We start from the raw sequence: 72,089 nt of genomic DNA on the forward strand, positions 1-72,089 counted from the left end.
TGACATGTTGATAGGTTTTTTGTTCCCCTCTCATGCCTTGAGAAGTGCTTGACTGTATTGTATTATTTCTCTTTGCTGGAATAGTATAATCCTAGGTGGGGGGAATTTTGAGAAAGGTCATGGAAACCTATGTGTTATGGTTGACAGATCAGTTTTTCCTCAGTCAGCATGTGGCAGTGTTTCTGTGTTGAACAGCATCAGACAGAATTGGTGGCTGTCATCCTAGGTTGGCATTAGATGACACTATCTGACCAAGATAGATATGTCATGGTAGCTGTGAAGCAGAAAACTCTAGAGGGAGGACCTCTGTGATCAAATGCAGGCAGTGACTGACTGGATTCTCTGGAGCTACATAGAAGAAGGAGTGACTAAAACTGGTTAAATTGACTGGAAATACATGAATTGGGAGCAGGGGGAGTGGGCAACCCATTGAAACTGTAGGTGCTGGCAGCAACTGTAGCAGATAAAATCTGCCAAAGTGGAATTCTCAGGAAAAATGGATCTTCTTTTGTTTTTATTTTTCAGATGCAGGGAACAAGGAGTCTTGTTCAGATGCAGCAGTTTGGTTTCATTTTAAACTCTGTAATCACCAGAAACGTCTTTATTAAAAATTTTTGAGCCTATAGTTAAGGACTGTGTGTTTGGAATGTCTAGGTCCTACTAACTAAGACTATTTATGTGTATGTGGTATGCCCTTGAATGGAGTTGCAACAGACAAAGGGACGGTGCCCCCTGACTGCATGCCTCTCAGAAATTTTGGACCACCTGGACTAAGGAGATGCCCATCACTGGGGTCTTTATTATGCACTTTTAGGTGTGTCCACAGAGCTGCAGGTTAGGGTTCAATGAAGCTCTGTGGTCCAGGAGTTTCTTCTTCTTCTTCTTCTTCTTCTTCTTCTTCTTCTTCTTCTTCTTCTTCTTCTTCTTCTTCTTCTTCTTCTTCTTCTTCTTCTTCTCCTTCTCCTCCTCCTCCTCCTCCTCCTCCTCTTCTTCTTCTTCTTCCTCTTCCTCTTCCTCTTCTTCTTCTTCTTCTTCTTCTTCTTCTTCTTCTTCTTCTTCTTCTTCTTCTTCTTCTTCTTCTTCTTCGTCTTTTTGAGATAGTGTCTCCCTATGCAGTTCAGGCTGGCCTTGAGCTCACTTTGTAGTCCAGGCTGGTCTTGAACTTGCAACAATCCTCCTGCCTCAGCCTCCCAAGTGCTGAGATTACAGGCATGAGCCACCATGCCCGGCTGGTCCAGGAGTTTCTTGCCATGGAGTACAGATGGAATGGTCTATGGCTTACATTCACACCCACCCACATTCATCATTCATTCAGAGATAAACACCGTTTCTCCCCTCTGGAGAATCTTATGATCATGAGAGGTAGTCAGTCTCTCCTTCTTTCCAGTGGGACAGGCCTGAGTTAGGAGCTGGAGGTCTTTTCTGATGACAGGAGAGAATTCTGCATCTGTTTTTCTCTTTCATCCAATGAGTCAGAGGCAGCAAATGTGGTGTCCTACACTACCCCCCCCAAGAAGACTCTGAAAATGTTTCAGAGGCACACCTTTCTCACTGAAGGGTAAGAAGGGTCCCTACTCCTTATGCTAGGGCTCTAGCCAGTGGCCCAAATGTCCAGCTCAGTTGGTTTCCCAGCCAACACACTAAATGTAACAGCAAAGCTATGATTAAGAACCAAGTAGTTCTGAGGTTTGGAGGCAAAAATAAGGTTTATTACACTGGTGACCCTAAGATCATTCCCAAAGAAGTTAAGCCTAAAGGCTCAGGGAGGGAGGTTTTTATGGAGTTGCAAAGGGAAATATGGAGCCAGAATGTCTTGTCAATTGGAGACTACTTCTTACAATGCACATCATAGTGACCAAGTGTTTCTAGGAGACATAGGAGCAAGAACTACTGACAAAAACAGAACTAAACTAGAGGTTAAACTAACAAACACTGAAATATAATGGCTGGGATGCCACTTTGTGCCATAGAATTATAAAATAATTGAACAGGTGTAGTACTCTTAGAGAAGATATAAGGAGACATTGTAGTTACATCCAGGATTTATTCAAGAAAAATTGGTAAGAAAAGTCAATTCATGTAAAACAAAGAGGAGAATGATTTAATAGTAGGAACATCAACTTGAATACCACAGAAACCTTTATCCTTGGGGATGAACACTACTGATGATAAAATGTAATTGTTTTTACTTTGTCTGGACTCCACAAGCAAAATTTTGCTACATAAAAATACCAAGAAAAAATGCACACATCTGGCCAACTCTCCACAACTTCCTCTTTGGTTCTAACATTAGCACTTGATGTAGATTTCTGAGGATAGAGTAGTTGTACCACCCAAACCAATAGTAAATGTTTATGAAGCCCTGTACTACATAATGAAGAGTGTTAAATGGTAGTTGGTTCTATTCTTTCTAATGAAAATTTGATTTAGCCATGTGAAATTCTCTAGGGTCACCTTCATTTTTAGAAGAAGTCCATGCTTTACATTGACATAATGTTTTTGAAAGAGTAGCAAATTTTGAAATTTTGGTCTGGTTTTTTTTTCTCTCTTTTTTTTTCTCCTTGAAATAAAATGGATTTGGAAAAAACAAAGAAATGGAACAGACTGCTCTTGGAAGTATTTTTGTTGTTGTTGTATTAAGGAAAATTATAGTTCTTTGTCATAGTCCAAAACCTGACACATTTTAGTCATTCATTAGTAAAGACAATTCAATATTCATAAAATTCCAAATGAAAAACAACAATCAAGTCTCTCTGAGATTGTTTTTCAAAATGCCAGAAGTATTGGCAGACATGTTTATGTAGGACCTTGTTAATAAGGAAATGAGCATGTTTAACCACTGTGATTGGAAGGGTCATGTTGGATTGTGTCATGTATAAGGTAAGTTACAATAAGGTGTCAGTTCAACTTGACAATATTATCCATCAAATAATAGATTTACCAGCTTCTAGGAAATGCATTGTTTTCCAGTTAAATGACTTTCTGAAGGGAAAAATAATATAATTGTCTTTTGGTAAGCTATTGATTTTGGGAAGTATATTTAATAGAATGTAAAATTATCAAATTAGGAAAGACATAGAGCAAATATTGATCAAGTTATTCAATTTATAATGAGTAAACTGAGATCCAGGTAAGAAGTTATTTCTTTGAGGATAGTGCATATGAAAACAAAGACATATCTCACTAGTGCTAGAGTTACATTTGTTTGCATTTAGCTGTTTGTAAACTATTCCAGTCAGGCTTCCCAAATACACTTCCAAACTTTCCTCCAATTGGAAACCTCAAAATTCATGTAATACAAAATACTCCCTGACATTTCTACCCAGGATATTTCACAAGGAAAGCAAAGTGGATATATTCAGTAATTGTAATAAATAACAAAGAGGCCAAGGTCTAAATAGAATTGTTTCATATTTACTTGTGATTGGTACCCAAATTAACCCTAAGTTGAGTAACATGTGTTCTTTATTTCTTTCTTTTTAAAATTATTTTTATTTAAAGAAAGTCAGAACAAAATAGAAAACGAGCAGAAATATTACATACTTTCAAAGAAAAGAAATAGACAGTAATAAATCACTAGCTGATGTGTACATATTGTCCCCCTATAAATAGTTGTTCAAGGTACACAAGTGGAACATATAAATAGGATTTCAACCAGGGAGACTACAAACAGTTCTGTTCAATTATCCAACAAAAACTAAATATTATGGCTATCAATCCTATACACTTAGACATGTATGCATTTATCCATATCTTCATTTATGTTGAGACCTAACACAATTTATTAGATTAAAATCCTAATGAACAAAGATTAATAATATTGGTGGATTTCACATCATAACACTCTGTAATCAGGATTGGGTACTGCAGTGCCACTTTCTTTCCTTCAAAGTTTTTGTTCATTTCATCATGTGTCATCAGATCAGTTCTTATAAACTGTTTATAGTTTTACATGAGTCTTAACATGTATTTCTATCCTTTCTATATTAGAGGGAGAAGCATAACAAAGCAGGAGAGAACTAAACTTTTTTTCCATAGACATATATAAAACTAAAAAGACATAAATCTGCTTTATATGGAGTTCTACCCTGTGCTGTTTCTTGTTATCATCAACAGAAATGGCTATATCATCAGATAAAGTTTAATTGAACATATTAGTACATAACAGAATTAACAGAAATACAACTTTGTAGATACAGTAGAGCTACAAATACAGGTAGTAATCAAATCAGAATGGATGTTGTAGTGAATCATTGTCATTTTCAGTATAGTTGGCTATACTCTTCAACTTGTTACCATCAACCTTACAGTTTTGAATAAAATCTGTCAATAATAAGCAACAATCAGACAAGTCAGATTTAACTAAGATCAATCATGATACAACAGTATATGTCATATATGGATCCTGATTGAGTTAATAGGGAATTAAAGATGACCCCTGTGCTATGGACAGCTGTCTGTGCCCCTCAGATACAGTGCTTGTATACAAACTAGGATCAAACAAGTTCCAACCAAGCAGAGTGGTGCGAGTAATAGGGGTTTTAATTCCTGATACACTATTAGCTATATCTTCTGCTGTTTTTTTTTTGAGGACTATTCCTCCCCTTTACTCCCCCATAATGAATTGTGTATTTTTGGGTCTCCCCAACACTCACGGTTTTATCCTGGGGGGGGGCAACCTGCTATTTACCTAAGTGTTTCTGAACTTTCTCACTCCTGGGCTGGATTTATAGCTATATTTCTTCATTTATTAAAGCCTGTCTGCTCAACTTATCCATAAATACTGATCTAGTTACCCCTATTACTCTCTGGTTCCCTATCACACTGAGTTCTCATTTTCTCATGTTTGATTTTGGTCCATATAACCTTCTTCAGGCTAATTATATTTCCTATAAAGAGCCTCTCAGTGGACCTTATCTCTTGACCCACTTGCAATTCTCTCTCTTTTCCCTTAAGTTAGTGTATCTAGGCCATCTATATTAGAAATTATATCCAAACTTCTCTGTCTCATTTCTGTTGAGCTCTTTTTCTGTCATTAGTTGTCAGTCTGTCTTCTTCATTTCACTTTCTGCTCCATTCATTGTGGCCTCTCTGCCACTGTTTCTAGAATCCTGGTACTTTTCTCTTTTAGAAGGTCTTACAGTATTCTCTGTAGAGTTGAATTAGTGGTTGTAAATTCTCCTAGTTCCTCTTTATCCTGGAAGCACTTTGCTTCTCCATAAATTTCTAGGGACAGTTGTGCAGGATATATCAATCTTTGCTGGAGATTATTGTCTTTCAAAGCTTGAATTATTTTCCCCCTGCTCTTCATGATTTGATGGTTTGTGCCAAGAAGTCTGCTGTAATTCTGATGGGTGTTCCCTTGTAAGGGATCTGTTTCTTGTCTCTGACAGCTTTTAATATTTAGTTCTTATTTTGGATTTCTGGAATTTTGATTAGTATATGCCTGGGTGTAGTTCTGTTTGGATTGTAGGTGGCCAGGTTCCTATATGCCTCAGACATCTGAGCGTCTTTCCCTTTTCTTATATTAGGGAAGTTCTCTTTGATTATTTCTGTGAACAGCCTTTGCAGTTCATTTGTTTGTATCTATGTTTCTTCCTTTACATTCTTAATTCTTAAGTTATAGATCCTCTTATCATCTAGCCTTTCGCTCGTTACTGCTTGTTTCCTTGTTATTTTTAAGAAGTTTTTACTTTCATGCTCCCACATTACAAATCTGTCATCCAGTTCAGATAATCTATCCTTAGTTTCTTTCAAGCTGTTATGCCAGCTTTCAACAGAGTTTTTAGTTTCCTGGTAATCTCTTTGAACCTGCTTTGTGTATTCTATGTTTTCTCTGTTTTCTCCATCAAAAAATTCTCCCCTTTTTTTCTGTTCTTCCATTCTACCATCTGTTTTTTCTTGGGAGTTTCTTAGCATTTCTTTAACTATTCTACTTATATCTTGCTTTACTTGGTTAAATACTTCACTTTTGAACTCGTCTATGAGGCTCTGGAGATATCGCTTTATGTCTATTGGTGACATGCCTGATTACATGTTTTCTGTCCTCATTCTCCTTTGCATTTACCTTTCCAGGATCAGTGTCTCAGGATTGGGGACCGAGGACCCTTTCTTGTTGCCTCCTCTTCTCATATTTTTTGTTCCTTCCATATAGGAATATATAGGAGGCCCAGTTTCTTTCTTTGTCGGTTACAGTTTGTTTGAATTGTGCTGGCTATTTGTTCCAACCCACTGCAGTATATTAGGGAGACACAGACTGGGGCAACCTATGATGGGCCCTCCCCTCCAGGTCAGTCAACCTGCTGAAGGCTTCACTGTATTAGGTTGCACTTCCAGACACAGCAACCTGGTTTGGGCTAGCCTACTGGGTCTACTAGTCCACGGCATCACCCAGGTCAAGTGCTCCCCACCAATCCCAGTTGAGAGAGGAACATGTGACTGAAGTCACTGCAGCATCCTGTTCTGGCTAGTCTGCCCAGTCCCAGAATGTCCTCTGTTGGAGCCTCCTAGCCTATGGAAGGGTCCCTGTTCCTCTCACTCACCGCAGGTCAATGCAGGGCTCCCCACCATCTCTGCTCTCAATTTTGTTCACCGATTCCCACTCTCAGAGATTTCATGTCTCTATACCTGCTGTGTGGATTCAGATGCAGCATCAGCAGGGAATTCAAGCCATGGTTTCCAGAGGCACGGGTTTCAGCATCAACACTGAGACTTTAGCTGTTTCAGTTGTAGCACCGGGATTGCATTTCCAGTTGGTTTCTCTCAGCTTAGTTCATTCCTGTGTTGGAAGGGTATATCTACCCCTGCTGAGGACTCCCCACACTGCACCATTCCTGGTATCTAAGCTGGCTATCTCAGAGAGCCTCTGTGGCTCCTGTTATCTATCTGCCATGTTCTCCGCTCTCCAAGTTACATGTATTCTTGCATTTTGAACAGTGCAACAGCTATGATCATCTTCTTTATGCCTTACATATAATATATTTTGTTTAATAGTAATATTATTAGTTAATTGACTAAGAAACAATTTCTTCTGGAACAAACAAGAAATTAGTTCATGAAGGACAAATTAAAATAAACCAGGAAATTTTCTGTTTCAGACTTCTAAGCAACTATAAAACATGGAGTAACTTAGCACTTAAAGTATAAATAAAATAACAGTGTTATTTTCTATAGGCCTGGATTTACTAGCAGATAATTATTTCATGTATGATGTAATACATGAATGAAATATCTTGAGCTGGTATAGCCCTACGTTCTTTGTAGTTAGCATGGAAATTAGTTGATACAAAGAGTTATACATGCACAGCCATCTACATGAGACACACATACACATACAAACAGAGGGATTTGCAGTGAGAAACTATTAATGCTCAATTTAGCTGAAACTCTGAGGTGTTTCATTGTCCACACTTTTTGAATCTTGACCTGTACCTTATAATATAATGGGTGCCATCCTGTTTCTTGGGGCCTGTTTGTTTCAGGAAACAGGAACCCATTCAAAGAAACTAAAATAATGTGTTTTAATATAAGGCTGGCTGGTGGAAATGTAAGACCAACCAGTTGTAAAATAGCCTCTCTAGTTGCTGCCTCTCAGCTTCCTTCCTCTTCCTTTCTTAAATCACCTCCTTTGCTTTTATATGGCCCTCTTTGGTTAAAGCAGTCATTCCGGTCTCATCCATTATCTAACTATAGCTATACATCATACCTCAAATTCTTAAGCAAGACCAGATGACTGACATAGGTTAACCAATAGATTAGCATCTCAAGGGGGCCATTTATAGTAATCAGGAAAGTCTTAGGGGTGAGGAATTGGATACTTATTAAAGTACTCTTATAGGGTTATGTTAGATTGGTTCAGCTGAAAGTAAGATTTGGACAAAAATTGAACTTGAAATTTTTCCTGCTCTTCAAGTCACAATTTTTCAAATGAAACATATCTCAAAGTTCTGAGATTTTATTTTTTCTAAATGAAATAAATCTTGAAAATAGAGTATTTATCAGTTATTGGTTTATATTAGACAGATCTGAAAGGCATTCTGAATATGTCAAAGTATTACATCATGACTATCATTTTTAGGCTACACACTTTCTAATGCAACAAGTTGGACTTGGTAATTCATTTTTTAGTAAACAAAGCCACTGAAACAAAGAATCATTGAAATGCATGTACATTTTAATGTGGTTATTTTAACAAATATATATATTTTTATTTTTAGCACAAATTGATTAGTAGATAGCTTCTCTCCTTTAAGGTTCAAACAGATATGTCATGAAAAATAATTTTTTCATTGTTTGTCTTCTCTCTTCTAGCCTTTTTCTTATATATCATTTGACTGCTTGAATTTTGCACCATCTTTCTTGCATATCCATAACTTCTAGTTTGGATTCCTTTAAATGTAATGAGAATTATAGAATATCTCTGACAAGAAGTGATATTATAATCAGATTTGCCTTGAAATATTTGTGTTAAGATGAGTGAGGTCAAAATGAAACAAGACTGGACATGCAAGGATAATAGTTGAAGCTGAATGATGTTAGTCATGGTAACTATAGTAGACTCTAATTTTGGTTACATCTGAAATTTTGTTGGTGGAAATGTAAAGGTACAACCACTGTGTAAATCAGTATGGAGATTTCTCAAAATATTAAAGATAGAAATTCTGTTCAAGCTAGCTATTCCTCTTTCATGTTTCTGCCTGGAAGAGTTAAATCCATCATATTACAGTGGTACATGCATGCTCATATTTATAGTTTTGTAACAGCTAAGTCTTGAAAACAGCCTACGTGTCTGTCAGCAGACAAATATATATATATAAAAAGTGATGTTTACACACAATGGAATACTAATCTGCCATTAAGAAAGGTAAACGAATCAGTTGTAGGAAAATGGATATGTGTTGACCTCATGTATGATGAAATACATCTGACACACAAACTTTAATTTTATACAGTTTTTGTTACACTAGAAATCCATATTATAATTAAAGAGCAAAACTAAAAGTAGGTAAGAAGTAGGAGTACGTATCTTTCTCAAATGAGAAGGAATAAAGAGATGGAAGGAGCAGGGAAGGGAGAGGAAGGTGATACAAAAAAAGAATTTTTATATGTTATATATATGTACCAACTCCATACAAGGATTGAAAATATGTACTGCAAATATATACTAATACAAATTTTTAAAAAATGAATCAAATTAAATGTATCATGTTTCTGAACTATTACAATTTCCCTCATGATTTATTGTTTTCTCACCCACAATCAATTTGACGGATATTTTTTAGCATTCTACTTTTGCTAAGTCTTACAAAGGCACTCAACCTAGAATTCATTGAAATGATTCACTTCATGCTCACATTTCATCAGTTTACATAAGATTTAATTAAATCACACAATTGCATTGTTATTTAAAATTGGTATAAATACTTTAAGCAAAATCAACTTACTTTTTTATTTTTTTAAAATTTTTTTTTATTTAAAGAAAAGGAAACAAAAATACATGGAGATAAAAAAGGGTAGAAATAATACCAAACTACAGAAAAATAAATGATAAGAAATCGTTAGTTGATAAGTTACATATTGTCATTTTAGAAATAGCTGTTCAGGTTACAAAATTAAAGTATGTAAAATGAGATTCAAAAAGTGACCCTGCAAACAGTTCTGCTCACTGATCAAACAAAAATTCAGTAATATGGTTATCAGTCCTACATACTTGTTTTATATCTCAAAGAGGGTAAAATTAAACATATCAAAACAGAACAAAACCGTTAAAAAATCAATTTAAAGAAATTCAGATTTCAAAGCAGGTCCACTGGAGATCTTCACTGTTTATCTAATTGTCTTTGGTTTCTTACACAATAGTTGTCCCCATCTTCACGCACATTAAATACATATTGCATATTATAGAACTAATCAAATCACTACAGGATGCTGAAGGCTTTTTAGGTCTTCAAGATCTAACATTGGGGAAGACAATAATAACTACCATCGCATCTCTCATTCTCTTCGAAGTAGCTGTCCTTATCTTTACATATGCTGAAATTGAGCTTAAGAGACTAGATCAGTGAATAATAGTATTGCTAGAATTTATATCATAATGCTACAAAATTAGCATTGGGTTTCTTAGTGTCTCTTCTTCAGAGTATCTGTTCATTACATCTTGCATTATATACTCTGTTCCCTTAAATAATTTTTTAAAAAAATCTCATGTGTGAAATTCTACATCTATATCTATCCTCTGTGTATTATAGGGAAAAACAAAACATAACAAGACAGCAATACAAATTCCTAGAAAAACATGCAATGGATAAGACATATAAGACCACAATATAGGTGATCTTCCATAGTTACTATGTTTTCTCTTGTTATTTTCCATAGATTTTCCCACATCATTGGCTTAATATAGTTAAACATAGTATTACCTATTTTTATAAAAACACAACTTTGAAAGCATTGTAGGATTTGAGAGCTGTTAATAATTAATACCAGTATGGATATCTTTTACATCTTGTCATCTTCAGAGTAGTTGCCTCTACTTTTGGGTTTGATACTAACAAGCATACCAAATTCAAATAAAATCAGCCAAGGCAAAACCGTGGTCTTATGAATCGGATTCAATTAAGATCAGTCATAGTAAGACAATGTAAGTAATACAGGATTTCAGTTTAAGTTAATAGGAAAGTAAGGATAGGTACCAAGGTATAACCTGCTATTTTTGGGTCAGATGTCTGTGCCCTCAAATCTGACATGAGTGGACAGACCAGAAGAAATTAAATTCAAACTAAACATGGTGATAAGACTACTGTGTCTTTAAAATCCTGATACACTATTAACAATGACCTCTGCCTTTTTTTATAGTGTTTCAGAGCTATCTATACTAAAGACTACAGCTTACCATCTCTGCTTCATGTCTGCTACTCCACTTTTCTGCTATAATTTGTCCACCTTATTCCCTCATTCCACTGTCTACCCCATTCATTGAGGCCTCTCTGCCACTGTTGCTGGAATCCTGTATCCCTTCCTCTCTTTCTCTGGAATGTCCTTCAGCACTCTCTGTAGGGTTGGATTGGTGGTCATGAACTCCCATAGTTTCTCCTTGTCTTGGAAGCATCTTATTTTTCCATTAATTTTGAGAGAGAGTTTTTGTGGGTATATGAGTCTTGGTTGCATATTATTTTCTTTCAGGACTTCGAATATTTCTCCCCATTCCCTTCTTGATTTAAGAGTTTGTGTTGATAAGTCTGTTGTTATTTTGATAATTTTCCCATTGTAGGTAATCCACTTCTTTTCTCTGGCTGCTTTTAATATTCTGTTCTTTTGGTGGATTTCTGGAATCTTGATTATTATATGTCTAAGTGTAGATCTGTTTTGGTTGTAGGTAGCTGGTGTTCTGTATGCCTCTTTTATCTGGATATCATTTCTTTTTGCTATACATGGGAAATTTTGCTTCAATATATCTGTGAATATTCTTTATATTTCATTTCTGGTTGTTCCTGCTTCCTCACTCACATTCTTTATTCTTAAGTTATGTATCCTTTTGTCACTTCTAGCTTTTGAATTGTTTCTTTCTGGTTCCCTGTTATTTTTAAGAGGTTTTTCTTTCATGATCATATGTCATAAATCTCTCTTCAAGTTTCAAAAGGCTGGCTTTAGTTTCTGTCAAGGCATTTTATCAGTGTTCAGTGGTGTTTTCAGTTTCTTGGTAATCTCTTTGGATCTGTTTTATGTATTCTAAGTTATGTTTAAATTCTTCTTCAGAAGTTTCTCTTTATTTTCTGATTTCCTCAGTTCTTCCATCTGTGTTCTCTTGGGCAGTGTTGTCATTTCTTTAATTAATCTCTTTATATCTTGCCTTACTTGGATCAGGAGTACAGCTTTAAATTCATCTATGAGGTCATGGAGGTATTTTTTTAATTTCGGCTGGTGCTGTGTTCAGTATTGGATGGTTACTGTGCTTGTTCTTTTTAGTGTTTACTTCTTCTGGGCTTATTTTCTCATGTTGGGCAGCTGGAGATTTTTAAAAAAATTTTATCTCTTGTCATGTTTCTGGTTTCTTTCAGACTGGAGTGTCCTGGGGGTCTCTGGCTCTCTCCGTATTGCTTAGGACCTTTCAGAAGCATGCTGACTTAAGTTTTTGCTGTCTTCCCAATTTGCTGTTATCAGGGGTAGGCAGGGATGCAGGGATGGTGCAGGCTAGCCTCCAGCCCCTGTGCCAGTCAATCGGTAAATTGGGCTGTACTTTCTGGATGTCACAGAGTTGCAACTATTTTGTATCTGCTTATTGGGCCCCAAGCAGAGGTTTGGTTCAGCCCCAGCACATCCTGCCAGTTCTCTCTGTGCCAGAAGCAGCTGACTAATGTCACTGTGGCACAGGGTTTTGCCCAAATTCCAGCTGTCCTCTTCCAGACCTCTCTGTGCCAGGAGCACCAGGACAGCGGGTCTGCCCAATTCCAAGATGTCTTCCACTAGTTCTTTCTATGATGCTGAAGCCAACACAGCGCCAGGCTCTGCCCAATTTCAAGATGTCCTCCACCAGACCTCTCTACACCAGGGGTGACCGTCTGATGTTACCAAGCCGCAGGTTCTGCCCAACTCTAAGATGTCTTCCACCAGACTCTGTGTTATTGATGTCGCCGTGGTGGTGGGCTCTGCCCAATTCCAAGATGCCCTCTGGCCAACCACAGCAGCCATGGGACCCAGTCCCTAGTACTCACCAGCGCTCAGTGCAGGTCTTCCTCTTGAGTCTACTGTACACTACACTGCTTGCCTTCACTGCGTTCCTGGCACAGTTTGGAATGGTCAGGAAACTGCACAGCATTTGGCTTTGGAGCTCCAGAGCTTTTCACAATCTCCTCTGGTGCAGCAGGGCAGTCCTGGCTGTTTCATAGGGTCCCGGGTCCTTCAATTTCCAGCAGTCACCAAAAGCCAATACAGCTTTTCCTATTGGGTCCACTGGTCAGTTTGCCGCATTAAAGGTGCAGGATTTGCAGCCTTTGCAGTCTCAGCACGACTTTAAATCCTCCATCCATGCTGTCTTGGTTAATAAGAATCATTATCCATTCCTCTGGCCCTCTCAATGATGTCATATTCTAGCATCTAATATGATTTCTCCAGAGAGACTCTCCGCCCAATCCCCTAGCAAGCTGCCATTTTTGAAACCCTCTCAACTTACTTTTTGTAAACATACAATTCAAAAGGTTCAAGTAGAAGTGTCTGGGAATTAGATACATCTAAACATACTGTTTTTAACAACATTGCTAAACAGAGTAGTTAGTGTAACATGGCCATTCATCACTGGGTTTTACTGAGTATCAATTAATTCATTGAGATGATTAAGTGGAAGTTCACTAAGACTGTACTTTATATTACATTAATATTATTGCTCTTAGTCTTTTTATTGTAATTTCTTCTCTGCCCATTTTCCAGACTATAACTAGTTTCATGTAATCCTCTTTCACAGTCTCAAACTTGGGAAAGTTGAAGACTTTTGTGTCTCAAATGATATTATGGAGAATAGCAGGCAATAGAATCAATTTTTTCAATTAGCTATACTTAGCAGGCATAATGGGTATTTAATTTTCATATTCTATCAAAACAGTATTTTTATACTTTTTTTCACAAATCTCAGATCGGGTTTGCTCACTTAATGAAAATAGAAATACAGTAGGCTGTTTTACAGATCTTGGTTTTGGCAAGAAGTCCAACTAGACTTGCTGAGCTTTGTATTAGCAGCATCAAGGAATTAATTAAAATGCTGAGACTAGAGTACCTACCCTGAGAGACAAAGAATGAATGTGCTAGATATTCCATGCTCTAAGTTTATGCAGTCATTTGCTGAAGTACCTTGATGAAGTCAATCGGTTTTTATTTCACTGTGCAGGGTGACATAAGGTGGTATGACTCATCTTTTTTTTAAATGATAAAACTGTAGAGACAAAAATTCTCTTTTTTTATCCTTCTTTCATGATACCTAATAAAGCTCCTTCTAGAATACAGTAGTCATACTACCCATTGAGTAGCTTTCCTTAGACTCAGAACTGTGCATATTGGAAGGACTACTTTACCTTTCTTTTTAACCACTTTAGCATGACAACTCAGTAAACTGAAGGAGTAAGGCAATTTACTCCTCCATTTTCTTCCTCTGGTATGCAGCAACAGCATGTGTGCAGAGTCACACAGAGTCCACTCTTTGGAATGCATGCTGTAAGCTCTGAGGGGCTAATGATCAAATTAGGCTTCTAACAAGTGGCAATTGACAATACTGAAACTAATGAGAGATCGAAGAACTAAACTCTGCAAGATGTTTTAATTATCCTGTCTTTTACTATTCCACAAGAACATTTTTAAAGGAATACTGCTGCACAGTACTCAACTGATACTTTTAGTTTCATTAAGAAGATTTATACAATTTACTACATACATGGGAAAAATGCAGTTTATTTCCAAGAAGAGCAGAACCTAAAACCTCTTCAGGGTTGGACAGCAAGCACGACCTTGGTTTAGTGTTCAGTTAGAATACCACTTATGGTTCCTTCTCACAGCAATCCTGAATGGAATAACAGAAAGCTTCTTCCAAAGTAGTCTCCAGAATGTCATATACTTTTAAAAATATGTAAAATGACCAGGCCAACTACAGTTTGATTTTTCTTCATTTGTTTCTTGTGCCATTTTACTTTTCTCATCTTATTTCCATTTGACTCTGTCATATGCATATCCACCTCATACTACCATATCACTGCCACCACCACACACCATTTATTTCTTCAAGTCAAAATGTTGTTCATCTATTATTTCTTGCATTCTTATGGGCTTTGTAACTTTGTTTCAAAGGAAATAGGTAACAATTTTGATACTGACAAAAGCTGCATTATCATCTGTTGTGGACTCTCAGACAAAAACAGACAGAAATGTGCTATACTTAGCTGGAGAAATGATTAATTTGGAGGTAATGGGAATTTTTACATCAATAAACTTGAGTCCTTCAGGTCTAGAAAAGCTTTTGCTACCTAAAGAATTAATTTTCCAAACGTAATTCCTACCCATCAAACCAATTGAAGGCCAAAGGACACATCTGGGAAAAGGATATTCTTTTTATCAATAACCATGTCAATAAAACAACAAATGGAGCGCAAGAAAATCAAATATATCCATAAGATCAAGGCAGTAAGAAAACTAGCCCAGAGCACTGAGTGGTCTGGATGTTGACATATTCAATTACTTTGAAAAAGTAAAAATAAAATAAAAGCAGTTAAAGTATAAAAGCAAATGCAAGGCAATTGGAGATATACTGATCTTAAAAGCTTTATTCCTTGAAAAGAAAGATAAACTCTGGAAAGATTTTTCTGCTAAACTTGTCATCACCACACTCTGCCATGTGACTTTGGTTTATGTTTCTTTGAAATTGTTAGATGAGATGTAGAGGTTAAGGTTTATACCCAATAATCAAACAGAATATGAGTTTTGTCATTGATTAGCTATTAGGCTTTTCCTTTTAGAATCTCAGTGTTCTTATCTGAAAAAATGGAATAATAGCAAGGTAGGAAGAGTGCAGGCTTTGAAGTTAAAATGCCTGGTTTTAAGTCTTCTGCTCTCTCTAATACAGGTGGCATGACCTTGAACAAATTTTCTAACTTCTCTTTGCCTCAGCTCTTCACTCAGTAAAAGGGGCCAATCACTGTCATGGACATACAGGATTATTGTAATTGTTAATGTGTAATTACAGTACACATATAATGCATCTTCTAAGAATTCAATAAATATATTACTTATAACTACCTCAGAAGGTTGCTGTGAGGATTAAATGAGATAACAAACAAAAGGTTTTTAGCTGGTTATAAATGCTGGTGTTGGGAAGAATAAGTTTTCCTGTACCTTATTATGTTCTATAACTAGGGACCTGTGAATCAAATGAACAAAAGACAGGTTAACAGAAGAAAAGCCACATCATTTTTATTAATATTTATCTTCATGGGAGTTCAAACACAAGAAGCAATACTCAAAAAAGTGGATAGACTCAAGGACATATATACCTTTTTAACAAAGAAAAGAGGGTTTGCCTTTCAAGAGATGACAAATCATGGAGAAGTTACTGGAAAATAAAAGGGAACCCAGTGAAATAAAAGCATTATTTTTGCAAGGTCCATTTACACAAAGCCATCCTAGTGATTTTCCATCTCCAGTGATAAGAGTAGCTTTTTACTTCTTGAAGCAAGTGAAAAACACCTTCACAAAAGAAATTTATGCCCTGCTTTTAAGCAGGTAAGGGAAAAGAACTTTTTCTGCATTTGTTGGTTCTCAGTTACTGTCAGCTCAAAACAACCTGTAACAGGGACATAGAGATAGCCTTTGAAAGGGATTTTTAGGCTTTTAAAAAAGCACATACTTTTCACTTGGGCCTCTAGAGTTCCAACATACAACTGAAAACAGGATTCAAGCTTGTCTCTTCTGGCTTCATGGTGCATCAGTTTCCTTTGGTACATTAAACTTTGGATCATATTACAGATCAACTCCTCATATAGATATGTTAATTATTTAAGGAATGTTCATCTGAAGGAACAAAGATAACAACAAAGACGTTTCCAAAATTTGCAGCAATATCATAATGAACTTATCTTTTGGTGTCACTCACACACAGGGTGGATCTTCCCTCTTCAGTATATCCATTCACCTACACCCAAAACTATGCTAAACCAATCATCAGACTAATCACATGATCATGACACAGTCTCTTTCAGAACCTCTACTTATGAGTACAAGAGGCTTTAGGGAAACATCTAGATATAAGCAACATCTCTGCATACTTCTTGCCCTTCAGATCTCACTTTTGTTCTTTCCTTACATAACCTCAAAGTCCATATTAGCTTCTCAGAGTCAGGACTGAGGATATTGGTTCCTAATGTGTCTATTCTGAATAAATTCCTTTTCTATTTTACCACTAAGTGTTCTAGCATGGTAATTGGGGTCTACAAGAGTCAGGCTTTTGCTCAGTAGCCCAGTGACTGATTCTTATATCAGAGTGGCATACTTTAAAGTGGAACATTCTAATCTCCTTCACTAGATTTTGCTGTGTGTGACATTACAACTAAGATTCTAGAAGTTATGACATACATTCTGCATTATAATGTCTGCTATTTTATTATATTCAAATAAGAGTGACTCAAGGATAGCCAAAGAAAAAGGAGTAAGTCTTCACTCAAAAGGATAAATGTAAACACCAAAACTGGACATTTAGCCATGAAAATTTGATTTATTAAAAATTAATTATATTTAGATGCTTGGTTTTTGGTGAAATACAAAGATAACCAAGGAAAAATAATTAAGTGAATTTTTTCTTACAAATATTTATGATAACAATAGGTAGTTCTGAAAAAAACATACATTTGAAACAGCCAAACTAACATGTTGCCTAGGCACAATTTAGGAAGTTTTAACATGAGATTTCTGAGAATTACCTTTACAAAAATCATTGTATCTCTTCTAGTCCAGCAAAGTTTCCTTTAAAATTCTTGCTTTATAAACTACCACAATTACTATGATTTAGGTAGTATCATTTTTGCTTAACTTAAATTATTTTTACTTATTTACTTGAAAAGTTCTTATCATAATAAATTGAAACTGTTATCATTTATCACAAATAGAAAGTAAGTAAAACAATAAATATAATGAAAGAAAACGATGTTATCAATATCCAGTTCAGTATTATTATCTTGAAAAAGTTCTGATCATGTATCCTTGAGACCTACTTTCCTTTGTTAAAAAGTTTAATTAGACTATATTGGAGAAATGACCAAGACAGACTTATACTAAAGGGAAAACTGAAAAGGAATTTAAAAGAGAAAACATACTCACATATGATTTTGTATAATTTAATGTCTGTGAATCACCTGAAATAATTTTTTGCATCACCACCAACTTTGGAAAAGTCATTAGTTAACATATGTGCTTACAGATGAATGGTTTTTGGCTGTCCTGAGACCTATAGTGTTGTTTCTTAGGGTACAGACCCTGGATCACTTACAATGCAGTCACCTGCAAGTGCTTGTTTTAAAAGGAAGGAATGATTTTTAATGAATTGCTACTTAATATGAGGAGATTGAAATCTAGAAAATTACATTTTTAAGAACATCCCGAGGGGACTGTGATGTACAATCAAATTTAGAGTTAGGTTCAAGATAGAACTCTTTCTATAACACTTCTGTAGACAGAAGTGTTAAAGTGATACATAAACAAGAGAGAACTCACTCGGTAATACTTCAGTAGACATGGAAAAACTGAAAGAAATTGAAAAAGAATTCAGTTAAAGGAGATAGTCTTGCCCAGGTCGAGAGAGCAAGGCTACAACTTGGGAAGTAAAACACTGGATTTAACTTAAATATTTTAATTGTAGAATGAGGTAAAAATGGAAAAAGAAAGAACAAGAAAGATACAAGGAGAGAGAAAAGGAAAAATGCTTCCAGCAATAAGGGAATAGAAAGACCTGTGGAAGTAACAGATTGATTTATAAGAAAAAGATGAAAGGAATTTAAAATGTGACATTAAGTGATCACTAAGCAGGCATGTTGTAACAGTTTACAAATATGTAAATCCTATATTAAAGTCAAGAGGAGGAACTTTAGCTGGTACAAAGAGGAATAAAGACACATACAAAATAGATAACTAGGGAATGTGAGCTGCCCTCAGACCTTGGTCCATGCAGCCATGCACTTCCTGTATGACTGACTCCAGCTGGCACTGAGGAATGCCACACCACCCTGGGACACTGGCCCATGCTGCCAGGTGCTTCCTGTGTGACTCCCACCACCCCCAGGGAAGGCATGCTGCCCTTGGACCTTGGCACACACAGCCCCGCATTTTCTGGGAAACTCCAATGGGCACTAGGAATGCCACACCACCCTGGGACCTTGGCTCATGTCGCCACACTCTTCCTGTACGACTCCCATTAGCCTAGGGTACGCATGCTGCCCTCAGACTTTGGTCCATGCAGCTGCCCCCTTCCTGTGTGACTTCAGCGGGCACTGAGGACCTTGGCCTGTGCACAGCCAACTCCCAGACCCACAACATCTACTGGCTCCTTGGAGACACTCCCTAATTCCTGGATCTAATACTATTGTTGATCTTCAGCTCCCACCCTTTCTCCCAGAATATTGGACTACAGCAGATTAACTTAGCTAGCTTGAAAGGAGATTCAGTAACTGCCTTACTGAAACAGAAGATCTCAGCAGGCTGCAGTCAGGCTTGTGAATATGCCCTTAAAATAAAGGTGTACAATGGGTAAATAGGGCCAGTAGTAAAGCTCTCTCCAACTAACTGTAACACCTTGTGAATCTGACAAGAGTACGGGTGACCACTTCCTTCACACAGAAAACATCAGGCAGCATGAGGAGTATGCCAATAAGGACTCCCTGAACTTGGAGAAAATCAAAAGAGCTTATGAGACACACAGGCACACAACAGAGACACAGTAAGGCCTCAGCTGACACAAACATTATAGACAGGGACATTTGGTGACATGGAATAACCTGAATATAAAGAAATAGCAGAAACTAAAAATTGACCTACATCAGTAATACTAGGCTTGTCAGCCTAGGAAGAATATAGGACTCACCCAACAGGCAATGCAGTTGGAAGTCAAGTAACTGGCCCACCTATTAATTGTGGGGCCCAGCAATTGGACAGTCCTTACAGTAGGACCCCAAGCTACACACTACCAACAGTTGACACTAGTGGGATTGTAAGACCAAATATTAACTCAAAAGGGGAAAATGGCAAAACAAAAAAGCAAAATGCAATCTCAAACATCTAGTCCACCAGAAGCAAGTATAGGAGACATTGAAGTCAACACAAGCTTGCAATGAGGTATTTCAAGTCCAGATACAAAACAACTTTCAACCCAGACTGATGTACCCAGAAAATTTTTCATTCAAATTTATGGAGAAACAAGATGGAGAAACAAGATACTTCCATGACAAAGAACAACTGAAGAAATTTACATCTACCAAACCAAAGCCAGAAAGAGTATTGAAAGACATACTAGATAGAGATTTTAAAAAGAAACACCACAATCCCCAGAATAACAACAGAAAGAAACCAACAGGTAGAACAAGCAATTAAACAAGGGGAACAAGCAGAAAGCAAACCACTGGAACATAACATGGCAAGTTGAGCCAGTATATATCAGTGATATGCATCAATGCAAATGACCTCAATTCATCTATCAAAATAAATAGATTAACAGAATGGATCAAGAAACATGATCCCACAATACGCTGTATACAAGAAACATATCTGACCCAAAAGGAAACTCATAGACTCAAAGTAAAAGGATGGAAAAGAATATTCCATGCAACAAGAACTCAGAAAAAAACAGAGGTAAGTATTCTAACTGCAGACAATGTGAACTTCAAACCTAAAATGATTAAAAGAGGTAAAGAATGTAACTACATCCTTGTTAGTGAAAAAATTCAAGAGGAAGAGCTAACAATTATAAATATATATGCTCCAAACACAGGAGCACTTAACTATATAAGACATACTAATGGATATAAAAAACCAAATACACAAGAACACAATTAAAACAGGGGAACTTAACATCTCATTGTCACAAAGAGATCAACAAGACAAGAAGTCAGCAAAGAAATAATAGAACTAAATCATACCTGTGAGCAGCTGGATTTAGTAGATGTCTACAGCGAGTTCCACTTAACCACATCAGAAAACACATTCTTCTCAGCTGCACATGGGACATTGTTCAAAACAGACCACATATTATCCCATAAAATATTCTTAAGTAACTACAAAGGTATTGAAATTATCCCACACATAATGTCTGACCATAGTGCAATGAAATTGGAAATTAATGGCAAAATAATTGCAAAATTTGCATAAATACATGGATATTAAATAACAACCTTTTGAACAACCAGGGGCTACAGATGAAATTAAAGAAGAAATAAAGCAACATCACCAATTCAATGAAAATGCAGAAACATCATACTGTAACCTGTGGGATGCAATGAAAGAGGTCTTAAGAAGAAATATATAGCAATAAATTGTCATATCTAGAAAACAGAAAGCACAAATAAAAAATCAAATACTTCATCTCAAGCTTCTAGAAAAAGAAGAGAAAGTTAAACCCAAAGCTCATAGAAGAGAGGAAATTGCAAAGATTAGAGCAGGAATCAATGCAATTGAAAATAAAAAAAAATAATGCAAAGAATTAATGAATCAAAGAGCTGTTTTTTTGGGAACATAAACAAAATTGACAAACCTCTAGCTAATCTCATAAAGTAAAAGAAAGAAAAAAGCAAATTCATGCAATAAGGACTGAAAAGGAGGAAATTACTACAGATCCCATAGAAATTCAAAAGATCATACACACCTAGTTTGAAAATCTCTACTTACATAGAGTGGAAAACACAGAGGAAAATGACAGATTTCTGGAAACATATAGACTACCAAAGCTCAACCAAGAAGATATTGCAATTTTGAAGAATATATTTCTGGGAACATTAGCCAGGGCAATCAGACAAGAGAGAGAAATAAAAGGAAAAAAGATAGGAAAGAAAGAAGTTATATTATTATTTGCAGATGACATGGTACTCTATATAAAAGACCCAAAAATTATTATAAGACTACAAGAGGTAATAAACAAATTCAGCAGTGTAGCTGGATACAAAGTCAATGCTCAAAAATCAGTAGTATTGTTGTATGCCAAAAAAAAAAAAAAAAACCCTCACCAAGAGAGAAATTATGGAAATAACACCCTTCAGAATAGCATCTAAAATAATGAGATAGGAATCAACCTAAGAATGTAAAAGACCTAAATGCTGAAAAATATGTTACACTAAAAAAAAGAGATGCAAGAGGATATTAGAAAATGGAATGGTATTCCCTGCTCTTAGCTAGGATGAATCAACATTGTGAATATGGCCATGCTCCCAAAACTGTTATACATATTTAACACAATCCCAATCAAAATACTATAACATATCTCACAGATCTAGAGAAGACAGTCCTAAAATTCATTTGGAAACAGAAGAAACCTAGAATAGCAAAGGCAATTCTGGGCAACAAAGGTAAGGCAGGAGGCATCTGAATTCCTGACTTGAAATTATACTACAGTGCCACAGAGATAAAATCAGCATGGTAGTGGCAAAGAAATAGAACTGAGGATCAATGGAACAGATTAGAAGATGCAAGAACAACTGTAAAGACACTCAGCCACTTGATATTTGACAAAGGTGCTAAAATGTTCACTGGAAGAAAGATAACCTCTTTAATAAATGTGTTGGATAAACTGGCTCTCTACATGCTGCAGACTTAAACTGAATCCATGCCTATCACCATGCACAAAAATAAAGTCTAAATGGATCAAAGACCCAAATATTAAAAGAGAAACACTAAATCTACTGGAAGACAATGTAGGTCAAAATCTTAGAGATGCAGTGTTAGGCAGAGAATTCATGAACACAATGCATACTACACTGGAAACACTGCAGAGAATCAACAACTTGAATGTCATATTATTGAAAAGTTTCTGCACTTCAAAGAAAATCACCAACAGCATGAAAAGAAAACACACGGAATAGGAAAGGATTTTAGCCAGCAACCTCTCAGACAAAGGACTTGTATCTGGAACATATAAAGAATTGAAAAACATCAAGCTCCCAAATTAAAAACCCTCCCCCAAAATGGGCATCTTAGATAAACACATAGTTCTCAGATGAACATGTACAAATGACAAATAAATACATGAAGAAATGTTCACCATTGCTGGTTGTTCAAGAAATGCAAATTAAAACAGTATTGAGATTTCATCTCACTCTGGTAAGAATAGCTGCCATCAAGAAATCAATGATAACCAATAATGGTGAGGCTGTGGGGAAAAAGGAACATTTTTCCGTTATTGATAGGAGTGTAGACTGGTGCAAACACTATGGAAATCAGTATGGAGAATTCTCAGAAGAATAGGATTGGAAATTCCATTCAATTCAGCTATTCCCCTCCTGGGTATTTTCCCAGAAAAACTGAAAAGATCATATCACAGTGATATATGTGCACCCATATTCGTAGCAGCACAATTTGTAATAGCTAAATCTTGGGAACAACCAAGATGCCCATCAGCCTCAGAGCGGATGAAAAAGATGTGGTATTTTTATACAATGGAATATTACCCAGTTATAGAAAGGATGATCTTGAGGCTTTCATAGGCAAATGGAGACAGCTTGAGGCTATCCTCATTAGTGAAATAAATAAGAATCATATTTATAAATATCACATTGTGTTTCTATTGTAAATAGTAACAAGAATTTTACTGATAATAAAACCCAAAATGTGTAAATTCTATGGTAAAAAAGAGAGGAAAAGAAAGTGCTCTAAACAATATAACTGCATATATGTTTAAATGTGTAGGATTGATAACCATATTACTAAGTTTTTGTTGGATTGTTGAACAGAACTGTTTGCAATCTCACTGTTTGAATGTCCACTTTGGGGTTTTTTTTTTGTTTGTTTGTTTTTTGTTTTTTTTTTTTTTTTGGTCTTTTTCTTTTTTATCGGTACCAGGGATTGAACTGAGGACCACACAATTGCAAGGCAGGTACTTATGCTGCTGAGCTAAATCTCCAGTCCCTGAATGTCCACTTTGTATGCTTTACTTTTGTAACTTGAAAAACTATTTCTAAGAGGACAAAATGTAATTTATCAAGTTTATTTTTTGAAATTATGTATTATTTCTACCCTTTTTCTTTTTTGTTTTTTTCTCTTTAAATGAAATTAAGAAAAGATGACTATACTACTAACTTCTGTGAGTTCATCAAAAAGAACAGTATTTGTTTTTATTGTGTGATCATTTTTTAATGCCTGAATCATATAATCTGAACAACTACTTTTAAGACAACAATGTGCAATATATTAACTAGTGTTGATTCCCTACTATTTTTTGATTTTCTGTATCATTTTTATCCTTTTTTGTTTGTTTTGGCTCTGAAACTTAAAACATATAGTAAAGATGTAATTGAAGAAAATCTTATTCCTTGTAATTTACCCTAACGTGTCTTACTCTCTATAGTGTATCATCTACTCTAAGATATATGATCTACTGATTTTCCCCTGAAACAAAAGAGTGTGAATGTTGCTAGAAGTTTTATCTCCTTGTTCCACAATATTAATATTCCTTCTAACTTACAGGCTGTAGTGGCTGTTTTATCTCCATCTGCTTTCCAAAATTGCAGGTCCTACACCCATAGAACAAAGTCTGAAGATCCACCAGGCTTGACACTGTTGGAACATCTCAGAAGAATCTGTACTGGAGCTTAAGGGAACTCTTCCAACTGAGCTGACCAATTGTTTAGTAGTGAGGCCAGATTCTGATGAAATTGACTAGCTTTAGAATGTTTTTTATATCCCTTTCGTACCAATCCCAATCTCAATTCTAGATTTCCAGAGATCACAGATGTCTCTTCTGTAGAAAAAAGTAAGTGAATAAAAGATCATTCATATACAGACTAACTTAATATGTTACCTCTGGTAATGGAGTAGTAATCAATCTAAAAGCACTGTAAAGACAGAAATGTTCTTAAACCAAGAAAACAAATTCTAAAATTAGAATTTTAGATGCGGGGATATCTGAATGCTGATCTCTTTTGGGGAGGAGGAACACCATTGGAAGCACTCAGTTTACCACATTAGTGACTCCAGTGTGCTGCCCCCAAGTCCCCAATTGGTCAGTGATACCCGAGAATACTTACTAGATGAAGCAGCAATGCCTCATACAGCAACTTCTACTCCCTGCTAATTCATAAACATTAATGTATGAGTTCCTAGCAGAATGCATTTATCTCCTGAAAGCCTCTCATCACAGCATGGCCATCTATAGCTTTAAATGCTCAAAATCATATTCAGATTTATAAGAGAATGGCATGTTTCTCCTGTATTTTCTCTCCTAGTCATTTTATGGTTTCTTTATGACTCACTTTGCTGTAGACTCAAGTGAGCTTAGAATGCTGTTCAATCAGCCAAAAATTTCCTGAGAGAATTATTAAGTTAAGAAATGCAGAATAAGTGGCCTAATTTGAGACTCCAGCTAGACTAGACTGAGAAGTAGAAATGCAGAGTAAGGACTTTAAAATACACTGCTTGATCAATGACCTGAACCACTGCTGGATTTCTTCCATCTATATGTTTTACATAATAAAGCAGCATTATGCTTTCCAAGAAATTTCACATTATTGTAGAAGATTCTCTTTCATTGTGTTTTAATTGAGTTTAATATAGAACTTATTTGAATGTTCTCATTATCAGCTGAATTGTGTTTGTATCTGAATTAGATGTAACAGAACATTAATTCCTAAAGCCATGAATTGCTATACTGAATCCATGTTGCTTTTTTTTTTGTCTCAGTATTTGTAGCCCAAGATGGCCTCAAACTTGCAATTTTCCTGCTTTAATCTCCCAGAATACTGTGATTACAGGGGTGTACCACCACATCTGATAACCTGTGATGCTTTTGTTTGCTTGTAACACTGACCTTTTATTTTAGGAATTGAACCCATTTTTGTCTGGTGGGGAAATAGTTTATATGATTTTTATTCTTTCCTGGTCATAGACACAATTTCGTGACACAGAGAAGGTTTTATGACCCAGGTCTGGCCAATCAAAGTACCCATCTTTCTGGCCCCATTGATTGATCCAAGAATGAACAGATCATTCAAAACATGTTAGTCAGAATGTTTCTGTTAAAAATTGCTGCATACATGTCATGAGTGGCTGGCCTATTCCTGTACTTCTCTGGAGAATGGCTTTATGAGAAATGGAAATAAGCAGAAGCAAGAGATGACAGAAAGAGCTGCTGGATGTATCATCTCTAGTGGTAATTAAAACTGCCCTTCAACTTCACAATCACATTTGCTTAGAATGATTTCCCATGGACATTTGATTTTTGAGCTAAAATATTCTCCAATAATACATATATATGTCTAATTAGAAAAAAGATAAATATAGAGATATTCAACTTATGTAATTGATTTTTTTTCAGAATTTTACAGCCTAAACTTTGTGATTCAAGTTATACTAATTTCAGAAATAACACACTGCTAAAAATAAACCTGTTAGGGTTCTTTTATAGTACAGCTTGCTATTGCTTGTGTGTTTTAAAGAAATGAGTTAAAATACAAATGGAAAGGTACCAGTGACTAAACTGGCTTCCTTGAAAGATAGCAATGACTGGTGATTTTTTCACTTATTGGATTTAATTCTTATCCTTGTAGGCTTAGAAATTTGATTTAGTTCATGCACTAAGATAGGATCTGTTCCTCAGGGAAGGATTCACTTTAAGCAAGCTCAGAGAGACTAAACTAGAAAACCAAAAAGCCAGTTGTCTAATGAATGAGGAAGATAACCAGATAATCATCCACTGCACCAGAATCCTTACCTCAGCAGATGAGTGCCTTCTTTACTATAAGACACAAGTTGTGTCCTATAGTCTGGATTTAGCCCAAATATTTTTATAGGTCTGTGGTATAGTGTATATAGAGTTTGTGTGAGAAATCATGAAGCTTCATGTAAAAATCTAGACTTTCAAATTCTCTTTAAAAAATCACAATACCAACCAACAACTGTTTCTTCTTTCTGTGGGGTCAGTTGACTAGTTCTAAGTGGCAACTTAGCCTTTCTATTGGAAATGGCACACCAATGTACTGCAGCATCCATCAGACTTATTTTAGTCATTTATATTCCCATCCTGGCTTATCCTAATTTGATCCATTTAGAAGAGAAAATATCTCAAGGCCCAGGAGAGTTTAACATCATTGCTCTCAGTGGTCAATAAACCAATATATACCCATTAATGTAAATGGTCTCAACAAGCTCCAACCTTTCCCTTAGCCACATGTATTGTTTGAAGGCACAAATAAGAGTGAAGTCAACTGAGTAAATCTCAGGAGTCTTTCAGGGAATTCTAGAGTATATATGCTCACTGATTTTATACCACATATGAAAAAGGAAATGTGTATGGCAGGGAAATGTTGAAAACCATCCTGAAATTTTGAGGGAAGAAGATCTTATGATCACAAGCTATATCAAAGAAGACAGTAGAGACACCAGAACAGAATCTTTTGTAACAACCTTACCTAAAACTACTCTGGGGGCTTTGTGCTTTCAAAAGTTGGCATATTTTTGCAATATATATCATTTACATTTGTTGTTGAGTAGATAGATTTATTTTAACCAGTTGAAGTAATATTTATTACAAAATATGTGTAACTTGTTGATATGGTCACCTAAATATTTATCAAAACAGATTATTTAGTGGGCTATTGACTCTGAAATCTTTTGTAGTATACCTTGATGTTTAGAAGAGAACTGTTAAAATAGCTTGGGTTTCATTATGCGGGATCCACTTTCTTTAAAAATTTTGATCATTGTGGTTATCAATTCTGCACTTACAGTAATACTATTCTAGAATCACGTATTTTAAACTGTAAAAAATACTAGATGGGAGAAATTTAACAGGTCTTTTTTTCCAAAGAAAAGTATTTTTTTAGAGGAATTAAATTGTAAATGTCCCTAAGTGTACTATAGGGAGTTTGAAAAGTAACTCGGAGGAAGAATTATAAATTGAAACATAGTGGCCAGATTGTATTCTGCTTTAAATGGTAACAAATACAGATGAGTTAGAAAGAAAAAAAAAACCTTTGGAATCTTGGAGCAAGACTTACCTAATGTTACTGTAGAATCTTCTGCTAAGTAGTATCATAAATAATCTTCACAATCTAGGGAACTGTGCTGCCAGAGGAGGGAACTGGGTTGCCTCCAGGAGTGAGTTCCTGCTCACCATCCTGAGCCACTGGACAGTTTAAGATTATGGGTCCTAGTGGTCAAGGTCTCTACCAGCTTCCAGCCACAGCAGACTGGGCTCTGCAGGTTCCTGGCCTTCCTGGGCCATGCCTAGTGACCTTCTTTCAATAGGGGAACAGGTCTGCCAGCAGGGGTGAGTTACTGCACAACATCCCAAAGCCAGGAGAGTTTAACATCATTGCTCTCAGTAGTCAATAAACCAATATATAACCATTAATGTAAATGGTCTCAATTCACCAACTAAAAGAAACAGACTGGCAGAATGGATCAAGAAAAAAAATCCAACAATATGCTGTCTAAAAAAGTAGGGGTAGCTATTCTGTTTGCAGAAAATGTGGACTTCAAACCAAGAATGATCCTAGGAGATAAAGAAGGTCACTACATACTGGTCAGGGGAAAACTTCAAGAGGAAGAGACAACAATCTTAAATATATATGCACCAAATTCAGAGCACCCAGTTATACAAAGCAAGTATTATTAGAAATGAAAAGTCAAATTAGCCATAACACAAATACAACAGGAGACCTTAACAAACCATTGACGACAAGGGACAGATCAATCAGACAGAAAATCAGCAAAAAATAACAGAACTGAAAGAGACCTATGAACAAATGGAAATGATAGACATATACAGAGTGATTCATCCAACAATATCTGAATATACATTCTTCTCAAGCACACAGAATATATTTAAATAAATGCAACAGAGTTCAAATTATCTCATGCATGTAATCAGATCAGAGCAAAATGAAACTAGAAATTAATGATAAAAGAAACTGCAAAACCCCACAAACACATGGAAATTGAATAATACACACTTGAGCAATAAGTGAGAGACAGGGAAAATTAAAGAAGAAACTAAAGAATGCCCACAGGCAAACAAAAATACAAACACAACTTACTGTAATCTGTGGAATGCAATGAAAGCAGTCCTCAGGGGAAAATTTATTGAACTGAGTTCTCACATCAGGAAAACAGAGTGAATACAAATAAACAACCTGATGCTACACCTCAAATATCTAGAAAAAGAAGAGCAAATCAAGCCCAAAGCTAAAAGAAGGGAAGAAATTATAAAAATCAGAGCAGAAATTAATGCAATAGAGACTAAGGAAACAATCCAAATAATCAATGAATCAAAGAGTTTGTTCTTTGAAAGAATAAATAAAATTGATAAGCCACTAGGCAACCTTATTTTAAAAAGGAAAGAAAAAGCTCAAATTCATGCAATAAGGAATGAAAAAGGTAAAGTCATTGACGACTCTGTGGAAATACAGAAGATCATCAATGCCTATTTCAAATATGTCTACTCACATAGGTTTGATAACACAAAAGGAATGGACAGATTCCTAGAAACATTTAAAGTACCAAGGCTGGGTCAAGAAGATATAAAACTGCTGAATAACCCAATTTCTATTAATGAAATTGAAAATGCAATTAAGCACTTAGCTACAAAGAAGAGCCCAGGCCAGACAGACTCACTGTGGAATTCTACAAGAGATACAAAGAAGATTTAATGCTGACACGTCTCAAACTCTTCAATGAAATCAAAAGGGAAGCAATTCTTCCTAAGTCCTTCCTAGAAGTGAATATTACTCTAGTACCAAAACTGAGAAAGACCTTATGAAAAAAGAGAACTACAGGCCACTCTCCCTAATGAACACAGAGGCAAAAATCTTTAATAAAATATTGGTAAGCAGGACGCAACTAATCATTAAAAAAATTGTACAGCACGACCAAGTGGGATTCATCCCAGGCATTCAGGGATGGATCAACTTATGTAAATCAATAAATGTAATCCACCACATCAATAAAGCCAAAAGTAAGAATCACATGATCATTTCTATAGATGCAGAAAAAGCTTTTGATATGGTCCAACATTCATTCATGATACAAGACTTACAGAAAATTGGAATAGATGGTCTTTACCTCAACATGATAAAGGCCATCTATAACAAACCAACAGCCAGCATTATAGTAAATGGCCCAAAACTGAAGGTGTTTACCTTAAAATCAGGCACAAGACAAGGATGTCCCTTATCATTGTTCCTATTTAACCGTGTACTGGAAATACTAGCCAGTGCAATTACACAAGAGAGAGAAATAAAAGGGGTAAACATAGGAACAGAGAAAGTTAAACTATCATTGTTTGCAGATGACATGATACTCTATGTAGAAGACTCCCAAAACTCCATTGAAAGACTCCTAGATATAATAAATAAATTAGACAATGTGGCTGGATGCAAAATCAATACTCAATAATCAATAGCATTTCTGTTAACTAACAACAAAGTCACTGACAGTGAAACAAGAGATGCCATGCCCTTAACAGTACCAGGCAAAAACATGAAATACTTATGAATTAATCTCAAAATAGAAGTAAAAGATCCATATAGGGAATATTATAATGCTCTGAAAAAGAAATCAAAGGGGATCTCAGAAAATGGAGTCATCCCTTGTTCATGGATAGGAAGAATAAATATTGTGAAAATGGCCATTCTCCCGAAACTGTTATACAGATTTGATGGAATCCCAATGGTAATGCCAAAAACACACCTCATAGATCTAGCAAAATCACTCCTAAAATTCATCTGGAATGAGAAGAGCCCTAGAATAGAAAAGGCAATTCTAAGCAGCAAAGGCAAGGCAGGAGGCATCACAATCCCTGACTTCAAGTTATACTACAAAGCAACTGTAATAAAATCAACATGGCACTGGAATAAAAACAGATATGAAGATCAATGGAATAGATTAGAAGATACAACCACAACTATCAACACACTCAACCACCTTATCTTTGATAAAGGGGCCAAACATATACAGTGGAAGAATGACAGTTTATTTAATGAATGGTGCTGGAGAAACTGGCTCTCCATATGCTGAAAATGAAAACTAGACCCATACCTATCACCATATACTAAACTAAAATCCAAATGGATCAAAGATCTGAATATTAAAGCAGAAACACTAAATCGTTGGAAGACAAATTAGTTAAAAATCTTGAAGACATGGGGGTATTTAGAGAATTTATAAATAGGAATCAAACCACATGGAGATTCCTTCCCAGAATCAATAACTGGGATGGCTTCTTATTAAAAAGTTTCTGCACATCAAAAGAAATCTGCAGCATAGTGAAAACAAAACCCACAAACTGGGAAAATATCTTAGTGAATTGTTCCTCAGACAAAGGACTTCTGTCTAAAACATATAAAGAATTAAAAAAAATCAAACCCGTAATTCAAAGATCCAATCCAAAAATGAGCATCTGCAATGAATACACTATTCTCAGATGAAGAAACACAAATGGCAAATAAATAAATGAAAAAATGTCCATCATCATTAGTCATTAGAGAAATGCAAAGTGTAAGAACACTGAGATTCCATCTCACTCCAGGGATAATGGCCAGGATCAAGAAAACTACCAACAACAAATGCTGCAGAGTTTGTAGGGGAAAAGAACTCTTCTGCACTGTTGGTGGAAATATAGACTGGAGCAACCACTGGGGAGGTCGGTCTAGAGATTCAACAAAATGCTGGGTTGGAAGTCCCATTTTTTCCTGCTATTCGACTTCTAGGCATATTCCCAGAAGACCTGAAAACATCATACCACAGTGATATTTGTGCACCCATATTTATAGCAGCACAATTTGTAATAGCCAGATCTTGGTAACAACCTATGTGTCCATCAACTGAGGAATGTTTTAAAAGTTTGTGGTATTTTTATACAATGAAGTACTACACAGCTATAAAGAATGATCACATTGAGATATTTATAAATAAATGGATGCCACTTGAGACCATACTTATAAGTGAAATAAATCAAACTCAAATATGTAAATAGCTTATAATCTCCCTAGTGTAATAAATGGTAACAGTACATAAAAGTTTATGGTAATCATGATTCCCAATTACATTGCTTTTAAGCCTCATAATGTTTCCTCTCATTAGTTGGAATGGTTTTATCCTGGATTGTTTGATTGTATTGTCTGTGATGGTATGAACAGATATTTTGAGGAAAACAAGACATTGTAATAGCCAGTGCTGATTTAATATCATCTTGTTTTGAAGTCCTACCATACAGTGGTTCCTCTGTTTCCATTGGTTCTATCATGTAGTATCTTAATGGATTTTATCATGTGTGGTAGTATAAAAATATTTTATGGACAATGAGATAATATAGTAAATATTGTTCATTTATGTTATTTGGTTCTGAATGCCCTGTAATACTTTCATGCTCTTTAATGGTTTTATACTATTTTGTTATGTTTGATACTATTGTGTATGAAGGTATGCTCAACTATTTCAAAGAAAGAGGCATTATCATAGCTACTATTCTATTGGGTTGTCTTGTGGTGAAATAATGTGTTTCCTAAATTGTTCTGTTCTGAAAAACAATAAATTCATTCTGCAAGTCACATTGACTTGGGTGATTTGTAATGAAAATATTCTGATGTGAGAAAGTTATTCTTTCCTCTAAAGTAATTTCTTGAAAAGAATGTTTTACATGAAAGTGTCTTGAATGCTGAAATAAAAAGACATTGAGCATTTATATTCAGAGCTATAAAATATAATAAAATCAGAGTTCAGTTCACTTCCTTAATTCTCATTTTAGCCCTACTTTTGTGAGATTGTATTAAATTCATCTAAGTTAGAATTTTCCTGTGGGAAAAGAGTTTCTCAACTTTCACACTCACAAAGAACTTTTTACTTTCTCAGCATATGACTACTTAAATAAGATTTTATAATATTCAACATTTAAAATTGTATTTTTGTAATTTCCTTATGATGTATTTTATAGCCTGACTCATACAAAGTGAATAAGATCATATATGACTATATTGGCCTACAGTCTATTAAATAAGATGTTTTAAATAGCAAAGATATACTTCTGAACTAAATACTTATTATTTGGCAACCATAACAATCCAAAATGTATATAAAAATCAAGAAGAAAACCAGAAAATCTTTCTTTGAAACTCATTTACATGTAGTGAAGTTTTTACAAGGCTCATATCACTTTAAGGAAGGCCCCTTTCAGAGCTATTTACTATTATTGTTCACAGAACTCAAGCAAAAGGGATATTCTGATCTCTTGTGCCATAAAAATTAGAAATAATTAGAAATGTATATAGAGATGCTATTGTTAGAAGCAGACATTACTGAGCACACCATGAAGCATACATGAACTGGCTCTGAAAACAGTATAGTGTCATATATAGGTTAATATTCTATTTGATGAGCCTGGCTAACCAGAAAGCCAAATTATATTCAATAGTTTTTAATTTCAATTGAATAGCAGTTTTTTTATATTTTTCACCAATTTTATTGAGTATATATTATATATTATATTTAATACATTGTGGTCCACTATACAATTCTATACTGAAGTTTTTGCAAATATGCCTTTGCATTATTACAAATGTTCCCTCTCATAGTTTGTCACTAGCCACACCCCAGATCAGGCAATTATTTATCTACCTTCTGAAGTTAGAGATTAGTTTTGTGTTGTTTAAAATTTCATATAAATGAAAACATACCATGTGGCTTCTTTCACATAACATGTGTTGAAGGATTTTCCTATATACTTAGGAATTGAATGGAAAGAGTCATGTTAATTGAAAATTAACTTTAAATAAACCATCAAATTGACAAATATTTGTATAATTTTATATTGACAGAAGCAGTGTATGTGAATTCCAGGTATTGCTGTATTCTTTCCAACACTGAGAACTGCAATTCTCAATGGGTAATATTCATTGTCATTTATTTCTGATAACTAAAGATGTTGAGTAGCTTTTCATGTGATTTTGGCCATTAACATATTTTGTTAGCTGCCTGATACTTTGCATATTTTGTAGTGAAACATTCTCCTATCCCTTTTTTTAGACAGGGTCTCACTCTGTAGCCCAGGCTGGCTTCGAACTTTCAGTGATCATCCTGCCTCTGCCTCCTGAGTGCTGAGATTACAGATGTGCACCACCACACCTAGATACTCACCTATCACTGGGTTATAAGAGTTCTTTATACAGTCTGAAAGCAAGTCATTTGTAGTTAAACATTTTTCTTAATCTATATCTTTTCTTTTGGTTTCTAAACAATATCATTAAAAATAAAACATTTTAAATTTATCAAGGTCCAATTTGTCATATTTTTCCTTTTACAGATCATGCTTCTCTCTATGTTCTAAGAAATTTGTGCCCAATCCAACATTTCTCCTATATTTTCTTTTCAAATTTGTATAGTTTTAACTTTTGCAGTTAAATTGATGATTTTGTTTACATTTTTTCATGTGACATTGGGTAAGAGTAAATATTCATTTTAAATATGCAGATAAACAATTTCAATACAATTTGGTTAAAAGATTTCCCCTTTCACCACTGAATTACATTAGTAGTTTTTTAAAACAAATCAATAGGTTTTTATAAGAATGGTTTCTGTCTCTAATTCAATGACTCTACATTTATATGGTGGTCAATTCAGTCATTCATCTTATTTATTTATGACTCTATAAATCCTGAAATTACATGGTATATCATCCAACATTGTCTTTTTTAAAAGTTTGGATCATTTTTATACTTATATAAATTTTAGAATTTAATTGTAAATTCATATTAACCATCTTACTCCAAGTTTCAGTTTGAGTTGAACCTACAGACCATTTTGGAGAAAACAAATATTTAAGCAACATTGAGTTTTTCCAAACTCATAGGTTAGAAATTTCACTTAGGCATTCTGTATATTTCTTTCAAATTTGTTTTATACTTGTTTTTATAGAAACAATATAATCTCAATAAATTTATCCTGAATTATTTCATCACTTAAATGATATTTTTCAAGGGTTTACACTTTCCTGTAATTTTTCAAACGTTTCTTGCAACATTATAGAAATAAAATTTAATGATCTATGTTACTTTATGGGATTTTGTTTGTTTGTGTGATTTTGTTTTTGGAAAAAGGGTATTGCTATATGGCTTGGGTTGATTCAAGATCCTCCTGCCTCACAATCTTCAGTGTTGAATTACAGGAGTGCACCATCATGGCTAGCTACATGTTAACTTTGTATAATGTGATCTAGAGAGTTTTAGTTAAATTCCACTGCAGTACCAGAGAAGCCACAAACTCCTGCTCTAATAAGAAGCACAGAACATATGAAAATAATCATTTTCAGGGTGCCTTCCACAGAATGGCTTTTTAAAAATCTGACAGACAAAATAATGGTTAGCTGACTGACCCCTGATTATGAGTGCCTTCCACAAGAAACTTGATTGTACTCATAGATACTTTCGTGACTCTTGCTTCACTCATTTCCAGTTTATGCTTGAAAGAGAACTCACCTTTTTCTTTGCAAGGCATCCAAGGGTAATCTGGCCTGAGGGAGTTCCAGGTTCTTCTCACAAAAGGTACAAATTCAATATACCACCACAATAAGAAATAAGGTCAAATAATTATTACAAATTCTGAGGAACGAGGGATCTATAACGCAGGACATCCCCCCCCCCATTTCTATGTCACTCTCAGGAATGAAGAGTCAAAAAATGTGGGATGAGAGATAGAGAGAGAGAGAGAGAGAAACATGTTCCTTTATAAAATGATTTCTTCTATGATAATGGCATGAACCCATTCATGAGAACAGTGTCCTTATGACATAAACATCTCCAAAGTTACTACCTATTAACATCTCTGTATTGGAGATGAAGGCCAGTAAATTAACTTTGGAGGTGGCATTCAAACTGTAACAGTGGGCAATTGCAAATTGAAAGTTGCATACCCTAATGAAAACAAAGCACCTAAGACAGCCCAAATGAACATTAATACCTAATTGAGGGAAAGAGAAAAATGAACGTATAACAGAAATGCAAAAGTCACAATTAGAGGACTACAAAAAGATGAGTATAAGGGAAGCTGAGGTAAAAGAAATTCTCTAAAAGAAAATGGTCAACATTATCAAGAACTCCTGAGACACAGTTATAAAAAATTGACTACTGGGATTATTAGTAACATGGAGGTTTTTGATGATCTTGAAAAAGATTAATTCCAATGTGAAGTCATGTAGAGTTTGAGAGAGTGGGTAACAATCATATTTCAGTGTGTTACAGAGTAAGTTAAAGATAAGGAAATTAAATAAAATTTCATAGAACTAAATGCTAGTGTTCAGGCACACTGAAAGATTTGGGATCAAAGAGAAATCAGAAGTACTGGAATGAGTGCTATTTAGCTTAACAGAATGGAACATAGGAGTATATAGCATAAGGTTATAACAAGATATAGTATGATTATGGAGAAAAAAGGTCAAAAATTGTGGAAAATTTAAATACACCTATTGTTTATTGATTAAGTTGGATTCACACCAAAAGCCAATTGGTTAACACTCTATTCTCTAAAAGAATCTACCTGCCCTAGTTTAACATGAGCTAAACTGTTTGAGTATCTTCAGAAATACTGATGGCAGTGTGGCTGGTGTTGCCATTAGGCTAATAGTAGCTCCATCTTATTATTCTCCTGAATCCTCCCAAGGAGAAAAGTCCATGCTGTGAACAGCTGGATCTTTTTCTTTTTAAAGAGGATACAGATATTTTTATTTTTAAAGAGGATAAAACCAAGGAAAATAAAGCAGAATAAAACCAATCAAAATAAACCACTATAAGTGATACAGGACTTCAGAATTTTATGAAATCAACAGTAGTTTCCATAATGCCTTTTGTTGCCTTCACAATAGTTCAAAACGTTTGGATATAGTAAAAATTGAACATAACAGAATAGAATAGAAACAATAAAACAAAACAATGAGTGAAATAAAAGACTGCAAAACAAGCCAATAGTAAACTCAAAATGACTACCATAATATGGTTTTCTATCTTTTAAATACTTGCTCATGGCATCATATTTACCATAATCAAACAAAAAAGAAGAAAAAAAAATCCATCCCACCAAAACAAAGAAAATGTTATGGTTTCCAGAAAAAGATCACTTCTCTGTTATCACCCTCCACAGTCTGAGAATGGCACTGACTCACAAAGAGAGGCTTGGGCCTGGCTGTCCCCACTCTGGCAGCAGCCCACACCTAGTGCTGGTTTCCAGGTGGGGATCTTAAATACAGATCTTTATATCACCCTTTGGGTCATGATCAAAGTTATCTTTTTTATTAAAAAAAACAAAACATAAAAATTGTAGATACAATACACAATTTCAAAAAAACAAACAGTAAGAAATCACTAGTTGTTAACTACATATTGTCCTCTTAGAAAGTAAAGCATACAATGTGGAAATTCAAACAGTGAGAAGGCATAAAGTTCTGTTTAACAGTCCAACAAAAACTTAGTAATATGGTTATCAATATTATACACTTAAACATACATACAGTTATATCTTTTTTATTTAAAAAGAGAAAGAGAAAAAACAGAACAAAACAAAAACAGTGTAAGGGTACAAGTAATACAGAACTACAAAAAAAAAAACAGTAAGATATCACCAGTTAATAGATTACACACTATCATCTTTAAAACGGTGATTCATGTCACAGGATCAAAGCATACAAAGTGAACATTCAAATAGTGAGACTGAAAATAGTTGTGTTCAATGATTCAATCAAAAAATATTAATATGGTCATCTATTTAACACACCGAAACACACTTGCTGTTGTATCCTTTAGGGCACTTTTTTCCCTCCCTTTATTACAACAAAATTTACACATTTTGGGTTTTATTGCTCCCATAGATCTTATTACTTTTTTGTAAGAGAATAAAATCAAACATGATAAAACAAAGCTGTCAGTCAAAACCAAGGATAGACATAGCACATGATGTAAAAACAGAGTACAAGGTTATCAACAGTGGTTACCATAATGCCTCTTGCTTCCGTACGAATTGTCCATCTCATTAGGTATTATAAAGTTGAACAAAACAGTAGAGAACAAGTCCAATAAAACCTAAACATTGTAAACCTTACAGAACTTCAAAACAGGATAATACTCAAACCAGAATGAGCATCAAGTGAATCTTACTGCCTTCAAAGTAGGTGCCTATACTCTGATACTTAATACTATCATACAGAGCGAAACAGAGTCTAATCAGTCAAAACAAGATAGTGGGAGTATTACAGGACTTCAAATCAAGTTAATAGGAAATCAAAAAAGTTACTATAATATATCCTGCTAGTTTTTTTTTATTTTTTCCCCTTAGTTTAAAAAAGAAATTAAAAAAATTAAATAATTTTTTAATGAATAAGGGAGAGGTTGAGATAAAAGAGGGCTTAACAACATAACAATACAGGTCAAAGCATGACAGTTTCAGCAACCTAGTGCTTCACCACCAAATAACCCGACTTAATAGTAGTTACCATAGTGTCACTTTCATTAAAATATTTGAGTATAACTTCATATGTATAGCATCAAACATATCAAGACAGTGTAACACCATTCAAGTGGATGAAAGCATTGTAGAATATTTAGAACCAGCTAACAGAAAAATGAACAATGGTTTCTATATCGTCTCTTTGCCTATAACAATTTTGGTTTATACTACCACATATGATAAAATCCAGCAAGATACAACATGATAAAACCAATGGAGACAGAAGAGCCATAGTTTGGTGGGGCTTTAAAACAAGATGGTATTAAATCAGCACTAGCTATTATAATGTCTTGTTTTCTTCAAAATAGCTTTTCATTGCATCACAGGCCATAATATCAAACAGTCCAGAATAAAGCCATTCCAATTAATGAGTGAAAACTTTATAAGGCTTCAAGGCCAGATAATGGGGAATCATGGTTACCACATACTTTTATATATTTGAATCATTTCCTACACTAGGGAAACTATTTGGTGTTCACAGATGCGAGTCTGATTTATTTCACTCATGAATATGGTTTCAAGCTGCACCCATTTATTGATAAATATCTCAATGTGATCCTTCTTTATAGCTGATTAGTACTCCAGTATAGAAATACCATAACTTTTTTATCTATTCCTCAGGTGATGGACAATTGGGTTGTTTCCAAGATCTGGCGATTACAAATTGTGCTGCTATAAACATAGGTGCACATATATCACTCTGGTATGATGCTTTCAGTTCTTCTGGTAAGATGCCTAGAAGTGGAATAGCTGGAACAAATGGGACTTCCAATCCTAGCTTTTTGAGAAATCTCCAGACTGACTTCCACAAAGGCTGTACCACTCTACACTCCCACCAACAGTTTAGGAGAGTTCCTTTTTCACCACAGCCTCTCCAGCACTTCTTGTTGTTGGCTTTCTTGATCCTAGACATTCGTTCAGGAGTGAGATGGAATCTCAGTGTGGTTTTCATTTGCATTTCCCTAATGAACAATGATGATGAACATTTGTTCTTGTATTTATTTGCCATTTGCATTTTTTCATCTGAGAAGTGTGTATTCATCTCAGATGCCCATTTTGGATTGGGTCTTTGAATTTTGGGGGTCTGAGTTTTTTTTTAATTCTTTATATGTTTTAGAATAATGTCCCTTGTCTGAGGGGGAGTTCACTAAGATCTTTTACAAATTTGTGGGTTTTCTTTTCACTATACTGGAGATTTATTTTGACTTACAGAAACTTTTTAATAAGAGGTGGTCCCAGTTATTGATACTGGGAAGTTTTTCTCGTGCAGTTTGAGTCCTGTTCATGAATTCTCTACCTACCCCTATGTCTTCATGGTTTCTACTTAATTTGTCTTCCAATAGATTTAATGTTTCTGTTTTAATATTCATACATTTGATCCATTTAGATTTTAATTTAGTACATGGTGATAGGCTTTGGTCTAGTTTTAGTTTTCAGCAAATGGAGAGCCAGTTTTTCCAACACCATTTATTAAAGAGACTGTCATTCTTCCAGTGAAACTGCTTGGCTCCTTTATCTAAGATAAGGTGGTTGAGAGTGTTTGTAGTTGTGGTTGTATCTTCTAATCTATTCCATTGATCTTCGGCTCTGTTTTTGATTCCAGTACCATGTTGATTTTACTATGGTTGCTTTGTGGTATAACTTCAAGTCAGGGATTGTGATGCCTCCTGCCTTGCCTTTGCTGCTTAGAATTGCCTTTGCTATTCTAGGTCTCTTCTGGTTCCAGATGAATTTTAGGAGTGATTTCTCTAGATCTATAAGGTATGTTGTTGGTATTTTTATTGGGATTGCATTGAATCTGTATAACAGTTTTGGGAGAATGGCCATTTTCACAATGTTTGTTCTTCCTATACATGAGCATGGAATGTCTTTCCGTTTTCTGAGATCATCTTCAATTTCATTTTTCAGTGTATTATAATTGTCCCTGTATAGGTCTTTCACTTCTTTTGTAAGAGTAATTCCTAGATATTTCATTTTTTGCTTGCTATTGTGAAGAGTGTGGCTTCTCTTTTTTCTTTGTGATTTTGTTGTTAGTGTATAGGAATGCTATTGATTTCGGAGTATTGATTTTGTATCCAGCTACATTCCTGAATTTATTTTTTATATCTAAGAGTCTTTCAATGGAGTTTGGGGTCTTCTGTGTAGAGTATCATGTCATCTGCAAACAATGAAAATTTAACTTCTTCTTTTCCTATCTTTACCCCTTTTATTTTTCTCTCTTGTCTAATTTCTCTGGCTAGTACTTCCAATATTGTATTAAATAGGAGTGGTGATAAAGGACATCCTTGTCTTGTGCCTGATTTTAAATTAAAGGCTTTCAATTTTTGGCCATTTACTATGATACTGGCTGTTGGTTTGTTGTAGATGTCCTTTATTTTATTGAGGCAAAGATAATCTATTCCAATTTTCTCTAAGTTTCTTATCATGAATGAATGTTGGACCTTATCGAAGGCTTTTTCTGCATCTGTAGAAATGATCATGTGATTCTTATTTTTGGCTTTATTGATATGGTGGATTACATTTATTGATTTATGTATGTTGAACCATCCCTGCATGCCTGGGATGAATCCCACTTGGTCATGGTTAATAATCTTCTTAATGATTTGCTGCATCCTATTTGCCAATATTTAATTGAGGATTTTTGCATCTGTGTTCCTTAGGGAGATTGGTCTGTAGTTCTCTTTTTCAGTTGGGTCTTTCTCAGGTTTTGGTACTAGAGTAATACTTGCTTCCAGGAATGACTTGGGAAGGATTGCTTCCCTTTCAATTTCATTGAAGATTTTGAGGAGTGTCGGCATTAAGTCTTTTTTGTATTCCTTGTAGAATTCTGTAGTGAATCTGTCTGGGCCTGGGCTCTTCTTTGTAGGTAAGGAATTAATTACATGTTCAATTTTTTTGATAGAGATTGGGTTATTCAGCAGTTTTACATCCTCTTGATCTAGCTTTGGTACTTCATATATTTCTAAGAATCTGTCTATTTCTTCTGTGTTATCAACCTCTGAGAGTAGAGGTTTTTGAAATAGGCATTGATGATCTTCTGTATTTCTATAGAGTCTGTAGTGATTTCACCTTTTTCGTTTCTTATTGGATGAATTTGAGCTTTTTATTCCCTTTTTTAAAATGATTGGCTAGGGGCTTATCGATTTTATTTATTCTTTCCAAGAACCAACTTTTTGATTCATTGATTCTTTGGATTTTTTTCTTAGTCTCTATTGTGTTGATTTCTGCTCTGATTTTTATAATTTCCTGGCTTCTTTTGGCTTTGACTTGCTCTTCTTTTTTTTACCTGTTTGATGTGTAGCATCAGGTTGTTTTTTTGTATTCCTTCTGTTTTCCTGATGTGGGAACTCAGTGCAATGAATTTTCCTCTGAGGACGGCTTTCATTGCATCCCACAGATTCTGGTAAGTTGTATCTGTATTTTCATTTGTTTGTAGGTATTGCTTAATTTCTTCTTTAATTTCCTCTGTGACCCACTGATTACTCAAGAGTGTGTTATTCAGTTTCCATGTGTTTGTGGGATTTTTGCATAATCTTTCATAATTAATTTCTAATTTCATAGTGCTATGATCCCATAGCATGTAAGGGATAATTTCAACTCTTTTGTATTTATTTCAATATGTTCTGTGAGTTAATATATGATCTATTTTAGATAATGTCCCATGTACTGCTGAGAAGAATGTTTATTCTGTTGTTGGGTGGAATACTCTGTATAGGTCTATTAATAGCATTTGTTCACAGGTGCGATTCAGTTCTTTTATTTCTTTGTTGATTTTCTGTCTGGTTAATCTCTCCATTGGTGTCAATGGTGTGTTAAGGTCTCCTGTTAGAATTGTGTTACTGCTGATTTGGTTTTTCATTTCTGTTAGTACTTGTTTTATATAACTGGGTGCTCTGGAGTTTGGTGCATATATATTTAAGATAGTTATCTCTTTCTCTTTGAGTTTTCCCCTATCCAGTATGTAGTGACCCTCTTTATCCCGTCTGATCATTATTGTTTGAAGTTCACTTTGTCTGCAAACAGAATAGCTACCCCCACTTTTTTTGGGGGTTACTGTTGCATAAAGTATTGTTTTCCATCCTTTGACTTTCAGTCTGTGACTATCCTTTTTGGTTAGATGGGTTTCTTGTAGACAGCATATGGTTAGATTTTGTTTCTTGATCCATTCTGCCAGTCTGTTTCTTTTTATTGGTGTATTGAGACCATTTACATTAATAGTTAGAACTGTTCTATATTGGTTTATTGTTGACATGTTATCTTTCTGCTGTAGCATGTTTATCTTTCTGCTCTGTTTAATTGTCTGCTTTGTTTAGAGGTTTTTTCCTAAATGTATCTAGGCTGTCTTTCAGTATTCTTTGCAGGGTTGGCTTGGTGTTCATGAAGTTTTTCAGCTGATCTTTTCATGGAAGTATCTTATTTCTCCATCGATTTTGAAAGACAGTTTTGCAGGGTTCATCAGCCTAGGTTGGAAATCATTTTCCTTTAGATCCTAAATACTTCACTCCATGCTCTTCTTGACTTTATTGTTTGTGCTGAGAAGTCTTCTGTGATTCTGATAGGTTTTCCTTTATAGGTGATCTGTCTTTTCTCTCTGACAGCCTTTAATATTCTATTCTTTTGTTCGATTTCTGTGATGGTAATTATTATATGTCTGGGTGTAGATTTATTTTGGTTATGGCTATTTGGAGTTCTATATACTTCATTGATCTTGATATCAGTTTCTAATCTCGTGTTTGGGAAATTTTCAGCTATTTCTTCTCTAAATATCCTCTTGTCATCCTTTATGGTGTCCCCTTCTTTTTCATTTATCCCTACCAACTTTATGTTGTTTCTCTTTGAGTCATCTTCCAGGTGTTGAATTGTTATTTCCTGATTTCTTGTTATTTTTAAAAGATCTTTTCTTTCCTGTTCATTGGCTGCAATCTTGTCTTTGAGGTCTAAGATTCTATCTTCACATTCATTGCGCCGGTTTTTACAACTTTCAATGGAGTTTTTTATTTCCTGTATATCTCTTTGCATCTGTTTTATGTATTCTGTTTGTTTCTTACATTGTTCATCCACGAATTCTATGTTTTTGTTTAGTTCCTCCAATTTATAACTGCATCTTCTTTAGCCATGTTTAGCATCTGCTTCATTTCTTTTATCATTTCTTCTTTTACCTGAGAGATTATTTCTAGTTTGAATTCCTTTGAGGCTTCCCAGAGTTGTTTCTTTATTTCAGTTACTATTATTTCAGGTATTTCAGTTATGTGGCATGTGTTTTCTTCTATGCATGTGGCTCCTAGGCTTTCTTGGGATGGGCTGGATGTTTGAGATTGCATTTTGCTCTTTCATTTTGTCATCTTCCTGTATTTTGAGCTTCAAGTGTTGTTCCAGGTGTGGGAGAGCATTCTGCCAGCCTGGCATTGGGTTCCCTGCGGTGGCCCCACTCACTGGACCTGGCAGGAAATCAGGGCCTGATCCCCAGGCCAATAAGAGAGTTCCCTCATGTTAGGGGGGGTTTCTAGCAGCCGCTGCTCCACTTACCGGTCAGGCAGGGAACCGGCCTGGTTCCTAGGCCAGGAAGAGAGTTCCCTCAGGCTGGGCGGGATTTCCTGCAGCCGTTGTTCCACTCACCGGTCTGGCAGGGACTGGCCTGGTAAACAGGCCAGGAAGAAAGTTCCCTTAGGCATGGGTGAGTGTAGTTATATCCTTTAGAGCATATTATTTTCCATTCTTTTTTACAATAGCAATTGCACATTTTAGGTTTTATTAAACCTACAGTTCTTATTATTTGTTACACTAGAGAAAAATGTAATATTTATAAATACGATTCTTATTTATTTCACTAACAAGGATAGCCTCAAGCTGTCTCCATTTGCCTATGAAGGCCTCAAGATAATCCTTTTTATAGGTGAGTAATATTCCATCATATAAAAATGCCACATTTTTTTCATCCATTCTTTTGCTGATGGGCATCTTGGTTGTTTCCAAGATTTAGCTATTACAAATTGTGCTGCTATGAATATGGGTGCATATATATCACTGTGATAAGACCTTTTTAGTTTTTCTGAGAAAATATCCAGGTGGGGAATAGCTGGATTGAATGGAACTTCCAATCCTATTCTTCTGAGATTTCTCCATACTGATTTCCATAGTGTTTTCACCAGTCTACACTCCCATTAATAGTGGAACAGTGTTCCTTTTACCCCACAGCTCGCCAATATTTCCTATCAGTTGATTTCTTGATGGCAGGCATTCTTTCCAGAGTGAGATGAAATCTCAATGCTGTTTTAAATTGAATTTCTCGAATGACCAGTGATGGTGAACATTTCTTCTTGTATTTATGTTCCATTTGTATATCTTCATCTGAGAACTGTGTGTTCATCTCAGATGTCCTTTTTTGGAGAGGGTCTTTGATTTTTGGGGGCCTGATGTTTTTCAATTCTTTATATGTTCTGGATATAAGCCCTTTGTCTGAGGGATTGCTGGCTAAAATTTTTTCCCATTATGTGAGCTTTCTTTTCACTCTTTTGGTGATTTCTTTTGAAGTGCAGAAACTTTTCAATTATATGAGATCCTAGTTGTTGATTCTTTGAAGTGTTTCTTGTACAGTTTGTGTTTTTGTTTGTGAATTCTCTGCCTACCACTGTGTCTCCAAGACTTCTACCTACCTTGTCTTCCTGTATATTTTGTGTTTCTGTTTTAATATTTAGGTTTTGATCCATTTGGACTTTAGTTTTGTGCATGGTGATAGGCATAGAGCTAGTTTAAGTCTTCAGCATGTGGAGAGCCAGTTTTTCCAACACCATTAATTAAAGATGCTATCCTTCTTCCACTGCTCTTACTTCTGTGAATATTTTGTTATGACATTTGCATTGACTCCTGCATCTTCACTGATACCTATTAATGTTATATTGTTTTCTTGGCATCATCTTGAAGCTGTTGGATTGTCATTTCATGCAGCTTTGTTATTTTTAAAAGTTCTATCCTTTCATGATAACTAATTGAAATCGTGTCCTCAAGGTCTGCAATCCTATCCTCAGCTTCATTTAAACAGTTTTGCCAGCTTTGAAAGGAATTTTTTGTGCCTTGGATGTCCCTTTGAGTTTTTTTTTCATGAATTCTGCTTGGTTTCTATATTATTCATTCAAAGTTTCATTTCGTTTCCCATGCTGCTGTACTTTTTTTCTCTATTTCTTCTTTAGCTTGCCTCCAGGAATGATTTAGGAAGAATTACTTTTCAATGTCATTGAAGAGTTTAAGGAGTATTGATATCAAATCTTCTCTCAGTTTCTTGTAGAGTTTAGTCATGAATACATCTGGACCTCGGCTTTATTTTGTTGTTAAGATTTTAATTACATTTCCAATTTCAATAGCTTATATTGAGTTATTCAAAATTACTATATCTTCTTGGTTGATGTTTGGTAATTCATGTTTCTAGAAATCTGTCCATTTCCTCTGTGTTTTCCACTCTATGTGAGTAGAGATTTTCAAACTACGTGTTTATGGACTTTTGAATTTCCATGAGATCTGTAGCAATTTCCCCCATTTCAGTCCTTATGGTATGAATTTGTTTTTTTTTATTTTTCTTTATATGGTTAGTTAGAGGTTTGTCAATAAGGTTTAATCTCTGAAAACTGCTTTTTAATTGATTAATACTTTGTATTGTTCTTTTAGTTTCAATTGCATTGATTTCTGCTCTAATCTTTTCAATTAACTCTCTTCTATGGGCTTTGGGTTTAACTTGCTCTTCTTTTTCTAAAAGCTTGAGATGAAGCATTAGGTTGCTTTTTGTGCTCATTCTGTTTTCTTTTTCTGTTTTTTTTTATTTTAAAGGGATTAAGACAAAAGAGAATAGAATAAAACAGATTAGAACAGAACAATTTGAGCCACACAGTACTTCACCACAAGACAATCCAATATTAACAGTAGCTACCATAATGTCTCTCTCTTTGCAATAGTTGGACATACCTTAACATACAATAGTATCAAACATAACAAAATAGTATAAAACCATCCAAGAGTATGAAAGTATTTCAGGGCATTCAGAATCAAATAACTGAAAATGAACAGTGGCTACTATATTATCTCATTTTTCTTAAAAATTTGTTTATACTATCACACATATTAAAATCCAACAAGATACAGCATGATAGAATGAATGGAAAACTGAAGAACAAAAGCATGGTAGGGCTTCAAAGCAAGATGATATTAAGTCAGCAATGGCTGTCATAATGTCTTGTATTCTTCAAAATAGCTGTTCATACCATCTAACATAATTAAATCAAATAAAACAGAATAAAACCATTCCAACTAATGAATGTAAACATTAAAAGGCTTCAAAGCAATGTAATGGGAAATCATGATTACTATAAATTCTCATGCAATCTTACCATTTCTTACACTAGGGAAAATATATGATATTTATACATGTGAGTTTGATTTATTTTGCTTATGAGTATGGTCTCAAGTTGCATCCATTGTTTCTAAATATCTCAACGTGGTCATTCTTTATAGCTGAGTAGTACTCCATTGTATAAAAATATCACAACTTTTTTTTATCCATTCCTCAATTGATGGACACTTAGGTTGTTTCCAAAATCTGGTTATTATAAATTGTGTTGCATTCTGTTTTCTTGATATGACCATTTATTGCTATATATTTCCCTCTTGAGACCACTTTCATTGCATCCCACAAATTACAGTGTGTTTTTCCTGCACTTTCATTAAATTTTAGGTATTGCTTTATTTCTTCTTCAATTTCAACTGTAGCCCACTGGTGGTTCAAAACATTGTTATTTAATTGCAATGTTTTTAAAGCAAAATTTGCAATTTCTTTTGCATTAATTTCCAATTTCAGTATGCTATAGTCAGATATTACGTGTAGGATAATTTCAATACCTTTGCAGTTACTTATGAATGTTTTATGGTATAATATAGGCTCTATTTTGGAGAATGTTCCATGCGCAGCTGAGAAGAATGTATATTTTGATGTTTGGGTAAACATCTACTAAGTCCAATTGCTCACAGGTATGATTCAGTTTTATTATTTCTTTGCTGACTCTTTGTCTACTTGATCTATTTCTTTATGCAAATGAGCTGTTAATGTCCCCTCTTATAATTACGTTCTTGTGTATTTGGTTTTTCATAATCATTAGTATCTGCTTATATAGTTGGGTGCTCCTCTATTTGGTACATATATATTTATAATTGTTAGCTTTTCCTCTTGAATTTTTCCAGTTAAAAGTATTGTAGTAACCTTCTTTGCCTCTTTTAATCATTTTAGGTTTGAAGTTCACGTTGTTTGCAAATGGAATATTTATCCCTCCTTTTTTCTGGGTTCCTGCTTCATGGAATACTGTTTTCCATCCTTTGACTTTTAATCCATGAGTTTTCTTTTAGATTAAATGTGTTTATTGTATACAACATATTGTGGGATCCTGTTTCTTGATCCATTCTGTCATCCTGTTTCTTTTGATAGGTAAATTGAGGCCATTTACATTTATGGATATCACTGATATGTACTGGCTCAACTTTCACATATTATGTTACAGTTGTTTGCTTTCTGCTCTTCTTCCTTGTTTAATTGCTTGTATTATCTGGTGGTTACTTTCTGTTGTTGTTCTGGGGATTGTGGTCACTTTTATCGCTGTCTAATATGCCTTTGAATGCTCTTTCTTGGGTTAGTTTGGCGGCCATGAATTTCTTCAGTTGTTCTTTGTCAGGGAAGTGTCTTGTTTCGCCATTAAATTTGAATTAAAGATTTTCTGGGTACATCAGTCTGGGTTAAAAGTTGTTTTCTTTCAGGGCTTGAAATTCTTCACTCCAAGCTCATGTTGACTTGAGAGTTTTTGCTGAAAATTCTGCTGTGATTCTAATGGGCTTTCCTTGGTAGGTGAGTTGTGTCTTTTCTCTAACAGCTTTTAGTATTCTGTTTTTATGCTGTATGGCTGAGATCTTAATTATTGTATATGTCTGGGTGTAAATTTATTTTGGTTGTGACTGTTTTGTATTCTATATGCCTCATTTATCTGAATATCAGATTTTCCCCCATGTTTGGGAAATTTTCTGCTCTTACTTCTATGTATACTCTAGTTATATCATTTTCATTGACTCCTGCATCTTCAATGATCCTTATTAATTTTATATTTTTGCTCCTGGAATCATCTTGAAGCTGCTGGATTATCATTTCATGCTGATTTGTTATTTTTAAAAGTTCTATCCTTTCATGATCGCTACTGTGATCCTGTCCTTAAAGTCCAAAATCCTATCCTAAGCTGCATTTAAATGGTTTTCCCAGTTTTGAATAGAATTTTTGTTTCTTGGATGTATCTTTGAGTTTTTGCATTAATTCTACTTGTTTTCTATGTTGTTCATTCAGTTTTCAATCAATTTCCCATGATCCTGTACTTTTTTTCTCTATTTCTTCTTTAGCTGAACTCAGCAACTCCTTTACTGAGTCTTTTATTTCTGGTTTTCTTTCTTTCTTTTTATTTAAAGAGAAAAACAAAACTAAATGAAGCAAGACAGTAAAAGGCTAGAAGCAACACAGAATTTCAAGAGAAAAAACATACAGTAAGAGTTCACCAGCTAATATATCACACATTGTCAACTTACAAACAGCTGTCTAGATTACAAAATTAAAGCATACAAAGTGGAGATTAATACAGTGAGATTGCAGTCAGTTCTGTTCAATGATCCAAGAAAAACTCAGCAATATGATTCTCTTTCCTACACATTTAAATAAACTTGCAGTTATATCCTTTAGATCACTTTCCTTCCTCTCTTTTTTACACTAACAATCACGCATTTTAGTTTCCATTACTTCCACAGTTTTTTAACTTTTTCTTTGAAGAGGAAAAGAAAAAAGATTGAAAAAAAGGCCCAAAAACCAAAAACAAAACAAGACGGACCAAAGAAAAACCCAATGTGACAAAGAAAAACAGAATCATTTAGATCAGGAGGATGGACATAGCATAAAATGAAAAAAAAAATAAATTAAAATAAAAAATAAAAAAATAAAAAAGGGGGGATTACTAGGTGATCAACAATGGTTACCATTATGCCTCTTGTTATCCTAAAAAGAGTAGCCTATATCAGCTAGTATAACAGAATTGAGCAAAACTGTACATAAGACCAATAAAACCACATTGGAGAGCTTACAGGATTCCAAAGAAGATAATAGTCAAATAATAATGGGCATCATAGAATATCTGGTTGCCTTCCAAATGGTTGCCTATACCCTCAAACTTGATACTATTAAGCAAAACAGAATATAATAAAATCAGTCAGAACAAGATGTGGAGAACACTACAGGGGTTCAAATCAGGTTAATAGGGAAAGAAAAAAAATTACTACAATCTATTGCACTGTTTTTAATTTAATTTTCCCTTAGTTAAAAGATACTAAGAAATAAATTAATTTTTTTAAAAAAAGGAAAGAAAAAGCGGGAGACTGAGATTAAAAAAAAGAACGTATCAATATAACAACACCGGTCAGAATCGAAAAATTTAACCATCATTGTGTTTCACCTCCAGATAGCTTGACATTAATGGTAGTTACCATAGTGACTCTTTCCTTGAAATATTTGAGTCTAACTTCGTATACTATAGCATCAAATTTATCGAGACAGTGTGAGACCGTTCAAGAGAATGAAATTGTTGCAGGGAATTTAGAACCAGCTAGCAGAAATCAAACATCAATTTCTATATTATCTCTTTGTCTATAAAAAGCTTGCTTATACTATCACATACATTAAGATATAATAAGGTACCACATGTTAGAACCAATGGAAACAAATGAACAACAACTTGATGGGGCTTCAAAACAGGATGATATTAAATCAGCACTAGCTATTATGCTCTTATTCTCTTCAAAATAGTCATTTGTAGTATCACAGACAATAAAATAAAACCACCCAAATTAAAACCATTCCATGTAATGAGTGAAAACATTATATGGCTTCAAACCAGTGTGACTGGGAATCATGATTACCACGTACTTTCATGTATACTTATCGTTTCTTACACTAGGGAAACTATTCGGTATTTATACACGTGAGTTTGATTTATTTCACTTACAAGTATGGTCTCGAGCTGTGTCCATTTATTTATAAATGTCTCAATGTGATCATTTTTTATAGCTGAGTAGTACTCCATTATATAAAAATACCACAACTTTTTTATCCATTCCTCAGTTGATGGACACTTAGGTTGTTTACAAGATCTGAGCCTTTTATTTCTATCTTTACATGGGAGAGTACTTCTAATTCCAAGCCTTGCTTGCTGCTTGGAGCTGGCTTGACATGGCCCAGTTAGGACTGTGGGTACCTTCTGTGCATCTTAGGGTGATTTCGGATGCAGGGCATGGTCTTTGATCAAAGTTATCTTCAAGGGCAGCAGAAGATTCTTGAGTTGTTATAGGCCCTTCAGGACTCTTGCAACCTTTTTCTTATCAGGAAGTCTGATTTTCTCTCTTTTCTATACATCATGTGCAGTCCTGTCTGCCTATGTATGAGAGCATAGCTGTCCTGAAGGACAGATACTGAGAAGTGACACAATGTACTAGCTGTAAGTTTGGCTTGGTGTTAATCATGAATGTCTCAACCGTACCACTTAAAGAAACACAAGAAATACACTTATCCATAAAGACCAATACTGATAAATTGGAAATAATTAAAATGAATATGTAATATAGTTCTGGTTATTATTGCATTTAAGAATACCATTTTATGATTTTTCTTCTATCAGACTTCTCTGTTATTGGCAAATTTGTTGTTTCTTCCTGACCTTGTTTTAGGTTACTTGATTATTGTCAAACTACGTTTTAGTATTTTTAAGCTTTTCTGTTTGTATTATCTTTAATGGTTTCCCAGAGACCACAAGATACATACTTTAATGTGTCAGGTTACTTAATATTAATATTAGGCAAATTCATGAAAAATTCTAGACCTTGAAACTGTATAGATCCAATAAAATCCCCTTATGGAGAACTGGCTACATGTACATAACATTTCATAATTCCTTTATTCATCCCTTTCCCTCCCCTTCATATTTCTTGTCCCAACTTGTCTTTTTATTGGAGAAATATCTATCTCCATACTTTAGATGACTTACCTTTTAGCTTGCCCTTCATTTATATTTTGGATTTCTCACATAGGAGAAACTTTGATATTTAAAATTGCATTTTTGATGTGTTTCAATTAATATTATAGTCTCAGTGTGCATCCATATTCCTTCGGGCCATGGGGCAAAGGCCATTATGGACTTAAGGTACATCCTACAAATGACTCAAATTTATCTTTCTTTATGGAAGAGTAATACTACGTTGTATGTAAATATGACATTTTCTTTACCCATTCATTTGTTGATAGGCATTAGGCTGCTTTTAAGAGTTAGCTGTTATGAGCTTTGTTGATGTAATCATGGCTATGAATGTATCACTGTAAAATTATGGTTTGACTCCTTTGGGAAGGGAACTAGAAAGGAAATAACAGGATCAAATGGAATTCTTACTTTTTAAAATTTTTATTTAAAGAAAGACAAAAGAAAACAGAAAACAGGTAGAAATAATACATACTTTCAAAGAAAAAATAAACAGTAAGAAATCACTAGTTGATTATTACATATTGTCCTCATACAAATAGTTGTTCAAGACAAAAAAATGAAACGTACAAAGTGGGGATTCAAACAGTGAAACTGCAAGTGGTTCTATTCAACAATCCAACAAAAACTTAGTAATATGGTTATCAATCATATATACTTAAACATACATGCAGTTATCCATATTTTCATTTATGTTGCGATTAAACAAATCATAGTGGGTTAAATCACTCTGAACAAAGAAAAAACATTATTGCTGGATTTCACGTCATGACACTACAGGGTCAGCACTGGATACTGCATTGTCTCTTTTTCTTCAAAGTGTTTGTTCATTTAATCATGCACGATAAGATCAGTTCTTGTAAACTATTTATAGGTTCTACACATGCATGAGTCTTAACATATATTTTGATCCTTTCTATATTAGAGTGAGAAACAAAACAAAGCAAGACAAAACAAAACATATTCCTATAAACACATGAAATAAAAAAGACATGTAAAACCACTGTACAAGGAGTTCTACAATAGTCACTGTGTTGTCTCTTATTATCTTCAATAGAATTGTCTATATCATCAGACATTGCATAATTGAATATAGCAGTACATAACAATAGCAATAAAAACAAAATTTTGTAGATAGTGTAAAACTTCAAAAACAGGTAATAATCAAACCAGAATGGGTATTGAAATGAATCTTGTCATCTTCATGTAGTTGCTTATACTCTCAGACTTGATACTATCAATCATAACAGTTATGAATAAAATTTGTTGATATCAAACAGCAATCAAATAAACCAGATTTAACTAAGATCAGTCATGATAAATCAGTATAAGTTATACAAGGCTCCAGAATAAGTTAATAGCAAATTAAAGATGATTACTGTGCTATATTCTGTTATTCTTGGGATAGCTGTCTGTGCCCTCAAATCTAGTGCAAGTAGATGAACTGGGACAGAATAAAATCTATATAAGCAGAGTGGTGCAAGTAATGTGCATTTTAAATCTTGATACACTGTTAACAATACCCTCTGCCATCTTTTTCAAGACTATTTCTCCCATGTCACTCCTCCAGAGTGCACTGTGCATTTTTGGGTCTCACCAACACTCTCAGTTTTTAGATTGGGGGGGGGGGGTAACCTGATATTTACCTTAGTGGTTCTGAACCTTTCCGTCCTATTCTTGATCTCTAGTTGTATTCCTTTACTTCCAACCTATTTACAAATACTGGTCGATTTGCCCCTATTACTCTATGGTTCCCTGTCACATAGAACATTGTTTTCTCCTATTTGCTTTTCAGTCCATAAACCCTTTTTCAGGCTAATTATATTTCCTATAAATAGCATCTCAGTGGACTCTAACTTCTGACCTACACGGCCTATGTTTCTCTCTCTTTTTTTAGTGTACCAAGACCATCTCTATTAGCGATTGTAGCTTACCTTCTCTGCTTCATTTCGTTTGTGCTCTTTTTCTGCCATTAGTTTTTTTTTTTTCTTCATTCCACTTTCTGCTCCATTCATTGAGACCTCTATGACACTGTTCCTGGAATCTTGGTACTTTTCTCTGTCTCTAAAATGTCCTTCAGTATTCTCTGTAGAGTTGGATTGGTAGTCTCGAATTCCCCCAGTTCCTCTTTGTCTTGGAAGCATCTTATTTCTCCATTAATGTCTAGAGACAGGTTTTCTGGGCTAGAGATTGTTTTCTTTCAGGGCTTGGAATACTTCACTCCAAGCTCTTCTTGATTTGATGGTCTGTGTCAAGAAATCTTTTGCAAGTGATTTTGATGGGTTTTCCTTTATAAATGATCTGTTTCTTTTCTCTGATAGCTTTTAATATTCTGTTCTTATATTGAATTTCTGGGATCTTGATTATTATATGTCTGGGTGTAGCTCTGTCTTAGTGTACGTGGCTGGAGTTCTGTATGCATCATACATCTGAATATTGGGAAGTTTTTCTTAATTATTTCTGTGAACAGCCTTTGTAATTCCTTTGTTTGTATCCCTGCTTCTTCATTAACATTTTTTTATTTTTAAGTTATAGATCCTCTTATCATCTTCTAGCCTTTGTATTGTTACTGTCTGTTTCCTTGTTATTTTTAAGAAATTTTTCCTTTCATGATCACACATTGCAGACATGTCTTTCAGTTTCTATAATCTATTCTTAGTTTCTTTCAATGAGTTTTGCCAGATTTCAATGTAGTTTTTTATTTCCTGGTAATCTCTTTGAACCTGCTTCATGTATTCTATGTTTTCTTTATACTCTTCATCAAATGTTCTTTTTTTGTGTGTTCCTCCATCCTTCCATCTGTGTCTTCTTGAGAGGTGCTTTGAATTTCTTTTATTAATCTACTTATATCCTGCTTTACTTGGTTAAATATTTCACTTTTGAACTCATGTATGAGGTCCTGAAGATATCTTTTATGTCCACTGATGCCATGTCTGATATTGCCTGTTTGCTGTCCTCCATATCTTTTGTATTTGTCTCTCCTGGATCAGTGTTCACAGGGTTGGGGGCTGGCAACTTTTTCTTGTTGCTTCCTCTTTTCATGTTTTTTGTTTCTTCCATACAGACATATAGAAGAGGTCCCTGTCCCTTTCCTTGTTGGTTATGATTCTTCTGAAGTGTGCTGGCTAGGAAATCCTGTCCTCTTCAGTGTGTTATTGAGGTGCAAACAGGGGCAGTTTATGCATGGCTCCTCCCCTCTGGGTCAGTCAACCTGCTGAGGCCTTCACTGCATTAGTGTGTGCCACATGTAGGAAATTGTTTTGGTACAACTGATTGGGTCTCAGCCAGTGGCGTGACCCAGGTCAAACATTCCCCATCAATCTTCTCTGGGAAGGGAACAATTGACTCAAAGTCACTGTTGTTCCTTGTTCTTGCCAGTCCTGCCTGATTCCAAAATGTTGCCCCATTGGTTCCCCTTTCCTGTGGAAGTGTTTTATTTCTGGCACTCACTGCAGGTCAATGCAGGTCCATTGCTGGCTCCTTTCTCAGGGAGCCCCTGTATTCTGCTGTTGTCTATGTGCCATTTTTACTGGAAGCCCCTGGAAAGAGAAGTGGAATTCCTACTTTTAGTATTTTTGAGGAGTTTAATTTCCAGAGTGGCTGTACTAGTTTATATTTCCATTCACAATATAGAAGTATTCCATCTCCTCTACAGCCTTGCTAGGAGTTATTATTTTTTGATGATGGCGATTCATAGTGGGGTAAGGTTGAATCTCAGTTGTGTTAAACTTTCATTTCTCAAAAGGCTAATGGTGTTGAGCATTTCTTCGTGTGTTTACTGGACATTTATACTTCTGTAAGGTATCTGTTTCACTTGTCCATTCTTTGAATGGGACTTTTTTTTAAAAGAATCTGTTTTTTCATACTTTGCGTGTTCTAGGTAAGAATATTCTGTCTGAAGGCTAGCTAGCTATCCCCCCTCATTACCTAGATTGCGTTTTCTCTGATGATTGTTTCATTTGTTGTACAGAGGCTTTTTACTTTGATGTGATTCCGTTTGTTGATTCCTGGTCCTATTTTGTTGTGCAACTGAACATTTGCTCAGAAAGTCCTTGTCCATGCCCTATGACTTGTCGTTTTACCTATTCTGTTTTCCAGCATGTCAAGTCTTTCTGCATTACCATTTAGTTTTTGATACATTTTGATTTTAGCTTAGTGCATGGTGAGAGATATGTGTCTAGATTCAATCATCTGCATATGGACAGTCAGTTCTCCCAGCACAATTTATTAAGAGGCTATCTTTTCCTTCAGTACACTTTTTGGCTCCATTGCCAAATATCAAAAAATTGAATATTCTTAGGGTAGTTTCCACATCCTCTATTCTATTGCATAAATCCTCATATTTGTTTTTGTGCCATTACTATGCTTGTGTGTATGTGTGTGCATATGCATGCATGCATGCGTGCATGTGTGTGTGTGTGTGTGTGTGTGTGCGTGTGTGTGTGTTGTGGCTGTGGTTTTTGTTACCCTTGTAGTTTTGCAACATAACTTGGAGTATGGGATTGTGGTGCTTCCCACTTTGCTTTTGTTATTAAGATTACTTCTATTATTCCGGGTCTTTTAAGGTTCCATTATAAGTTTAAGAATTGTTTTCTCCATTTCTGTAAAGAAACTTTTGGTGTTTTCATTGGGATTTCATTAAATCTATATATCAATTTTGGAGTTACAAACATTTTGAAAATATTGGATCTACCTATCCAACAGGAAGTTTTTCTACATTTTCTTATACCTTATTTGATTTTCTTTTTTTTAGAGTACAGCAGTTTTCATTATAAAGGTCTTTCACTTTCTTAGGTTAATTCTGAAGTATTTAATTTTTTCTGGCAATATTGTGAATGATATTTTTTCTAATTTCTTCCTCAGTGGAATTATTGTTGGTGTATAGGAATTCTGTTTTGTGTTCATTTTATATCCTGCTACATTTCCAATATTAGTTATTAATTCTGGATGTGATTTGGTGGAAATTTTGGATCTATGTAGAAGATCATGACATCTGCAAATAATAATGATGTGACTTCTTTCTTTCCTGTGCATATCACATTTATTTCTCTTTGATGCCCAAGTGCTTTTGCTTTCTTTCACATAATGTCTTAAAACAGGAGTGTGATAGTATAAATCCTTGCACCATTGTTGATATTAAAGGGAAAGTGTCCACTTTGTTTCCCATTTAATATGATGTTGTTAATATATATGTAATAAATGGATTTTATCAGATTGAGATAAGGTTTTCTATACCTAGTTTCACTTTATCATGAAAAAAATTAGATTATACCAAAGACCTTTCCTGCATCTATTGAGATGATCAAGTGATTGTTGTCTTTGCTTTTGTTTATGTGATGTATTATATTTATTAATTTGGAAGTACTGAAGTATTCCTGCTTCCTTGGGATGTAGTCAACTTGGTGAAGATGTATGACATGTTTTTTTTTATTTTAAAGAGAGTAAAACTAAAAAGAACAGAACAAAACAAAGCAGACCAGAAAAAAATTAATGTAAGTAACACAGATTTCAAAGGAAGACAACAGGAGATCTACAGTGGTTACTATAGTGTCTATTCTTTTATTCGAAAGAGTTGTCTATATCTTTACACACAATGAATTCATACAAAACACAATAATATAAAACTCATCAGAACAGAGTAATGAAGGCATTACAGACCTTAAAAATCCAGACAATAGGAAAATCAACAATGGCTGCCATAAGGACTCTTGTTCTTTTCAACACAGCTGTATGTATCTTCATGTACATTGAAATTAAACAATACAAAATAGAGTAAAACCACTCTAAACAAAGAATAAAAGCATTACTGGATTGCACAGTATGATGATATGGAATCAGCAATGGATGCAATAATGTCTCTTTTTCTTGAAAGTAGCTGGTCTTTTCATCATGCATGATATATTCCGCTTTCATAAGCTGTTTATGAAGAAGTTGTAGGCATTATAAGCCTATACATGTACACCTATCTGTTTTTGAGTAGAGGAAAAATCAAATCAAAACAAAACAATACAAATTATTAGGAAAAAAGAAACAAAGATGACACATAAATAACAGAAAAGAGTCCAAAACAATGATGATATAGGCCTTCAAACAGGTGGTAGGAACAAAACTAAGGTGGTAATTTTACATAGTGATCTTCAAGAGTTCCTCAGACCACCAGACACAAAAATGCAATATGAATGTTAACTGTTTTGTTCCACGAACTTATAGAATTTGTAGCACACTCATCTTAGCTATCCTAAGTGTGTTTATACAAATTTAGATATTTTTCATCTCCCTTCTTTCTTCATTTTTGTCCTTTTTCCTGACACATTATTTATTTTCTGCTTTGAACAAATACTTATCTTTTGACTATATTTATTGAAGATTTTGTATCTTATGTGTTCATTTTTTACACTAGGGAGACAACACGGTATTTACACATGTGAGTTTGATTCATTTCACTTATGAGTATGGTCTCAAATTGCACTCATTTATTTATAAATATTTCAATGTGATTATTCTTTATAGCTGAGTAGTACTCCATGGTATAAAATTACCACATCTTTCTTATCCATTCCTCAATTGATGGGGATTTAGGTTGTTTCCAAGTTCTGGCTATTACAAATGGTGTTGCTATAAACATGGGTGCACATATATCACTGTAGTATGATGTTTTCAGTTCTTCTGGGAATATGTCCAGAACCAGAATAGCTGGGTCAAACAGGACTTCCAATTCTAGCATTTGAGTAATCTCCAGACTGACCTCCACAGTGGTTGCATCAGCCTGCATTCCCATCAGTAGTGCAAAAGAGTTTCTCTTTATCCAAAAAGTCTCCAGAATTTGTTGTTGGTAGTTTTCTTTATCCTGGCCATTTTTTCGGGAAATGAAATCTCAATGTGGTTTTAATTTGCATTTCTCTAATGACCAATGATGCTGAACATTTTTTCATGTTTTATTTGCCATTTGTATTTTTTTATTATTTAGTCATTTTTCTTTAAAAAAAAAAGAAAAGAAACAAACAAAATAGAAAAAAAGAAAAAAAGGTAGAATTCAAAAATATTAGCTTCCAGCCACAATAGACTGGGCTCTGCAGGTTTCCGACCTGTCTTGTTCATGCCAAATGACTTTCTTTTGATCTGGGGAACTGTCCTCCCAGGGGAGGTGAGTTCCTGCACACCATTCCAAGTCCTGGGAGAGTTTAAGATCATAGTTCCCAGGGGTCAAGGACACGCCCAGCTTAAAGCCACACTACACTGGGCTCTGCAGGTTTTGGGCCTGCCTGGGCCATGCCCAGTGATCTTCTTTCAATCCAAGGAACTGTGCTGCCAGAGGAGGGAACTGGGATCTCAGCAAGGTGAGTTCCTGCTCACCATTATAAACTCCAGGTGAGTTTAAGATTATTGCTCCCAGTGGACAAGGACTCATCCAGCTTCCAGCCACACTAGACTGGGAACCCCAGGTTTCAGGCCTACCAAGGCCAGGCCCAGTGACTTTCTTTCAATCCTGGGAACTGTGCTGCAGGATAAGGGAACTGGACTGCCAGCGAGGGTAAGTTTCTGTTCATCAGCCCAAGCCACAAGAGAGTTTAAGATCTTTGATCCCAGTGGTCAAGGACATGCCCAGCTTCCAGCCACACTAGACTGGGCTCTGCAGCTTTTGGGCCTGTCTGGGTGATGCCCAGTGACCTCTTTCAATCCGGGGAACTGGGCTTCCCAAGGAGTTGAGTTCATGCACATGGGCAGGGATACTGGGAGAGTTTCAAATCATTGCTCCCAGTTGTCAGGGATGCGCCCAGCATTCAGCCACACTAGACTAGGCTTGGGAGGTTTTGTGGTGTGACTAGATTACACTCAGTGGCTTTCTTCAATCAGGGAAGTTGAGAGCACATGAAGTAGTTCCAGACCATTGGTCCTTGACTGGGGAGAGCTTTGGACCATCCATCCAGTGGTTATGTGTCTGCCCAGCTTCCTGGAACACAGGAGGTGGTATGGGAGGTCTTGTGGGCCTCACTGGACCACACTCAGCAACCTCCATTCAGTCTCAGGAACCGAGGGCATAGGAGATGATTTCCAACACACCTAGGGGAAGCCTTGGAACAAGACTTGAAACACAGAAATACCGAAAAATCACAAAGTGAAAGACCAAAATGCAATCTCAGACCTCCAGCCCATCCCAAGAAAGCCTAGGAGCTATATATATATATAAAAGGTAATATACACAGTACATCTGAAATAATAGCAACTGAAATAAAGAAACAACTCTGGAAAGCTTTAAAGGAAAATGATTTCCAACATAGACTGATGTACCCTGCAAAACTATCCTTCAAAACGTTTGGAGAAATAAGATACCTCCATTACAAAGAACAGCTGAAGAACTTCATGATCACCAAACCAACCCTGAAAAGAACACTGAAACACAGATTAGATATGCATAGGAAAAAACCACTAAGCAAGGCAGACAATTAAACAGAATGGCAAGATAAAGATGCTACTGCAGAAAATAACATGTCAACAATAAATCAGTGTATAATAGTTATAACCATTAATATAAATGGTCTCAATTCACCAATTAAAAGAAACAGACTGGCAGAATGGATCAAGAAACAACATCCAACCATACGCTGTATACAGGAAAATCATCTAACAGAAAAGGAAACGCACAGACTGAAAGTCAAGGATGGAAAACAATACTTCATGCAACAAGAATTGAAAAAAAAAATCAGGGATAGTTATTCTGTTTGCAGACAATGTGGACTTCAAACCAAGAATGATCCTAAGAGATAAAGAAGGTCACTACATACTGCTTAGAAAAAAACTTCATTAGGAAGTGATAACAATCTTAAATATATACTCACCAAATTCCAGAGCACCCAGTTATACAAAGCAAGTATTAATAGAAACAAAAAGTCAAATTAGCAATAACACAATTATAGTGGGAGGCCTTAACAAACCATTGACACCAAGGGACAGATCAACCAGACAGAAAATCAGCAAAGAAATAACAGAACTGAATAACACTTGTGAACAAATGGACTTGATATATACAGATTGTTCCATCCAACAACGTCAGAACATACATTCTTCTCAGCAGTACATGGGACATTGTCTAAAACAGACCATATATTAGCTCACAGAACATATTTAAACAAATGCAAAAGAATTGAAATATCCCAGTCATGTTATCAGAGCATAGTGCCATGAAACTAGAAATTAATAATACAAGAAACTGCAAAAACTGCACAAACACATGGAAAGAGAATAATACACTCCTGAGCAATCAGTGGGTCACAGGGGAAAATAAAGAGGAAATTAAAGAATACCTAAAAGCAGACAAAAATACAAATAAAAATTACCAGAATCTGTGGGATGCAATGAAAGTGATCCTAAGGGGAAAATTTATTGCACTGAGTTCCCACAACAGAAAAACAGAATAAATACAAATAAGCAACCTGATGCTACACCTCAAACATCTAGAAAAAGAAGAGCAAGTCCAGCTCAAAGTCAAAAGAAGGGAGAAAACTATAAAAATCAGAGGAGACATTAATGCAATAGAGACTAAGGAAATAATCCAAAGAATCAATGAATCAAAGAGTTTGTTTTTTTGAAAGAATAAATAAAATTGATAAGCCGCTAGCCAACCTTATAAAAAAAGGAAGGAAAAAGCTCAAAATCATGAAATAAGGAATGAAAAATGTGAAATCCCTACAGACGCTGTGGAAATACAGAAGATCATCAACACTTACTTCAAAAACCTCTACTCTCATAGGTTTGATAACACAGAACAAATGGACAGATTCCTAGAAATATATGAAGTACCAAAGCTGGATCTAGAAGATGTAAAACTGCTGAATAACCCAATTTCTATTAATGAAATTGAAAATGTAATTAAGTTCTTACCTACAAAGAACAGGCCTGGACGGATACACTGTGGAATTCTACAAAAAATACAAAGAAGACTTAATGCCGGCACTCCCCAAAATCTTCAGTCAAATTGGAAGGGAAGCAATTCTTCCTAAGTCATTCTTAGAAGCAAATATTACTCTAGTGCCAAACTGAGAAAGGCCCAAATGAAAAATAGAACTACAGGCCAATCTCCCTAATGAACACAGATGCAAAAATCCTCAATTAAATATTGGCAAACAGGATGCAGCAAATCATCAAGATTGAACATCATGACGAACTGGGATTCATCCCAGGCATGTGTAGAGATGGTTCAACCTATGTAAATCATTAAATATAATCCACCATATCAATAAAGCCAAAAGTAACAATCACATGGTCATTTCTGTAGATGCAGAAAATGCATTTGATATGGTCCCACATTCATTCATGATAAGAACCTTACAAAAATTGCAATACATGGCCTTTACCTCAATATGACAAAGGCCATCTATGACAAACCAACAGCCAGCATCATATAATTGGCTCAAAACTGAAGGTGTTTACCTTAAAATCAGGCATAAGACAAAGATGTCCATTATCATCATTCCCATTTAACATCGTGCTGGAAATAGTAGCCAGAGCAATTAGACAAGAGAGAGAAATAAAAGGGGTAATGATAGGAAAAGTGGAAGTAAAATAATCATTATTTCAGATGACGTGATTCTCTACAGGGAAGACCACCCAAACCCATTGAAAGACTCCTAGATATAATAAATAAATTCAGCAATGTAGCTGGATACAAAATCAATACACAAAAATCAATAGCATTCCTATATGCTAACAACAAAATCACTGAGAGAAATAAGAGAAGCCACACGCTTCACATAAACATCCAAAAAATGAAATAGTTAGGATTAATCTCATGAAAGTAGTAAAAGTTCCATACAGGGAAATTTATAATACCCTGAAAAAAGAAAGTGAATAGGACCTCAGAAAATGAAAAGACATTTCTTGTTTATGGATAAGAAGAATAATTATTGTGAAAATGGCCATTCTCCAAAAACTGTTAAACAGATTCATTGCAATCCCAATGAAAATGCCATGAACATTTCTCATATTTCTAGAGAAATCACTCCTAAAATTCATCTGGAACCAATAGACACCTAGAATAGCAAAGCCATCTCTAAGCAGCAAAGGCAAGGCAGGAGGTATCACAATCCCTGACTTGAATTTATACTACAAAGGTACCATAATAAAATCTGTGATAGTACTGGAATAAAACAGATCTGAAGATCAATGGAATAGATCAGAAGATACAAAAACAACTACCAACACATTCAACCACCTTAACTTTGATAAAGGGGCCAAACTTTTCATTGGAAGAATATGGTGCTGGAAATTGGTGCTGGAAAAACTGACTCTCCATATAATTAAATTAAAAATAGACCCATGCTTATTAACATGCACTGCACTAAAATCTAAATGGATCAAAGATCTGAATATTAAAAAAGAAACATTAAATCTGTTGGAAGGCAAATTAGGTAAAACTCTTGAAGACACAGGGGTAGTTAGAGAATTTATAAACAGGAATCAACCTGCACAGGAAATACTTCCCAGATTAGTGACTGGGGTCACATCTTATTGAAAAGTTTCTGCATGTCAAAAGAAACCTCCAGTATAGTTAAGACAAAATCCACAAACTGGAAAAAAATCTTTGTGAACTGTCCCTCAGACAAAGGACTTCTGTCTAAAACATGTAAAGAATTAAAAAAAAAATCAGACCCCTGAAATTCAAAAACCCAGTCCAAAAGTGGGCAGGTGGGATGAATACACAGTTATCAGATGAAGAAATACAAATGGCAAATACATACATGAACAAATGTTCATTATCATTGGTCATTAGAGAAATGCAAATTAAAACAACACTTAGATTCCATCTCACTCCAGATAGAATGGACAGGATCAAGAAAACTACCAACAACAAATGCTGGAGAGGATGTGAGGAAAAAGGAATTCTCTTGCACTGTTGTTGGGAGTGTAGACTGATGCAACCACTGTGCAGATCAGCGGAGATACCTCAGAAAGCTGGGTTTGGAAGTCCCAATCAATCCAGCTTTTCCACTTGTAGGCATATTTTCAGAAGAACTGAAAAAATAACACCACAGTGATACATGTGCACCCATGTTTATGGCAGAACAATTTGTAATATCCAGATCTTGGAAACAATCTAAGTATCCATCAACTGAGGAATGGATATAACACTTGTGGAATTTTTATACAATGGGGTACTACTCAGCTATAAAGAATGATCATATTGAGATATTTGTAAGTAAATGGACGCACCTTGAGACCATACTCATAAGCAAAATAAATCAAACTCACATGTATAAATTGTGTATAGTCTCCCTAGTGTAAGAAATGGTTAGTATACATAAGAGTTGATGTTAATCATGATTCCCCATTACATTGCTTTGAAGCCTTATAATGTTTGCATTTTGTATTTGGATTGATTTTATCGTGGTGTGTTTGATTTTATTATCTGTGATAGTATGAACAGCTCTTTTGAAGAAAACAAGACATTACAGTAGCCAGTGCTGATTTAATATCATCTTACTCTGAAGTTGTACCATGCTTTTGTTCTTCTGTTTCCAATTGTTCTATCATATTGTATCTTATTGCATTTTATAATGTGTGATAGTGTAAACAAATTTTCTATGGAATATGAGATAATATAGTAGCCATTGTTCATTCTCTATTATTTGGTTCTGAATTCCTTGTAATATTTTCATTCTCTTTAATGGTTTTATACTATTTTTATGTTTGATAATATTGTACATGAAGTTATGCTCAACTATTTCAAAGAAAGAGACATTATGGTAGTTACTGTTAATTACGCATTGTCTTGTGCTGAAATACTGTTTTGCTTACATTGTTCTGGTGTGATCTGCTTTGTTATGTCCTCCTTTGTCTTAATCTCTTTAAAAATAAAAAAAAATTAAAAAGTTACAAAATCAAAGCATAAAAAGTGGTGAGAAACTGAAACATTGCCTGTGAAAGCACTTTTGTTCAATGATCTAACAGAAATTTAGTAATACTATCCTCTATCTTGCATGCTATACATACCGTTATATACTTTAAAACATCGCTTCTCTTTCAGTTTTACAATATCTGTATACTTTTTGGATTTTATTACTCTGTCAACTTTGTACACACTATACACATCATTATATCATTTAGAACACTTCATTTCCTTTTTACTTTTACAATATCTATTATACTTTTTAGATCTTTTTACTCTGTCAGTTTTTATTTCTTTTTACACTAGAGAAACAATGTGATACTTACTGTGAGTCTTGTTTATTTCACTAATGAGAATATTCTCAAGTTGTCTCCATTTACCTGTAAAGACCTCAAGACCATCCTTTTTTATAGTTGATTCGTATTCCATTGTAAAAAATACCATATTTTTTCATCCACTCTGTATTTGGTGAGCATTTTGTTTGTTTCTAAGATTTATCTATCACAAATTGTGCTGCTGTGAACATGGGTACACATATATCACTGTGACATGACCTCTCAGTTTTTCTTGGAAAATACCCAGGAGGGGAAAAGCTGGATTGAATGAAACTTCCAATCTTGATATTTGAGGCATCTGCATATTGATTTCCACTGTGGTTGCACCAGTATGCACTCCCACCAACAGTGGAGAAGTGTTCCTTTTTCCCTGCATCTTCATCAACATTTGTCATCAGTTGATTTATTGATGGTGGCCATTTTTTCTGGGGTGATATGAAATCACAATGCTGTTTTAATTTGCATTGCTTGAATGATCAGTGATGGTGAACATTTCTTCATTTATTTTTTTGCCATTTGTATAACTTCATCTGAGAACTGTGAGCTCATCTCCTGTGCTCGTTTTTGGGATGAGTCTTTGAATTTGGAAGGCTTCATGTTTTTGAATTCTTTGTATGTTCTGGATATAAGTTCTTTGTCTGAGGGATTGTTGGCTAAAGTTCTCTCCCATTTTGTGATTTTCTTTTACATTGTTGGTGATTTATTTTGAAGTGCAAAAACTTTTTAGTAGTATGAGATCCAAGTTGTTGATTCATTGAAGTATTTCCTTGATGATTTGTGTTTTAGTCATGAATTCTCTGCCTACCACTATATCACCAAGATTTTTACCTACTTTGTCCTCCAGTAGTTAAAACTGTCTGCATTGTGTCTCCTACTGTGTGGATAATGTCCATCTGATTGTTGGGTACATGGTGATTGGAACCTGCTGAGGTCCTTTCTCTGGGCAAGGGGCCAGTGAGCCTCCCGTCAAACCAGCACAGCCAATCCACTCCAGTTCAAGGTTCTGGGAAGGAGAGTGGGAGGCAAACATTCACAGTAGTGTTTGCTCTAAAAAATGAGGAGGGTAGCTGTTGTAGTTAGGGGTTTTACACACAGAACAATTAGGATCAGGACATGGAGTTTATAATATTATTTTTATAATGGTCACTGGAAGTTAACACAGGAAAGTGAAGGAAATCTACCCACAACACCAAAGACGGATGATGTAGTCAAGAGCCTAAACCCCACAGCAATGTCCCACATGAGTCCAGATAAAAATCCAGAGCTCAGTCAATGCCTCCATGAGTCCAACTGGAGGTCCAGAGCCCACAAGGACTCATGCCAGTTTCTTTTATGGATCTGTGCCAGGAAGACCCAACAGTCAGTGGTGGAAGCCAGAAAGTCTATGCCAGGAGGATGAAGGAGCTGTGCTAGTGGGATGAGGGTTCTATGCTGGAGGCAAGAAGTCACACTCACAACAAAGACCAGGGCTATCCTGAAAGGCACCATAGCCATCCTCAGTGACACGGAGGCCCCGAGCTTCTCTGACAACAAGCACAGTGGGGTACATGCCAGGAAGCAGCGTGATGAGTTCATCCTGGAGACCAAGCAGCACATGTCTTCCCCTCCAGAGCCAGGAAACAATGCTTGATGTGAGGCATACAAGTTTGCAAAGTAGCACTTCATATTCTTTTGATTATACCAATATTATTTATTTTAAAATTTACAATTCTAATTACATTGAATGGTGTTTTTTTCTTTTTTTGATTAGATCAGCTAAAGATTTGCCTGTTTTATTTATTCTTAAAAAGAACTAGTTCTTCTATTAACAGTTTTTTTTTCTTGCATTCACTGATTTTACTTATTTATTTATTTTTTTGTACTGGGGATTGAACTCACAACTGCACACTTGCAAGGCAGGTGCTTATGCCACTGAGCTAAATCTCCAGCCCCTGATTTCTTTTTTGATCTTTCTAGTTTACCTCTTTGTACCTGAATTTGGTTTGGATTTTTGTTTCTCTAGGACATTGAGGTGCATTGTTAGGTTATTTGTTTGAGTTTGTTCTGTTTTTGTAATGTGGGTAGTTATAAACTTCCCTTTTATGACTGCTGTGATTGTGTGCCAGAAGTCCTGGTATGTTTTGCTGCAATTATCATTTAGTTCTAGAAACTGTCCTTTTTCTTCCTTGATTTCTTCTGCAATGTGTTATTTAACAGTGTGCTATTTCATTTTCATGCATTTACATTATTTTTGTGTTTTGTTTTGCCATTGAATTTTAGCTGACTTGCACTGTGATCTGATAATGTGAATAGTATAATTTAAGCTTTTTTTGGTATTTACTTAAGATTGTTTAATTAGCAAGTACATGGTCTATTTTGAAAAAAAGTTCCATGTATTGCTGAGATGAATGACTAGCCTGTTAGATGAAATACTCTGAAGATAACTATGAGGTCCATTTGTTTGAAAGTTTATTTCAACTGATATTTTTTGTTGATCTTTTTGTTTAGCTTACTTATTTATGATACTGAGATATTGACATCCCCTAGTATAATATTGCTTATGTTTTTCTATCTTCTTATGTCCAGTGGCAATTGATTTATGAATTTGGGTGCATTTTTGTTTGGTACATATTTGTTAATAATTCTCTCTCTTTGTTGAACTTTTCTCTTAACCAGTATACAGTGACATTCTTTGCTACTTTGGTCAGTTTTGAAGTCCACTTTACCTGCATATGAGATAAGAACATCTATTTTTTTTTTCAGATTCCTGTTGCATGGAATATTGTTTTCCACAATTTAATTTTTAGTTTATGAATTTCTTTCTCCTTTAGCATACCTTTGGAATTTGCTGATCTACCTATTTGTGATTTTTGATTGGGCAATTGAGAGTTATTACTAAAAGTTGGTTACTCATTTCTGTTTTTGCCTTATTGTCTTGTTGTTGGTTCCATTTTTCCCTTCTATTTAACTTCTAACCCTCCTGATTTGTTCATTCTATTAGACATTGTCACGGTTATCTTTATTGTCTCATTGAATAACCTTGAGAATTATTTTGGAGTGTTTATTTATTGAGGTGTTCTTTATCATGGACATATCTCATTTCTCCATAAACTTCCAAACATATTTTTGTAGGTATATCATCCTGGGTTCAAAACTGCTTCTTTTTATTGTAAGCTCTCCTGGTTTTAAAGCTGTGTGTTGAGAAATGCTGTAAATCTACTGAGTTTCTCCTTAAAAGTAATTCATGACTTTTCTCTAACTACTTTTTAGATTTAAGATTTTCTTCTTCTGTTGGACCTCTGAGATTTTGACTACAGTATTGCCTTAGTTACTTTTTACTCATTGCTGAGACAAAATACCTGAAGCACAAGTTGGGAAAGGAAAGGTGTATTACAGTTTCTTACAGTTTTTGGAGGTTTCAGTTCATATATTTAGCTGGCTCAAAGACAGGGTGGCGTGGCTGGGCTGCAGTTCATGGCGGCTGCAAACAGCAAGGCAGAAACTGGCAATGGAGAGCAAGATATACCTTCTTCCTGCCATTACATTACATCCTGTCTCCACCCGTAGGCCAGTGTAACACTCACACCCCCAATCCAAGCCCTAGACAATGAACCAATCACAAAGGCATAGTGCAAATGCATGAGGCCTCAGGGCCACAGACATAAACCATGACAAATATGTCTTATAGAAGCTTTTGTCTGACTGAGGTTATTTATGTTTTTCTATGCCTTATTTTTCTGTACTTTAAATTCTTCTCTGTTAATTGTAAAGTTTTCTAGTATTATTTCTGCAAAAATATTTTCATGTCATTTACACTGTCTTTTGACTTTTCACTAATTCCAAATGATTTTAACTTAGTCTTCTTATCTTCATATAGTGGATTTTGGATCCAGTTTTCATATTCTCTTGTTGTAAGGTACTACTCATGAATTGTTCACTGACAATAATAATCCTGTCTTGCAGTCCTAAAATTCTGCTTTCACATTGGTCACTGTTATTACTACTGCTTTTGATGGAATTTTTAACATCCTGAATTTCTATGTGGAATCCTTTTATGGACCTTAATTCTTTTTTATTTGGACCCTAATTCTTTTTTGGTCATTTATGGCTTCCATCATTTTGTTTAGCTTTTTTAGGTTTTATTAGAGTCTTCTGTAAAATTACTGATCATTTTGTTTATATGCCCCAATATTATGCCCCAATATTTTGATGTCTGATATCTTTTTTAGTAATTCAGCTGTGTGGCTTGTTTCATCTCTTTCAATGCCCCCAATCAGCTCTGGGAGGTTTGGGAGTTTTGGGGGGACATTTTGTTGCTTCATCTTCCTATGTTTCTGTTTGTTTTTGCGTGTGTGTCAAGGCTCAAGTGTTTGTTATAGTGGGAAGCTTTATTGGTAGTGCAGATACCTCCTTAATTAATGTCTAGTTTTCACTGGTGCCATCTGGATATGGATATAAATTGGTCTTTGTTTCTGCCCCAGAATCCAATCAAGTTTCATTTACTTGGGAGAAAAGGTTGCAAAATTTTGGCTCAGTATCCTTTTATGCAATTATGGGCCAAAGTACTGCATTGCTAAAGACTCCAAAGTAGTCCAGATAGTGTCATTCTGAGAAGATCAAGTATAAGCAATGGCTATGTCACCTTGGTTATAGTAATGAAATCAAGAAAAATAGTAGCATAAAGACAATCTGGATATTGAAAAGTCATAGAGACCAACAATGCACCACAATTATCCACAGAAACCAGAATTATTCATACAGTATAAACACTAACACATACAAAATTTTTAACCTAACATTGACCTACAGCAAATATCTCCTACATACCTACAAAACTCTATTTCCTCTAACACTAGAGGAGAATTCAACAGAATAATGTAAAGTTATCTAGCTATCTAGAAATTCATAAATGGTTATGCTAGTAAAAGTAGAAGACATTGGGAACCAGACAATGAGAAAAGTAAAATTTGAAAAATTAATCTACGGGATATTAGATGGAAGAGAGAAAAGTGATACAGAGTGTCCTATTGGGAAGTAAAAGGAAATTAGTAATATTATAAAATATAGCAGAAAACAATGAAGGAGAAAAAAATTAAAAAGGGAAAAATACAGGAAATAGAAAATAAAAAAGGCAGGAAAACAGTTGAAATTATTGTAGAAAAGCTATACCAACTCCATTTTGTCCTGGACACATCTGGTGAACAATGTTTTAGGAAAAAGTACAGGCCTTAAAACTTTCCCCTCCCCTAAGGTAAAAACATGAGGTTCTATAAGGACAAGAAGCAAACAAGTTATATGATATCAGCATGTACAATTTGAGTTTCTTTATTCTTTATCTCAATAAAAGCACCTTGCTTACACTGGCCAGGCAGAAGCCATTTTACTGACCCTTGGTGTGTGTGACTATTTATTTTCGCTCTGCTTGCGGAACCCCAACAAAAGAGAAAATATCAGGAGCTAAGAATCTAAAGAGAAAAGAAAGACAAAAGAGATATCCCTCAAAAAAAGAGAACAATAATTTTTAAAAAATTTTAAAATGATGAAGATAAGAAAAATTCCTGTGCTTTTAATGAGTGGTTTCTTTCTAGGATCTGTAATCTTGTAATGTAGCAGTCACAATTTTCTCCACATAATTTCAGGGCCTATGCAATTTTTGGATACCCTCCTTGTACTATAGGACCCTCTGACTGTTCATCCCAAACTGTATTTACTGCCCAAGTCAGGGAGTGTCTTTGCTCACATTTGTAGACAGGAAAAGTAAACAGCCCTGTGGTCTCTGTTTTATATACAGTAGGGGCTCAAATAGACCATTGGATTTAAAATTGACACTCATGGGGTCTTTTGTTGCTTCCTATGAAGGGTGGGGCCTTTGTCTTTCCCAACCTAAGCTTACATTGCTCAGAGTATTCCTGGCCCACTCTCTTTCTGTGGTGATCTCCTGTGGTTGTTTTTCACCCAGTCACTTTGGGAGGTTAACACTGGAATAGCAAAAAGTGCTGCCCTGGCTTGTACTTTCCTTCTGGACTTACCTTTCTCCCTAGGCATTACCCTCTTCCAGGATCAGTTCTGTCAGTTAGTTTGTTCCTCTGCTGCCCTGGTTTTGAGTTGGTGGATGGCTACACTGCACATTGGTACAGCTCAGCCTCTGCTTGTGTAGGAGATCACACTGCCAAAATACTTAAAGGAAAAACAAGAAAAATGGGGATGGGAATAGATTTAGTTAAACAAGGTAATTGATGATAATAAAAGGTGATTTTGTAGTGTAAGGTCAGTGTAAATTAAATTGGAGTGAGTTGAGTGATGAGTGGGGAAGAAAAATAGAAATGAAAAAATAGATGACTATAGAAAAATTGTGAAAATCAGGAACAGAGAGATAGATTTATTACTAGAAAAGAATATGGGTTCATGTGAAAATTTTAGTTGTTTAACTGAACAGTCAGGAAAAACACAAAAGTAATAAATATCCAGTTAAAAAAATTAGGTTAAATATATAGAATGAACAGCTGTAGTTAATAGTATGTGATTTCAGGGAAAATGAAGATAAGAATACAAGGGAAAGATTAATCCTGAATGAAAAAAAATATGTATAATGATATATCATATTTGTTTGTTGAGGAGATACAGGAGTTGGCATATGTAGCTTTGCTTTTTTTTCCTGAAAAGTAAGAAATTTTATTTTCCTTCTTTGTAGGGCAAGGGGAAACAAGAATGTGTTGAAGACTGAAGGAGAATAAAAACATTTGCAACAATTGGTATTAGTAGGGAGTGAGTTGACTGAAGTGCGTAATAACTTTTTGTGCCACATTAAAACTATTTTACTATGTAAGTCACTATTAAGAGAAGCATTGTTTCTGGGCTGTAGCTTTAGAAATAACTGGGTGATTGATGTTTTTAAATTACTTAGTGATTTGCATATGTGCAGTGGCACTATAACAGACATTAGGAGCCTAGGACCATATTTCTTAAATTGGAATAATAGAAATATCTGTTTGACTGTAGAAAAGTTATTTTAAGTCAGAATATCTTGATTTCCTTATCTGTAAAATAAGGATAATAATATTAATAATATTAATCCTTACTATGTAGTGTTGATGAGACAAAAGTTAGTTAATACACAAAAAATTATTAGCCTTAAAAGTAGCAAGAGTCAGTAGCTCAATAACTGGTAGTTACCATGATTTTCTGATCAGGTGATTCTTGTATTATCTATTATATGATCTATACTAAATTACAGTCAAAATGTTGCCTCATGAGTAGCTTGATATTAGTATATAGAGCTAATTGGGTGATTAGATTATCTGGAGTCCTTGCACTATGAAAATTTGATGAACCTATCTCAACTATGCCTCCTGTCCTGATTATTACTCATGTTACTGGATCAGAGCCCCTTAGAAGGCTTTGTAGAATGCTGCATTTAAAGGCATGCTTAATCGATGACAAATGTGATAAATTTGGATAGAGATAAGTTGACATATATCTGAGGGCAGAAGGAAGACAGAATATCTACCTGATTTCATTCTGTGATAGCCAAAGTCATGAAATTGAATCATCAAAATTAAATCAGGGAATTAGAGAATCTTGTATTTGGAAGGGTCTTTTAAGGTCACCTGT

Source organism: Cavia porcellus, unplaced genomic scaffold (assembly GCF_034190915.1).
Source record: "Cavia porcellus strain 051 isolate PalLab524CR breed Dunkin Hartley unplaced genomic scaffold, mCavPor4.1 scaffold_3, whole genome shotgun sequence".
Classification (NCBI taxonomy): domain Eukaryota; kingdom Metazoa; phylum Chordata; class Mammalia; order Rodentia; family Caviidae; genus Cavia; species Cavia porcellus.